This window comes from Arachis duranensis, chromosome 9 (genome assembly GCF_000817695.3).
Source record: "Arachis duranensis cultivar V14167 chromosome 9, aradu.V14167.gnm2.J7QH, whole genome shotgun sequence".
NCBI lineage: Eukaryota > Viridiplantae > Streptophyta > Magnoliopsida > Fabales > Fabaceae > Arachis > Arachis duranensis.
The window spans coordinates 112,385,615-112,455,645 of NC_029780.3; the positions used below are offsets into that span (position 1 = coordinate 112,385,615).

General features: G+C 35.2%; 8 protein-coding genes, 1 long non-coding RNA gene and 1 pseudogene across 12 annotated transcripts in view; 1 reads left to right on the top strand and 9 right to left on the bottom strand.

Moving 5' to 3' along the window:
- Positions 1-2,648, bottom strand: part of LOC107467542 (zinc finger CCCH domain-containing protein 15) — a 3,088-nt gene extending 440 nt beyond the window's left edge. The window contains exons 1-3 of the mRNA XM_016086668.3: positions 2,540-2,648; positions 1,386-2,162; positions 1-300 (exon numbers count right to left, since the gene is read on the bottom strand). The exon at positions 1-300 is cut by the window's left edge and continues 440 nt beyond it. Of these exons, the coding sequence (XP_015942154.1) occupies positions 1-300; positions 1,386-2,132 (1,047 nt within the window). The 5' untranslated portion in view covers positions 2,133-2,162; positions 2,540-2,648. The remainder of the gene's footprint in view (positions 301-1,385; positions 2,163-2,539) is intronic.
- A 2,209-nt stretch (positions 2,649-4,857) lies between these two features.
- LOC107467199 (putative zinc finger protein At1g68190) lies at positions 4,858-9,521 on the bottom strand. The gene is made up of 7 exons (XM_052254409.1): positions 9,096-9,521; positions 8,599-8,719; positions 7,840-8,486; positions 7,151-7,498; positions 6,468-6,692; positions 5,593-5,903; positions 4,858-5,020 (listed from the first exon to the last, which is right to left on the bottom strand). The coding sequence occupies exons 3-7, from the start codon at positions 8,338-8,340 to the stop codon at positions 4,858-4,860; spliced, it is 1,548 nt and encodes a 515-aa protein (XP_052110369.1). The 5' UTR covers positions 8,341-8,486; positions 8,599-8,719; positions 9,096-9,521.
- Positions 9,522-15,745: 6,224 nt separating this feature from the next.
- LOC107467400 (uncharacterized) lies at positions 15,746-17,894 on the bottom strand. 3 transcript variants are annotated; one of them, XM_016086487.3, is made up of 7 exons: positions 17,771-17,894; positions 17,597-17,675; positions 17,454-17,512; positions 17,218-17,363; positions 16,714-16,900; positions 16,168-16,341; positions 15,746-15,926 (listed from the first exon to the last, which is right to left on the bottom strand). In XM_016086487.3, exons 1-6 carry the CDS (start codon positions 17,774-17,776, stop codon positions 16,174-16,176), a joined length of 645 nt encoding a protein of 214 aa, XP_015941973.1. In that variant the 5' UTR covers positions 17,777-17,894; the 3' UTR covers positions 15,746-15,926; positions 16,168-16,173. The 3 variants fall into 3 exon arrangements, with proteins under 3 accessions (XP_015941973.1, XP_015941971.1, XP_015941972.1); XM_016086485.3 differs by having other exon boundaries at positions 17,454-17,515; XM_016086486.3 differs by lacking the exon at positions 17,771-17,894 and having other exon boundaries at positions 17,454-17,515; positions 17,597-17,681.
- A 10,222-nt stretch (positions 17,895-28,116) lies between these two features.
- LOC107467397 (amino-acid permease BAT1 homolog) lies at positions 28,117-30,868 on the bottom strand. The gene is made up of 7 exons (XM_016086481.3): positions 30,680-30,868; positions 30,341-30,601; positions 29,545-29,783; positions 29,248-29,429; positions 28,819-29,108; positions 28,608-28,737; positions 28,117-28,524 (listed from the first exon to the last, which is right to left on the bottom strand). The coding sequence occupies exons 1-7, from the start codon at positions 30,805-30,807 to the stop codon at positions 28,177-28,179; spliced, it is 1,578 nt and encodes a 525-aa protein (XP_015941967.1). The 5' UTR covers positions 30,808-30,868; the 3' UTR covers positions 28,117-28,176.
- Positions 30,869-32,355: 1,487 nt separating this feature from the next.
- LOC107467398 (amino-acid permease BAT1 homolog) lies at positions 32,356-35,022 on the bottom strand. The gene is made up of 8 exons (XM_016086482.3): positions 34,871-35,022; positions 34,414-34,674; positions 34,289-34,307; positions 33,955-34,174; positions 33,659-33,840; positions 33,287-33,576; positions 32,985-33,114; positions 32,356-32,825 (listed from the first exon to the last, which is right to left on the bottom strand). The coding sequence occupies exons 1-8, from the start codon at positions 34,975-34,977 to the stop codon at positions 32,478-32,480; spliced, it is 1,557 nt and encodes a 518-aa protein (XP_015941968.1). The 5' UTR covers positions 34,978-35,022; the 3' UTR covers positions 32,356-32,477.
- Positions 35,023-37,218: 2,196 nt separating this feature from the next.
- On the bottom strand, positions 37,219-39,678 carry LOC107467581 (amino-acid permease BAT1 homolog; annotated as a pseudogene).
- Positions 39,679-42,764: 3,086 nt separating this feature from the next.
- LOC107467580 (amino-acid permease BAT1 homolog) lies at positions 42,765-45,901 on the bottom strand. The gene is made up of 8 exons (XM_021131346.2): positions 45,721-45,901; positions 45,008-45,268; positions 44,864-44,882; positions 44,556-44,775; positions 44,287-44,468; positions 43,662-43,951; positions 43,447-43,576; positions 42,765-43,128 (listed from the first exon to the last, which is right to left on the bottom strand). Exons 1-8 carry the CDS (start codon positions 45,816-45,818, stop codon positions 42,781-42,783), a joined length of 1,548 nt encoding a protein of 515 aa, XP_020987005.1. The 5' UTR covers positions 45,819-45,901; the 3' UTR covers positions 42,765-42,780.
- A 642-nt stretch (positions 45,902-46,543) lies between these two features.
- On the bottom strand, positions 46,544-50,975 carry LOC107467489 (lipid phosphate phosphatase 2). Its single transcript, XM_016086604.3, has 8 exons — positions 50,479-50,975; positions 48,802-49,021; positions 48,589-48,676; positions 48,384-48,493; positions 48,188-48,281; positions 47,591-47,779; positions 47,448-47,507; positions 46,544-46,963 (listed from the first exon to the last, which is right to left on the bottom strand). The coding sequence occupies exons 2-8, from the start codon at positions 49,015-49,017 to the stop codon at positions 46,752-46,754; spliced, it is 969 nt and encodes a 322-aa protein (XP_015942090.1). The 5' UTR covers positions 49,018-49,021; positions 50,479-50,975; the 3' UTR covers positions 46,544-46,751.
- Positions 50,976-52,668: 1,693 nt separating this feature from the next.
- Positions 52,669-56,958, bottom strand: LOC107467532 (lipid phosphate phosphatase 2). Of its 2 annotated transcripts, none has more exons than XM_016086655.3 (9): positions 56,853-56,958; positions 56,463-56,553; positions 55,619-55,840; positions 55,322-55,409; positions 55,126-55,235; positions 54,695-54,785; positions 54,089-54,277; positions 53,925-53,984; positions 52,669-53,159 (listed from the first exon to the last, which is right to left on the bottom strand). In XM_016086655.3, the coding sequence occupies exons 2-9, from the start codon at positions 56,511-56,513 to the stop codon at positions 52,963-52,965; spliced, it is 1,008 nt and encodes a 335-aa protein (XP_015942141.1). In that variant the 5' UTR covers positions 56,514-56,553; positions 56,853-56,958; the 3' UTR covers positions 52,669-52,962. The 2 variants fall into 2 exon arrangements, with proteins under 2 accessions (XP_015942141.1, XP_015942142.1); XM_016086656.3 differs by lacking the exon at positions 56,853-56,958 and adding an exon at positions 56,714-56,843.
- Positions 56,959-66,624: 9,666 nt separating this feature from the next.
- LOC107467287 (uncharacterized) lies at positions 66,625-67,672 on the top strand. Its single transcript, XR_001587846.3, has 2 exons — positions 66,625-66,798; positions 67,396-67,672. It is a non-coding gene; the product is annotated as an uncharacterized LOC107467287 (long non-coding RNA).
- The last annotated feature ends 2,359 nt before the right edge of the window (positions 67,673-70,031 follow it).

A 70,031-nucleotide genomic window follows, 5' to 3' on the forward strand; every position in this document is an offset into this window, starting at 1 on the left:
CTTAGGATGTGATATAGCTTTCTCTTGTTCAGTGAGTGCGTGGCGGAAATGGCATCTATGGCCATATGGACATACAACACCAGCAAGGACCATCCTGCAGACCTCAGTTTTGTAGCGGGGGTGGCGGATCACTGGGCGAAGCTCCCCTATGCCGTGAGCAAATTGGCAGTGGTCTCCATATGGGCATGTCCCTGTTTCCTGCCATTTATTGCACAGCTCAGTCTTGAACATCCCTTGGTTATAAACCACCATCTCAAGAGGCTCTTCCTCTGTCTTCCCTCCACGCACATATACCTTTTGCTGCACCATACAAAACATACGCAAATATTAAACAATAGTCAAACCCTATAGATCAACCACCAACAAATAAAAGATAGTAACTCCTCTTCTGGATGACAACAATTGAATCTGGTTGTCGTCAGCCATATTGATGTCCTTTCGATATTGTAATTTCGTAAACAATTGAAAGTAAAGTCATGATTCTATTTAAGTAGCTACATAATTAGTGTGTGTATATATACACCCATTTTACCCATATTGGTAGTGTCCTCAAGTTATTTTTTGCCTTCATGTAATAAAACTTTGAACTTACACACCACCCGCAGCATCACCGGCGGATTGGATGTTGACAGTAGATTGCTATCATGAATATTTTAAAAGTGATTATCATGGTATTTATAAAAATTAGATATCAATTTATAAACATCACAGAATTAGCCTATTTTAAAAGTCATCTGTATATGAAGAAAAAGGTAAATATTTGACAACTTAAGTATGTCTCTATCTTTCTCCGTCATGCTACTGGTAAATATGCAATAATAAATTCATCCTAGATACACATGCAAAATATAGTTATTGTACAAAGGTAGTGAAGGTACTAAATAGCCACAAACTTTGCCAAAAATGGAAAAAAATCAAGAAGCCCACCTAACGATCCTAAGCCAAAGGTACCAATACGCAGGTTACTTATTCAGACTATCACACAAAATGCTTCAAAGTCGGGCTACTAGTCCTCTTTTGTGCCTCAAAGCAACTAGAGCGAATGGGGTCGGGTGAGCTTACCTGCAGCTAGAGTGTGCTTGCACCCTTACAAAACAAGCACACGCATTTTTCTAATTATATACCCGTCATTTAGAAAACAACCAAACTACTCCGTTCGTTGCAGCTACCAGGTTATGACGCTGACAAGCAAGGTTTTTACATAACTTGTTTCCGAAGGAAAAAAGGATTATCAAGGCATTTCAAGTTCGGTAAATAACGATAAAAGCAACAATAATCACACGCACCAAAGCAAAGAAGATAGTTGACTAATACTAATAAACAATATTAATAAACTAATTAATTAAAAGGAAAAAATATATAGCGCGTGAGTTTTACGTGCTTACAACGGCATCAGGTGGAGTGGAGGAGACGCGTGGGCGAGTCGTAGGCTTAGTGCGACAGGTAGTGGTGTTGGTGGCAGTAGCCGCAGCAGCAGACTGAGCCATCTTCAGGTAACCATTGGACCTCACAGATATGCTCTTTGGGAGAGAGAACCTCTCAACCTCAACGCCGTTGTTCTCAATCACGCTCGTTGGACTCTCGTCCGAAACTTCCTGCTCCTTATTGTTATTGCTATTATTGTTGGTGTTGTTACTATTCCAATCACCGCAATTCTCTTTTCCTTCCCCAATCTGAAACCCGCGGAATCCATGCACCACGTCGAACGGCGTCGTTTGACCCTGGCAGGAGGAGCCGCCACCGAATTGGTTCTCCAGCGAAGCCTGGATGACGAAGTTGAGCTGCTTCTGGAGCTCCTTGTTCACCGCACGGAGATGCGCGTTCTCTTGCCGCAGAGATTCTACCTCCTTGGAAGTCTCCACGAGGCGATTAAGGCACATGCTGTGACGATTCACCATGTCCTGGTGCTTCTGTATGACGCAAGAGTCGTACGAGTTGATCTGAGTTCCCGACTCAGAGTACGGGTAAAGCGAGCTGCTGCTATTCGCCGAGAGCGACGGATTGTCGTTCAAGAGAGCAGAGTAGAACGAAGCCAATGCGCCGCCATTGGACTGGATTTGACCACCGCCAGTAGCGGTGTTGGCGCCAAATCCGCCATTGGAGGAGGGAGAGCAAGCTTCCTTGTTATGCATTTTTTTTCTCTCCTCGATGCAAGATTTATGCTGTAAATATCGCGATCAAATATATGAAAATATCAGAAACTTGACTATAAACTAATTAACGGAATCAGTCACATTTCTTTAGCTCATTCGTACATCAAATTTCTACGTCGCAATTGCTTTACAGAATCATCAAGAATTCACAGAAACTGTTATAAATGTGATCGAATATATATAAACAAAAACTAAAAACAAAACGCGATGATTCAAGAAATGAACATGATATTGATGAAACAATCATTATATAACAAATATAAAAATATGATAACAATAAATTGAAATGGAAAATAACGGAATAGAGTAAGGTCCAATTGAGATACGAATCAGAGTTTGTGGAACGTAACATGGACGCTAAGGAGCAAAGAAGAAGAATCCCTGACCTGACGTCGTCGTCTGGTTCTGAGCTTCTTGAGAGAGAGAGAAAGGTGGAAGAAGGGTTTATATAGTGGCGATGAGTGAGAGAGGGGTAGTGTGTTTGGTGCGAGGGAAAAAAACCGTCTCCGACACACTTCCTAACAGAATGCTCTTTCGGACCCTTGTGCAATTATCGAGGGGTGGGAAGTGATTTTACCACGTTAGCCCCTACTCTTTTCAGTAGAACTCGGTATCAGCGGGGGCTGTTTGGGTAATCTAGTCTGGTGGGGTCCATGGAGATGAAAGGCACAGGTTGCTGACTTGCTGTAGAGTCAGGTCTCAGGGTCACTACTCACTACATTGCAATTGCAAACTTTTATTCTGTAGCTCCATCAAATGATAATGGCCGGAGATATGGAAAGAAGCTACGTGTACTGTTGTACATAGTACATACTAATATACTATACTACATACCATAGTGGTATTGTAAACGAAAAAAAAAGAAGAAAAATATAAATTATTACATCATTTTTGTTTTTTATTATGTTTAAATTATGTATATTTAATATGTTCAAATAAATAAAATTGGTCTCATATATTTAGCTACACTTAATATATAAGTAACAGAAGATTTTACATAGAGGCTAGTTTGTACTTACATGAGTATGTGAACTCAGAGTGAAAGAGATAGTAACGGAGGAAAGAAATTTTAAAATTAGAGAAAATTAAGAAAAAAAATAGTGGAGATAAAATGAGTACAACTTTTATAGTTTTATTCTTTTGGACATGAAAATGAAATCAATGTTTATCGGAAAAAAGAAAAGGTTGTTAAGAACTTAAAATGCATATAGTGAATGATTTTTTGGATTCACAATAACTTAAATTTAGATACATTAATTTAAAGATATGTACTTAGATTTTCAAAGAAATTAAATTGGAATAAATGTAATTTAGTGAATGTTGCACTGGAGGCTTTTTTTTTTTTTTTCAGAAAATTGGAGTTGAATCATGAAAAAATTGCATAATTATAAAAAAAAATATTTTAAAAAGATAGAGATCTAACAAAAATTTTTCAAAATATTTGTTGAAATCACATGTTCAATTTATTTGGATCAGATGGGTATCTATTTGAATATGCATTTATCATTGAACTACATACACTTCAATAATTCTCATATCAATTACTATTGTATTCATCTTTTCAACTCATTTCTATTCCATCAAATATGTGATTGTTTATTTTTTTTCTTAAAACAATCAAATCAGGAAAAGTTAGATTAATTAGGATTTGTGGTATGTATATGATGGTTGGCAATATGAAATGATGTCCAACTCTAATCAACATTCAATCACATCGAAAGCACACAATAGGGTCCCACATAGAACATGTATTGTATATAAAGAATATAATGACTTTATCGGTTCTAACAGAAAACATAATAAGGGGGGGGAGAGATAGTTTAGAGAGCGTATTCAAGGTGTAGTTGCGGTTAGAAGAGGCATTTGATTATTTAATGCTTGATTTTGAAGTTATTTTGAAGGATCGGAGGTTATTGGCTGGTGGTCTTTGGCACATATGTTTCCAATTTTCAAGTCATGAGGACATCTTAAGCCACATGTCATTTAGGAAGATAGAGCCCATCATACTCTTTTCTTATTTCTGAGGTGAAGGCAAAGGTGCTTGCTTCTTAATCACATTTACAACAACCTCTTCTTCTAATCGCTACTCTATCAATTCAAAATCTTATATCAAAATGTTTGGTGAAATGGTGAATAAAAGAACACAAATACATGGTACCAATAAATCTTTTTTTTTTAAAAAGCAAGATTAAATTCCTAATCCCATCCATAAAAAAGTAAAGTAGTTAATCAAAATTTATAAATAACAAACTCATCTTAAAAAAAAAAACAGGCCCACGTTAGTCCTCGCATATAGTATGATTTTTACATCGAAAGACTAATTTGTTGTCCTTTTATTGCGATAAATGAATTTGTAATTTCTAAATATTAAAAGATAACTAATCCGGATATTGATTTTTCCTCCAATGAGTGAAGGGCTTCCCTTGTGTCACGGTTGTTAAGTTAGCCACACAATTCTTCTCATAATGACTTTCCATAAAACAAGCAATGGTCAGATTACATTTCCTTTTCATTACAGCTTCGGTCCATGCAGACTATTATAACTAAAACAATCTCAATTAGCTGTTCTTGTGGTTTTGTCAAGCCTAAGGAGCAGATGTCCCTTTCTCTGTTTTGTCTCAATTCACAGAGCTACAACTGAAAATGGCTGCTAGCAGATTTGAATGGGAGACTAATATGTGTAGATCTTATCCCTTATTACTAATTAATTAGAAGCACACATGTTAAATCTTCCAAATAAGAAGTAGTATATTAACATTATGGTGCTCCCTATACTTGTTAGAAATATATAAAAGTATGTGTATGATGAAAATGAAAGAATCAGTTGGTGAGGTTTCCCAGATGGGAGTCGAACTTGCTTCTCGTTCCTGGAACCAAAAGAATATAAACAAGAAAAATGTGAAAAATAGTGGCATACATATATCAGTTACTAGGGTAGATCACACTGAACTCCCCTAAAGTTAATTAAAAGACATTACATACGGCACACTTCAATTTATACAATACAAAGGTATTGATTATAGTTATATGGAACGCAATATGTTCCGATACCGGAACAGGTTGGTAGTATAAGGTATGCCATATGTAAAATATTTTATGTAGAAAGTATACTTATGATGTTCCGGTATGGATTATGAAATGGTATGCGCGAATTAGTATGCAGTAGATCACCTAATTAGTGAACTCATATGACTATGATATCGAATATTATATAATTTATCTCAGGGGAGATTAGTGTAATTGACCCTAATTGGTATTTCCAGGCTCATCCTGCATTATTGCGACTATTAAAACCAGCATGGTAACAATAATAGTAAGCTCAGATATTAACAACAATACTGAGATGGAGATTGATGCAATTTTCTTCTGAAATCAGAAAGCACCATAGTATGTGATTGTTCAAAACAAGGAAGGATGAAGGGAGATAATTAGCACTTACCGTCGAGATGGCTTCTCTTCATACGTGAGAGTGAGATTTTGTGTGGCCTCCATATGTGATATCTCCAATTCAGCTGAATTTCCTAAATAGCCTTTCTCTTCACTGCAGGGAGAAAGGGCACCGTCATTGTGATAAGTAGGACTGCTTGCAGCCCAGAATCTTGAAACAGACGATGACACAGTTGACTCGAATGGTCGAATTGTGTGTGGAGGATCTGTGCTTCTTGGATAATGCTGGATGTTGGTACTATCGATATCCTTGTTCTCACGAGCTGATTGCAAGATGGTAATTGATATGGCTGCCGAAGAATCCTTTCATCACAGACAACAGCAATAACATTAAAAAATAATTTATTTCTGAGGCAGGATATATCATTGATGTTGTTACATTCACATCTTAGATCTTAAACACTAGCTCAATCATCAACACCTGCAAATAGTTGATTATAAGATTTTGTTGAAGACCAAATGGAATCAACTTTAAATTAACAAGTTCATATGTTCTTCTAAATGTAATTTATGCTTGTGCTACACAATAACGGACTCAAACCATTGCACCACACATAGAACTATAGAAGGCTACAATAGCCACTCATTTTTCTATTTTATAAAACACTATATTTGTAAAATGCTGCAACAACTTTTACATACATATGCCAACTTTGTAACTTCATTTACTTGTTTGGAATCACTAACAACAATGAATGACAGCAACAAATTTATGCAAACATAATTCATGTCTACAAAAAGCTATCCATATGATCCATGTTCTGCTCAAGCTCATATAAAGTATATGATGATGCTTTAATATAACACGCGTTGAATATAATGTTAAGATGTTAGAAATTTCAGAGAGCAGAAGGTATAAATTCAGACCTCTATTGCACTTAGATTGTCAATATCTGACTTATCAATTGACATATCCTTCTCTAAAGAGGAGCAGGAAACATCATTATCATCAAGCAGTGCTCTAACTGGATCTTGATCTCCAAATAGTTCCTCAAAGTTTTGGAATGTTAGATCAACGTCAGGTATGTTGAAATCATCTCGACAAACAAGTTCTTCACATATCCCAAGGTCTTGTATGTTTTGGGACCACAACTGCAAAGATTCACAAAAAGAATTTTCCAAGATGACCAAAAATCCAGAGGCTTGAGTATTGAATCGATAAAATGACAACCAACCTCATTTGAATAAATAGAATGTTAATAGTTACTGCAACAAAGAGTATACATGTGTTTGCTTACACTGCTAGATGTCAGACATTCAATTCATTTGGCTCGTCTTACTAGTAAATTTGGGGTGCTTTGAGTTGCCTATATAAGGCATATTATCTATCTTAGTTGACATCAGCATAAAATGTTGAGCATTTTGAGATTATTTTCTTTTTAACTGGATTATTAGACTAAAAAGAGGAAAAGAAAAATGATGTATTGCACATCTTTATGAACTGAACACCATATTTCCATATGATTTGGCACTAAGTCCCATATCAAAAGCATGCTTATCACTGCAGAAAAGTCCAGAGCAGCAGAATAAGTTTGTAGTTATAGGCTGACCTGATTACTTCGGGGTGGACTTTTCCCTGTCCAGAACAACTCTCCATGTAAGGGAAGATCTACAATTGAAGGTAAGTTATCAAGCTGAGAAAACGTAGAAGGCAAAGGTTCAGGATTCAGCTCCACTGTGTGACTGTCTTTTTCCACAACATCCTTTGAATTTTGTTCTTGCTTATTGAACTTTTCATCTGATTTCTTGATAGTTTGATATGCTGAAGAAGTTAAGTCTGTTTCTTCTTCAGGTCCATTTATCTTTATTGTTTGACCAGTATTCTCATTTAGCTGAAGCTGTTTTAAATCAATAATCTGCTGCAGAATCTTTTTTCGCTCTTGATCACTGTATAATATCTGCAAGACGACTTATACCAGGTTTCAAATTCTACAAAAACAAAGGCTTAAATTCAAGCATCCTTTCATTGCATAAATCCAAAAACAAAATGAAAGCAATTAAAGTATAGGTCCTTTTCAACTCTCAATTAATAACCACTCCATATTGATATTCATTTTCAAAATGAATATCAAAGGTAAACTTACATCCAGTGATCCAACCTCTGTATCCTCATATATGGGCTGCTTTAAGTTATGTATTCGCTTCAGATTTTTGCAATCAATCACTTTTTAAGTACCATTTTGTCTGTTAGTCTAAAAAATTTACATGGCTAATCAATATATATAATCATCAGGCATACCTGACCTTGTCGACTGCTCGATCCCCCATGAAGTTTGGCCTTAGATGATATTCGACTTCTAGCCCGTACAGAGGCTTGTGCCATATTTGAATCAGCGGAAACACATGAAGCAGATCCAAACAAATCCTCACAGGTGATGTTTTCCATCTCATTCAAGCCAAAACACCATAGCATCGCAAAGTCTTTAGCAGAAGGGCAACCCATGAAACTTCTGATAGCTCGTTTTCGATGTGGTAAAGAGACATCGTGCAGCTTCTGATCACACTCTTGACAAATTAATATTTTGTGATCCAAACACTGCACATAAGCAAGATGGTACCTACAAGAGTTACAAACAAGGGTCCGAAGATGCCGGCTGGACAGTGCATTCGCAAAATGCACCTTTGAATCACAGGATAGACACAGATAAGCTGCATCAGCCTTACAATATACAAGTGGCCTCAAATCCGTGCAGAATTCACAGACCTTCTCCATTCCCTTTTGGTTTTCAAACATGAACATGAGCACTGAAATTGTGAAACTCCATGCTAATCTGCCAGCAATTTGAATGTAGTAGAATCCAGATATTAGCCTAGCTGGTCTCAGATATATACAGAGACCTTTTCCATCAAAGGCAAAGTCAAGTTAAGGAATCCATTCTGTCCTGTCTAAAGCAAAAAAAAAAAATGTAAAATATACAATAAAAACAAATCAGAATATAGCTAAAAGGAAGACCATAAGTTTACATCAAAATATAGTTGCATGGAGTTGAATCCTTACAACAATAATAAAAAACGATGGTAACCAGTAATAAGGCAGTAAAAGTCAAACTTCAGATCCTAGTTCTGTAGCTCCAATTTTGTTGGATATCCGAAAGGGAAAAGTTGCATAGTCAATTAAACTGTTGCATGCGGAACACACTGTAGTTATAGTATGATAGTTGTCATCATCACTCATCAATAATAATCATCACATTCATGCACATGCCCAGCTTGGAAAATTCCAAATTAATGGTAACTTAGCAACAGCAAAGCACTGTAACCTCCCAAAAATGAAAAATACCAAAAAAAAGGCAAATAAAGAAAAGAAGATCGCAATTATTAAAGTTCCCAAAAACAAATAAACAATTATAAAATCCCAAAGTTAGAAAGCAGTCCGTCCTTGTAAGAGAGAGAACTAGCATGAAATTCTCGTGAAACTCAGAGAAGCAAGCAGGCGGAGGAGCTGACTTCACAAATTACATGGAAAACTGCAAAAGAAGAAAGGAAGAGACGTACCCGTGATTGTTTCCCAATAAAACCAGCAACTATTTTTTTATTTTTCTTCTCTCAAGAGGAAGGAATTGAATTGATCCAACTAAGAAAGGAGAAATTAGGGAGTTTGGGAGAAGAACTAAGAAAAGAGAAGAGTGTGACGAGTGTGAGGTCGTGTAATGCGTTGTATGAAGGAGAGAGGAGACATGCGTCGCTGGGTTTGGGTGTTGGTGGTACGGTCGTTGTAGGTGTTTGCCCCAATGGTGGAGGTGACGTGTCATAAAGAGAGTGAACTTTCCAGCGTGGAAGGGAAGACGTGGACAAGGAGTGGTGGGGTCCAGGGACGTTATCCGATGCATAGTGTAGTGCGTGCCTCACCCTCCCTCACATGTGAAAAGAAAGGTCAAGGTAATGGTAATGTTGATCCGAAAGTTCATCACTCCGCCAATCAAACTTCGCCTTCTAACTTGCGAACCGGGATGGGCGCGGGGAACCTTGTAGGACCCACACACCTTCAACCCACCCCCGTGATTCACGAGCCACACCCATCTTAACCTTTTCCATCTATCAAGAGTCAACACTCAAGAGTCAAGGCTTTGTTATACTATCACAGGACAAACTCACAATTTATTTGTTAATTTTGGGCTCAACGAAACACAATATGAAATCATTTCAGTTTTGGAATGTCAGTATTAAGTTCATTGCGCATTTGAATCTACAGGCAAAAGCGTTGAAAATAGGGACAACAGGTAGTGCAGAGAAAAGAAAAGTGTCGGTGCCTACAACTATTACTCAATTTCGGAAAACCTTCAATATATGATAATAAATGGGTATTACTAGGTTTCCACTTATATGCATCAAATTGTGACAGTCAATGTGATTATTTTTTCCACGAAATATGAAGTTGTTTATACTAGCACGGTGGGTACTTCAGCCCATTGATTTGCAAATTGCAACTCTTTAAATGTTTTCTAAATTCTAATTGAAAGTAAATCCTCGCTATGTACGGCGTCATCCATGTAATATATAGATTTATTATTTTTGTTATTATTATTTTGACAGATTAATATATATATTATTATAAACATAATGCACCACATCAAATGACATCAACTTGATAAATTAAAGTAATAAATATAGTCAATGACGACTTAATATAAAATATAAATACATAATGAAAACTACAAAAGAATAGAACAAGGAGAGAAGAACAAAGTGGTTCGTTCGTCCAAGTTCAGTATCCCTGAACAGTGAAGACTATTTACCATATAATATCGAACTAGAATATGGATTCCCCTTCCCAAAATTTAAATCAGCATCGTTTAATTTAAATCAGCATCGTTTCATTAGTTTGTTTGTTGTGACAAACAAAAATCAATCAAACATGGGGATTTCAAATGTTGTGATAAGAATGAGTATGTGGATCTGTTTATTATGGGCTGCTCATGTTCTCAATGATGAATGTATTAAAAAAATTTGAAAATGCTTCCTTCGCCTATAAATAGAGAAGCAATGAGGGACAATAACACACGTCAATAAATAATTCTTTCTCTCTTTATGTTGCAATATTTCTTTCTCTCTTTTTATGCTTCTTTATTTTATATTTGTTACCTCTTCTTTATTTATTTATTTAGTTATTTCATAATACGTTATTAGCACGAAACTCTAACGAAATTTTAGGAAGACTTCAGGTAACAAATTTTTATTATGTCAAAACTTTTTCATCTTGAATATAATACTCTTGGTATATTTGGAAATAATTATTTATCATGGATATAGATGTTGAAATCCATTTTGATTCAATGGATCTTGAAGATACCATTAATGCTGAAAATAATACATCCCAAAATGATAAAAGTCAAGGCCATGATTTTCTTTCATCATCTTGACGAATGATTGAAAAATGAATATCCCACATTAAAAGATCTTGCAGATATGTAGAAAGAATTTGAAAAAATGTACAATCATGTGATACTTCCTCAAACCCGATATGTTAGAGAAAACTTTCTTGACTTTCCATGTCTTGAATGTGCTCCTGCAGCAACAGTATCAAGAAAAAAAATTAAAAATATTCTGAGTTAATTTCTTGCTTTCTTGTTGCTGAACACAACAATGAGTTACTCTTAAGGAATCATGAAGCGCGTCCAGTTGGCGTCGCCTTATTTCCTGAAGTAAATGCGGCAATTAACCCCAAAAGAGGTAAATGGTAAGATTTTGATAACAAGAAAAATTATGGAAGAAAAAGAAATTATGTCCACAAGAAAGATCTTACCAGAAGTGGGATAAAAAAAGAAATAATGGACAAAGTATATCAATTGAGGATAAATGCTTTCGTTGTGGTGGAAAGGGCCATTGGTCACGTACCTGTCATACCCCAAGGCACCTAGTTGATCTTTATCAAGCATCTTTGAAAATGGATGACAAAGAAAAGGAAACAAATTTTGTTTCAAATGATGAAAATTCTACCACTCATTATGATGTATCTAATTTCTTTAAGGATTTTGAAGAAAATTTTACCTATTTGATCAATGATGGAATAGTTTGATATATGTATGTGTTTGTTAAGTATTCATGTGAATAATTTAACTATGCATGTACTTCTACTCATTTTATTATTATTATCATTTGTTTTTTGAAGAAAAATGGCAAGGACATATTATGAAGATATTTGCCTTGCGGATAGTGCAAGTTCGCACAACATTCTTAAAAGTGATATATATTTTATCCATCTTGTGCCAAAAGAAGAATATGTTAATACTATTATTGGCTCAGGCAATGTGATAGCGGAAGAGCTATAATTTTGTTTCTTGGAGGAACAAAATTTATAATAAATAATGCACTATTGTCTACCAAGTCTCGAAGAAACTTGTTGAGTTTTAAAGATATTTGCCGAAATGGATATCATATTGAGACTATGAATGAGGAAAATCATGAGTACTTATGTATCACAACTCATGATTCAAATAAGAAAGTTATATTAGAAAAGTTGTCCTCACTTTCATCTGGGTTGTATTATACTAAGATTAGTGCAATTGAATCACGTGCCATTGTAAACCAGAAGTTTACTAGCCCAAATGAATTCATAACTTGGCACGACCGATTGGGTCATCCGAGAACAACCATGATGAGGAGAATTATTGAAAACTCCCATTGACATTCACTAAAGAACCAGAAGATTCTTAAAACTAGTGAATTTTGTTGTGCTGCATGTTTTCAATGGAAGTTAATTTTAAGGCCATCACCAGTAAAGATTGGATTTGAGTCCCCTGAATTCCTATAAAAGATTCAAGATGATATATGTGGACCTATTCATCCACCATGTGGATCTTTTAGATATTTTATGGTCCTGATAGATGCATCTTCAAGATGGTCACATGTGTGTTTATTATCTTCTCGCAACCTGGCGTTTGCAAGATTATTGGCTCAAATCATTCGATTAAAAGCACAATTTTTAGAAAATCTAATCAAAGCAATTCGTCTTGATAATGCTGATGAATTTACTTCCCAAACTTTTGATGCTTATTGTATAGCTAATGGAATAAGTGTTGAACATCCAGCAGCTTATGTTCACACACAAAATGGGTTAGCAGAATCACTTATTAAGCGCCTCCAATTGATTGCTAGACCCTTACTTATGAGAACAAATCTCCCAACTTCGGTTTGGGGCACGCTATTTTACATGCCGCAGCACTTATTCGTTTGAGGCCAACGAGTTATCATAAGTTCTCTCATATGCAATTAACTTTTGGCCAGCAGTCAAATGTCTCCCATTTAAGAATATTTGGGTGTGCGATATATGTTCCCATTGCACCACCTAATCGCACCAAAATGGGACCCCAAAAAAAATTGGGGATATATGTTGGATATGATTCTCCCTCTATAGTGAGATATCTTGAGATACGAACGGGAGATGTATTTAAAGCCCGATTTACGGATTGTCATTTTGATGAATCAAAATTTTCAATATTAGGGGGGAGAGAATAAGCTTCCTGAAAAGGAACTTAATTGGAATGCATCATCGTTGATGCATTTAGATCCTCGATCATGGTAATGTGAACTAGAAGTTCAAAAGATTATACATTTGTAAAGAATAGCAAATGAATTGCCTGATGCATTTTCTGATACAAAGAGGATAACTAAATCTTATATAGCAGTGGAAAATGCCCCAATTCGAATTGATGTCCCAGTAGGACAAGTAGCCATTGAGGCAAATTCACGCTAGAAGCGTGGCAGGGCGAAAAATGCCCCAATTCGAATTGATGTCTCAGTAGAACAAGTAGCCACTGAAACAAATTCACGCTAGAAACGTGGCAGGCCTGTCGGTTCCAAAGATAAAAATCTTCGAAAGCGAAAAGAGGTAAATACTATTCCTGTTAAAAAAGACATAGTAGAGGCACCTGTAGTTGTCCAAAATTCTGATATAATGTTAACGCCAGAAGACATTCAGGTACCTGAAAATTGTGAAAATGACGAGATCTCGATAAATTATGTCTTTACAGGAGAGAAATGGGACCGAAATAAGACAATTGTCAATGAAATATTTGCATATAATGTGGCATTGAATATCATGCATGAAAGTAAGGATCTTGAGTCAAGATCAGTCGAAGAATGTCGACAAAGAAATGATTGGCCAAAATAGAAAGAAGTCATGAAGGCTAAGTTAGACTCACTTGCAAAACGTGAAGTCTTTGGACTTGTAGTCCGTACACCAGAAGATGTAAAACTTGTTGGATACCGGTGGGTATTTGTGAGAAAACGAAATGAGAAAAATAAAGTTGTGCGCTACAAAGCCCGACTTGCGGCACAAGGTTTTTTCACAAAGACCCGGTACAGATTATGAAGAAACGTATTCCCCTGTAGTGGATGCGATAACATTGCGTTATTTGGTCGGTTTATCTGCATATGCATTTAATGGATATGGTAACAGCCTATTTGTACGGCTCATTAGATCGTGATATTTATATGAAAGTCCCTGAAGGACTAAATATATCTAAACCATCCAATGAATATTCACAAGGGTTATACTCAGTTAAATTGCAAAGATCTTTATACGGTTTAAAGCAATCTGGACGAATGTGGTATAATCGTCTTACTGAGTATCTGGCCAAAAACGGAATCAAGAATGATGATATCTGTCCATGTGTTTTCATAAAGAAAACTGCATCTGGATTCATTATAATTGCTGTGTATGTTGATGATTTAAATTTCATTGGAACTCCTGAAGAGATTCCAACAATTATTAAAACTCTGAAAGAAGAGTTTGAGATGAAAGATCTTGGAAGTACTAAATTTTGTCTCGACCTGCAAATCGAGCATACAAAAAATGGGATCTTTATTCATCAAGCGACATACACAGAAAAGATCTTGAAGAGATTTTATATGGATAAGTCACATCCATTAAGTACCCTAATGATCGTAAGATCTTTGGATGTGAAAAAGGATCAATTCCGTCCTAAAGAATAGAATGAAGATATCCTTGGTCCTGAAGTACCATATCTTAGTGCCATTGGAGCGCTAATGTATCTTGCAAATAATACGCGACCTGACATATCATTCACGGTGAAATACTAGCAATGTATATTTCCTCTCCAACTAGAAGACATTGGAGTGGAATCAAGCAAATCTTTTGATATCTTCATGGAACGGTTGATAAGGGATTATTTTATCCCTATGGATCCAAGTCACTATTAGTTGGCTATGCAAATGCTGGATACTTGTTTGATCCACATAAAGGGATATCTCAAACAAGATACCTGTTCACATATGGTGAAACAGCTATATCATGGAGGTCCACGAAACAGACAATTGTAGCAACATCCTCTTATCATGCTGAAATACTAGCGATTCATGAAGCAAGTCGCGAGTATTTTTAGCTCAAGAGTTTGATCAAATATATTCTGTCATCATGTTGACTGATTAATCAGAAGATAGCTCCAACTGTCCTGTTTGAAGATAATAAAGCATGCATTGCTCAACTTAAAGGTGGATACATCAAAGATCCGTTCAAGTGATAATCTGGCAGATTTATTTACAAAGTCACTCCCAAAATCTTCATTTGAAAAATTGGTACATCATATTGAGATGTGTCGATTTCGAGATGTTAAATGATGTCGACAAAAGGAGGAGACTGTACTCTTTTTTCCTTGGTAAGGTTTTTTCCCACTGGGTTTTTCTTGACAAGGTTTTTAATGAGGCAGTTCCCGTCACAAAAGATTTTGTACTCTTTTTCCTTCACTAAAGTTTTTTCCCATTGGGTTTTCTTTAGTAAGGTTTTAACGAGACATAATCCTAAATGGCATCCAAGAAAAAGTATTGTGATAAAAATGAGTATGTAAATACCATTTATTATGGGCGGCTCATGTTCTCAAAGATAAATGCATTAAAGAAATTTAAAAATGTAAATCTTCGTTCTCAAAGATGAATGCATTAAAGAAATTTAAAAATGTAAATATTCCTTCGCCTATAAATAGAAAAGCAACTGAGGAACAATAACACACATCAATAAACAATTCTCTCTCTTTATGTTGCAATATTTTCTCTCTCTTTTTATATTTCTTTATTTTATATTTGTTACCTCTTCTTTATTTATTCATTTAGTTATTTCATAATACCAAAAACTCCAAATAGCGTTTTTGCATTTTTTTTCACAGAACTATACCAAGTAGCCGAGAATCTTCTACCAAAAACTTTAGCTAAAACGTTCCCAAAAAACATATGCTGTACAATTAGGTCAAATATTGTCAATATGTTCGGCTTTCTCCTACAATACAGAGACACAATGATGACAATAAAAACACTTGACGACAAAAAACAGAGGCTCCAAAATGCCAGGATGAGCATCCCTGATTGATAGACCTGAATGAAGGTACATTAGATTATTAGTAAGAAATCAGATTATAAATATTTTCAAGTTACAATTTGGGGCTCTGCTAACTATTTTTACAATAGACCCCTCCTACTTTTTACTTTGGATACACATCAAAATTCATCATTGTGACACATTTAGAGTCAATTCAAGTCGTACACAGCATCACCAAATAGTATTATAACAAGATTACAGGAATGAATAATTTGTAGAAGCTATAAGATGTCTCACCCTATATCAGCTTGATTTCACATGAACTTCAATCATGTCACCATCTTCCATCCCAAGGGTATCCGGGGTTTCGGAAGGACTGATTTTATCACCATCAAATGATAACACTATCTTGTTTTGATCACATCCCAGTTTCTCAGCATACATTTTGAAAATCCTTTCAAACTTGTCATCCTACAGAGAATTGAAGAACAAGATTCAGACATCAAGCTGAAATATAAAAAAATTATCTCCACTCTGCCAAATTATCATAAAATATGACCTAAAAAGAAATGCAAAATCAGATCTTTCTAAAAAGCATCACAAACTCTGGTTTAAATGGTGCAAACTGAAATTCAATTTATTTCATTTCAACATATATAGCAGAGTCACCATGTCCTACATTTCAACACAAGTTTTAGTTACAAGTTACAACCTATATTTGACCACAAATGCAAAGCACTAACTTTTTGGAAAAGCAGACGCTAGTTTTGAAATTACAAAGCAATAAGAAATACAAATAGTACAATGACTACACGAAGTATAAGTACTGGAGAAATTATATACCCTGTACACACGAACTGGCTTCTTTTCGCTCTTGTCTTGAATTGAGATCAAAATCTTAGGTCTTTCTGCAGGTTTTGATGTTTTCTCACTTGTATCATCCATGGAAGACTTCGGTGAATCACAGATTTCACTTTTTTCAGACTCCTCAACAGTTTTGAACAAATCTTGAAGTTCTTGCTTCTTCAATCTACATAGATGAATAAAACCTTATAAGAAACTCAACCAAAAACGTGGTAGGTTTTCTTTTAAAATCAAAGATAACTGAGCATGTTTTCTTCTGTTTCAACTTTCAATTAGTCATTACTCTTATCCACATTATTAACACACAAACAAGAGGGAGGTATTACCAAAAAAATCTAAACTGTTGCAGTTCATCATTTCATTACACAATATAGATATTAGTGTGGATCGTGCAACATGCTTAATTGGTTATATAGTAATAATCGCAAGGATCTGGCAATTGTAAAATGAAAATTAGTTTGAAGAGTAAAAAATGCACATAACCTCAACTTCTTGAGTGTTGAATCTTCATCAATAGACTTGTGTGCATCAGTGGAGACCTTTGGTGGAGGAGGCAACCAATCATCCTCATCGTCAATATCCACCACCGGCACCGGCTTCACGTCAGTCTTCTTCTTCTCAGGCACAACCTAAATCCCAACAACAGTTTCAATAAGTTCCCAAATTGCAGAAACAATCAATTGCAAATAGGTAGAAAGTCGGAGCAATGCTGTAATTACAGGATCATGAGAGGCTTTTCCCTTCTTGGGGGGAACAGCATCCTTATCATCATCATCATCTGCTGAGATTCATCAACAACAATTAGGAATTCAAATTCAACTTCGACTAAGAAGCAAAAGAGAAGATATTTTCGGATTCAAACCATCGTCGAGGGGAATGACGGGGGGCTGAACGCGACTGTAATCAAACAAGGGCTCCAGTTCATCGGCGAATTCGTCGTCCTGCATAGAGAAAAGAAAACTGAATTAGGGATTTGAGAGAAACCCTAGGGTTCATAATTGGCGGTAATCCTTGATTTGAGTTTGAAAAACCTCACCGCCATACTTCACGACTCACGACCCACGCGCCCTTCTGGTGCTTGGCGGCGTCTCGAATCGTATCTTTTGGTTCTTGCTTCTATAGATCTATTTCTTTTTTTTTTTTGACTAGATCTATTTCATATTTTAAAATTGAAGATCAACATATATCTCAGAATAGTTCAATATTTCAATGTATTAAAATTAATTAAATTTATAATTTATAATTAACATTTAGCAAATAAATGATCGTTAGCAAATAAATTGGATTTGATTGAACGATCATGTGATAAAAGTATTAGATTATAAGTGTACCAAAATTAAAGTTCTTATAAAATTACTGAAAAATAAAGTTAAGTTACAATAAATAAGATTGGTTATGATATCTTTAAAGTGAATGTAAGGTTTAAAATGAATATAACTAAATTTTATTAGGGATAGACTTGACTAAATTTATGGAAAAGTTTAGGAGGCAAGCAATTTATTAAATTCTGACCGGTATGTAATCGGCAAAGAAAAGTGAATCATTGAATGAAATTTTACACAAATCTCACACTATTAAAATTATCATTGATGACTACAAATCACAAAAGTTGCTGGTCTCTAGTATTCCTCTAAATTTATTAGTAAATGATCAATTTTTAGAATAATAATAATAATTATGAATAATGTTACACATTTAAGTATTTTTATTAATCAAGTCTAACTAAGTTGGTTTAATATTAATAAAAATTAAAAATATTTGAGGAATTAGGTCACGAAACCGAATGGTATTGGAGAATGCAAAGCCGCCAAAAGGGGAATCTCCCCAAGAAGAAGACTTGAGGCTTCGCAGCGTTAAGAAAGCAAAGCCGAATGGGGATGAATCACTGCCGGATGCGGATGACAACGTGAAATTTGTTAGAGACGGAGAAAGTATGATCATAGAAAATCCCAATTCCAGCCAGGGGATTCAATCGAGTGAGAACAAGAGCACCCAGCTTGATGGGTGTGGACCGAGGATAAAAGATCTGGAACAAGTGAGTACATACAAGGACAGGTTGATGTCGGATGATACGGGAATTGTGTTGTCTCCAACAGAAATTGTGCAGTTAGTGGCTGAGGATTATGGTTTGGAGGAGATGGAGGATGTGAATCAGGAAGAGGAGGCTCCCTTCAATCCAAAACCGGTAGTAGAAGTCTCCTTGGAGGAATATGATCAGTGGTGCAAACCATGGAAACTTTCTCTCATCGTGAAGCTGCTTGGCAAGAGTCTGGGATTTCGAGCGATGGAGGCTTGGATTCGGAGGGCTTGGTCACGAAATGGAGATCTCAAAGTAATTGACTTAACATGTGATTTCTTTTTAGTGAGATTCATGGATGAAGGTGACTATCGACATGCCTTATTTGAAGGTCCTTGGCAAGTTGCAGACCGCTATCTGTTGGTGCAGAGATGGAGGCCCCTGTTCCAGCCTTCAAATGATTTTGTCCAAAAAATTACGGTTTGGGTGCGTATTTCTGAACTGCCTGTGGAGTTGTATACTGATAAATTTCTATGGAGAGTTAGGGAAAAGATAGGAACAATGTTAAAGATTGACCAGAATACTTCCATTCATTCTAGAGGAAAATTTGCACGTTTGTGTGTGGAAATTGACCTGAGGTGCAAATTGATTCCAGCAATCAAAGTATTGGGTCGCGACTTCAAACTGGAATACGAAGAACTACATTTAATTTGCTTCGGTTGTGGCCGTTATGGTCATAGAGTTGAGCTATGTTCGGAAGGAGGGGTAAGGAAGGAGAATGTTCAACCACCGTGCACTGATGGTGGTGGTCAATCGAAAAATGTTCCGAAGAACTTGGTTGTGAAATCCACTACTTTGGTGCCGGAACTTTCGAATTCAGTTAATCCAGTTATAAATAATGTGGGAAGGGATATTGGGGTGTCAGATCTGAATGAAGATATGGAAAATGGGAACACCTTGAATTCTTTTGGGCCTTGGATGATAGTTAAGAGGCCCCAAAGAAAAAATATGAAGAAAAAAGTCTCTGGGCTTGATCTAAATAAGAGGGTTAATGTTGCATTGGGCTCAAGGTACCAGGTTCTAGACCAAATAGAGAACCAGGAGTCGACACAAATGGACTTGGTGGGTAGGCAGAATGAAGCTCATCTGGAGTCCAGGGTCAAAAAACCCCAGCACAATAAAGCTGCTATGTTTGCAAAACCTGCCACAGTAGGAAAAGAAAATAAAAAACCATCTCAAAAACCTCATACTAATCAGAATAAAGGGACAATAGTTAATACGAGTGTGTCTACTTGGAAGGGAAAGGAGATAGAAGGTTCCAGCTCTACAGAGGTCCACAATCGGAGAAAGGAAAATTATTGGGATTCTATTAATTTAATTAAACAAGCTCAAAGCATGGAAGGTAGTGACGGTTGGGAGAACGAGATGTTTTCTGGGGTTCAAACTCACTTACCCTCCATGGAAGCTTCTGCGATGGTGGAGCAGCTTCGCCTTAAACCTGGAGTGAGGAATTCAGCAGCAAATCCCCCTGATCCAGGAGCAAATCAGAACGTAAATGCTGGTAAGTCAGTTTCAGCTATATCCCATATTGGGGTGCTTTCAGATAACATGGTGGCAGATATCGCCACAGGTGCTACGCCAAATGCGCAGTAATTTCTAGCCGTTTGGTCCCTTGTCTCCTTTTTATTGCTGCTTATCATGAATATAATAAATTGGAACTGTAGAGGTGTGGGTGGTAAAGGTTTCTCCAAATTGGTGAAGGACCTGTGCAATAGATTTCATTCTGGTTTTCTTTGTTTACTTGAAACACATATCTCGGGGGCTAAAGCGGAGAATGTGGCTCAAAAATTTGGTTTTCCGAATTGGCATCTAGTGGAAGGATATGGTTTCTCAGGCGGAATCTGGCTTCTGTGGAATGGCAATTTCTGGGATGTTCATGTTATTGAGTCACATAGGCAATTTATTTATCTTAGAGTTTCTTTTTGTAATGAACAATACTGTTATCTGACGGTAGTCTATGGTTCATCTCATATTGGACCAAGATCCGAATTATGGAAAAATTTTCAAAGATTAGGGGATCTGGTGCATGGTGATTGGTGTGTGGGGGTGATTTCAATTGTGTTCTCTCATTGGCAGATACAGGGGGTACCTCAACTCTCTCCAGGGATCATGCTCGCTTCTCAAATTGTCTCTTTGAATGTGGTCTCCAAGACATTGGCTTCCAAGGACAGCCATTTACTTGGCAGAGAGGTAGTATTCAAAGGAGATTAGACAGGTACGCTGCGAACCCTTCTTGGGTTCAAAAATTTAATCATGCAGTAGTAAAGCACCTTCCGAAACTGAAATCTGATCATGCCCCATTATTACTTGATTTGAGATCTTCCAAAAATCCTGGCTCCTCTACTCACCCATTTCGGTTTATTGCGGCATGGATGACTCACAATGATTTTAATAACTTGCTAAGGAATAGTTGGGATGTTGATAATCAGCTGGAGGTAAATATCTCCACTTTCATGGAGGCTGCTAAAATTTGGAATCTAGAGGTGTTTGGTGATCTAATTAAAAGAAAAAATCGGCTACTGGCGAGATTAAATGGTATTTCTACTCATCTCAGTTTCACGCCGAATCCTTTTCTTGATAATCTTCAAATCCAATTGTGGAAGGAATTGGAAACTTTGCTTATTCAGGAAGAAGTCTACTGGAAGCAATGTTCTAGGTGCAAATGGATTAATTATGGTGATAAGAATACTGCTTATTTCCATAGCACAGCATCTGCCAGGAGGAGAAGAAACAGAATAACCATGATTAAAAATGCAGAAGGACAATGGATCGATGATGTGCAACAAATTCAGAATATTGGAGCACAACACTTTCTAAATTTGTATACTAATGATGGGAATTGTGAGAAACTAAATGCTCCAGGCTTGTTTCCGACTCTATCATATGAGGAGCAAAACCAGCTAGGAAGAATGGTGACTGTTGAAGAAATCCAATCTGCTATGTTCTCTATGGGAGCCTGGAAGGCACTGGGGCCTGACGGCTTGCCTCCGATGTTTTATCAAAGTAATTGGAAATCTGTTAAAACCTCAGTTTTAAATTGGGTTTTTCGGGTTTTCAACAATCATGAAGAAATTAAAGTGGCGAATAGCACTTATATCTCGCTTATCCCGAAGATTGACGCTCCAGAAACTTTTAGTCACTTTCGGCCTATTGGGCTTTGTAATGTTTCATATAAGCTCATTACAAAGATTATCTCTCATCGGCTGAAGCAGGTTATGCCCAAATTAATTGGCCCCTCCCAGTCAAGTTTTGTCCTTGGCAGGCAGAGTGCAGATAATATTATCATAGCCTAAGAGGCCATCCATTCCATGAGGATCAAGAAAGGTGCTTGCGGTTATATGGCTATTAAGATAGATTTGGAGAAAGCTTATGATCTTTTGAACTGGGAGTTTATCAGGGATACTTTAATTGAAGCTAGACTGCCAGAGAATCTAGTTGACCTGATCTCTCATTGCTATTCGTCTGCGGAGATGAAAGTCCTGTGGAATGGTATCCTGTCCAATTCTTTTACTCCTTCCAGAGGTATTTAACAGGATGATCCTATGTCACCGTATCTCTTTGTTTTATGTATAGAAAGATTGTCTCAGATTATCTCCTTTGCTGTTAATCATAATTTTTGGGAGCCGATGATTTTGAATAGAGGTGGGCCAAAACTCTCCCATCTTTGCTTTGCTGACGATATTGTTCTATTCAGGAAAGCTTCCATGGAGCAGGTTGAAGTTGTACGGGGCATTCTGGAATTGTTTTGTAAATGTTCGGGGCAAAAGGTAAATTATGTTAAATCCTGTGTCTACTTCTTTGATAATATGTGCTTTGCTAGGAAAAAAGAACTGAGTGATGCTTTGGGAATAAGGCTAACAAACAATATGGGTAAGTACCTTGGAGTCCCTCTCCTTCATGGTCGTTCCAAGAAGGAGGACTTTCAATTCATATTAGATAGAATGGCTAATAGACTTAGTTCGTGGAAGGCTAAAAATCTTTCTCTTGCGGGCAGAGTTACTCCCACTCAATCAGCATTGGCGTCTATTCCTTCCTATGTCATGCAGACCATAAAACTTCCTCTAAGCATTTGTGATAGCATTGATAAAATCTGCAGGAATTTTTTGTGGGGAAGTGTTAGCTCGGGGAGGAAACCTCATCTCATGAGTTGGGAGAAAGTTTGCCTTCCCAAAAGCCAAGGCGGTTTGGGCCTCAGACCGGCTAGAGTGTTGAATAATGCAAATCTTATGAAGCTGGCCTGGAAGCTAATCCATAATAAGGATGTGCTATGGGTAAAGATAGTCTGCAGCAAGTATGGATGTGGAGATGACTCCCTGCCACTTATCACAAAACATCTATCTTTGTCTAATGCTTGGAAAGGTATCTTTCATGTTTGGAAGAAGTTTGCTGACAATCTTGTTTGGAGACTTGGGTCCGGGGAAAATGTTAACTTCTGGACTGATCATTGGATGCCAGGGGTACACCACCTGATTGATTTTGCTCAGCCCGAGGTGTTTCCTAATATGTTGGAGGAACGTGTGTGTGACTGTGTATCAGACCGGAGGTGGGATCTCAATCGAATTGCAGTAGTCCTAGGCGACGATTGGATTTCCGTTTTTAGGTCGACGAAAACACCTGAACCAGAGATGGGAGAAGAGCTTGGCTGTTGACATCAGACGGTGCATTTTCTATCAAGTCAGCTTGCTCTCTTTACCTAAGCCCTTCAGATAACTCTAAAGCTAAGCTATTTTCGAAGATTTGGAAGCTTGAAGCTCCCCAAAGGCTGCGTACTTTTTGCTGGCTTGTTGCAAATGAGGTGCTATTAACAAATGAGATTAGAGTCAAAAGAAATATGGCCCAGGATGGATCTTGTGTTAGTTGTGGTGAGGCAACCGAATCGATGCTCCATGTGATCCGAGACTGCAGAGTCGCGAGACAAACATGGATGAGCATTGATGCCAGATTGAGATTTGGTAACTTTTTCAACACCCCCCCTCCTCCCTTGGTTGTTGGAGAATTTATCATCCCAATCCCTCTTCAAAGGGGTTCATTGGCCCCTCCTTTTTGTATGCACAATGAATGCACTCTGGCTTCGTCGAAATAAGGTGATCTTTGATAGCGACGAGGTCGTAGCAAAGAATAGAATTCATTTTTTGGCCTTCCACTTAGCGAAGGATTACTCTTTGGCACATCTCGAGCTTGCTCAGAGCAGGAAAAAAGTTTGCAATTTCATTGAAAGACAGATCACATGGAAGCCACCAGATCACCTGTTTATTAAGCTCAACTCGGATGGCTCTGTGTTAGATGGAGGAAGAGCATCTTGTGGTGGGATCCTAAGGGACTCTGATGGAATATTTATAGCTTGCTTTAGTGCGAATTTGGATGGCGGAACAGTGATGACAGCGGAGCTTTGGGAAATTTTACTAGGCTTGGAGCTAGCTTTGAATATTGGTTGCTCTCATCTGATTATTGAAGCGGACTCTCTTGTTGCAGTGAAGCTTTGTCTCCAGGAGGATATTGACTTACATGCTACTAGATCTTTAGTCTTGGCTATCAGAAACAGATGCAGCAGGCTTACTTGCTGGAATATTCATCACCAATTTCGGAAAGCAAATACTTGTGCTGATAGATTGGCTCACTTTGGTCATAGTCTTTCATCTGGCTGTCATATTTTTTTCAATTTGCCTTCTTGTATTTCCTTAGCTTTTCATGCTGATTCTATAGGTATTGCTCTCCTTAGAGTAGTCTCTATTTAGTTTTCTTGTTTTTTTGGGCGTTTCTGCCCCGATGATCATCAAAAAAATATTAATAAAAATTAATTATGGATAATATTACTCTAAATTTTATTATTTAACTTAATTGGATTTAGTTCATAAAAAAATTTGGATGAATAACATTATTCTAATATTATACGTATATTTTTTTTGTCAGTTAAGTTAGTCTAATATTAATAAAAATTATTCTCATCACTCTTATTTATCCATTTACCTAATTTTTATTATTTAAATTGGTTAGACTTAATTAAAAAATATATGTGTAATATTTTTAAATTTTTATATAATTGGAGTTTAATTTGGACAAATGACTTTGAGTTCTCTAGTAAAAAAATATTTAAGTGATATGCATATTAAAATCTCATTGTTGGTAACAGAACCAATAATAAATAAAAAATAAAGTGATAATTAGATCTTCGAAGATATGTTAATCTTGGACTAATTAGTTCTTGAAGACAAAAAGTATCAGTTAGACTCTTTAAGATAATAAATGGTGGACATGCATGTCCTTCTGTCAATGAATAATATAGAATGAAATGAATTTGTCTATATATTTTAGAGAAAATGACAAATTAGTCCCTGACCTTTTAACCCGCGGATATTTTCGTCCCTGACCATTGAAAAATACATTTAAATCCCTGACGTCTTTGAAAATCAGACGGATCAATCTCTCTGTCCATAACTCACCGCCAGACCCGCCGGAAAAGGCTGGCCTGGCTCCCCTTCTGCTTACCTGACTCAACGGCGTTCCCACGTGGCACGTTAGTGGGATGAAACTTTTGAAAACGGGACACATAAGTCCCTCTCACTCAAAACGACGTCGTTTTGAGTGCTGCCCTGATCCTAAAATTTGTTTGGGTCGTTCCTCCGAGAACTCAACTTGCTCCGCCGATAGCCGCTGCTTCTTCTCCGCTGGCTGCGTCAAGTACTCCTCCATGCTCTCCTCCCCGTCCTCCTCATGTCCAGAAGAACTACCCATTTTTACACCCCTTACCTCCTGGAACATCTTCGAAGCTCACCATAGATCGAGAACCTGATCAATTAACATGAACAATTGAACATGGCTCGTTTAAACAATTTAATTAATTGGATAATAAGATTGAACCAATCAAATATTTGGTGAGTGCGCTTTTTTGATGAATATAAAAATATAATATTTTGAAAATTCTTGTTGTAGTGGATTAAATAGTTAGCTAGCTAACTTAGATTAATGATTCGATGTGACAAACTTTGATCACATCATCAGAGCCATTACAGAACAACAAGCAATAACAAGTACAAGAAAAAAAAAAGAAGAAAAAGGGGTCAACGACGGGAAGAAAATTACGGACCGAGAAAAGAAAGTGATGAAGATAGGAAGAGGGACGGAGGAGGAAGCGGCTGGAAAGATTGGTTCTGATGAAGAAGAACAGTGTTATTGTTGTTGGTGTTGGAGAAGGCAGAGCTGAAGAGCCTCCCACCCGCCATGAGTGATGATGTGTGTTAAGGGATAAAAGAAAAAGGAATGGAAGATAGAGATAATATATTTCTCAAAGAGCCATGGAGATGAGAACTGAAGCAAAGGATCTAAGACTTATGGCGGAAGAAGCTTGTGATTATGATCTCTGTTATGTGTGAGGTGTGATGATGCCCATTAACGCTTCTTTTTGAAGTTGATGATGCCCCTTCATAGCCATTGTTGAAATCTGAACAACTCTTCTTCTCACCACCAGCCACCACCATGAAGGAACGACCCAAATGAATTTTAGGATTAGGGCAGCACTCAAACGACGTCGTTTTGAGTGAGAGGGACTTATTTGTCCTGTTTTCAAAAGATCCATCCCACTAGCGTGCCACTGGGAACGCCGTTGAGCCAGGTAAGCAGAGGGGGAGCCAGGTCAGCCTTTTCTGGCGGATCTGATGGAGGGTTATGGACGGAGGGATTGATCCGTCTGATTTTCAAAGACGTCAGGGATTTAAATGTATTTTTCAATGGTCAAGGATAAAAATGTCCGCGGGTTAAAAGGTCACGGACTAATTTGTCTTTTTCTTTATATTTTATTATTTACAGTGGTATATGTCTTGTTACTATCAATGAGTAAAACGATGTAATTTTGGATAGTGAAACATTTATTATCTTTTGAGTTTTCATATATCTTTTTATCAACGACTCTCTTTCTATTATAAATTCTATCAAAACAAGTGAAGTTTCACTCCAAAAGTTGTTATCTACATAACTATTTTTCATAGATAGACACGTCAGAGTAATTAACAGTACATATAAACATCACGTTAAATTTTAGTTGATGAATTGATAAAAAGACATCATGTAATTAGTATTTTTTTTAGGGTGGTGCTAGGGAGCTAATGGCCTAAGCGTACAATGTGTATAATGGGTTAAATCTTTGGTCCATGAATAAAATGAACATCACCCATACCAGAATAACCATCCGGATACCAGAAATAAGTTGATTTTGGAGTTCACCAAGGATTGAACCCTTGACCTTTCGGATCTAGAACTCTAATACCATGTCATGAACCTACTCATCCAAAAAACGTAACCTGACAGGACAATATAACACTAATTATCATATCTCTAATACTTTCTAAACCTCCGTTGTACACATTGTACGCTTAAGTCATTACCTCTCTATACTTTCTCTTTTTTTTAAGACTATTTAGTCAAGACCTAACGATCACTTTACTCATAAATAAATAAACAACAAAGATGGGCTACTTTTGAAAAAAGTAATCCATAAATAATATTCTAAAATTCTTACACAATTGGGGGGGACGGATTTTTTTATTTATAAACAAAATAAATATTTTATTTACCAATATGTATACTGTTGAGTGTACCTATATTTTTACACGGCCTTACATAGGTTAAAAAACAATTGAACATAGAGTTCGGATACGAGATGTGTTACAAGTAAAAAAAAATAATGCGAATATGTTTAACTGGATTAGATTCAATTAAGTCGTTAATTTTAATTATATCCATCTAAATTTTAAATTCAAGATTTTATGATTTTAAAATATTTAATAAAAAAATTCCTTGGGGGGACACATGGAAGAAAATATTTTCCTTGAATCATGAACTTTGGAATGGATTGTTTGGACCTGGATTTTCTTCACTACTTGCAACCTATTCTGATATGTTGTAGCAGCTGCATTGTGTCCTGTTATATGTTTAATCCAGCTGCTAATCAATCTTCACTAGTTCTCTTGCTTGTTAAGGATTATAATCAAACATGCATTCAAGGGACACAGATTGGGACACCATTTCTTGGAAAAACTTCCTTCTCATCTTTGAATTAAGATAAGACCACTGATGCCTTGCCTTGTTCTTCGGAATGCTAGAAAGCAGAAACCAGAAACAACCTCATTTCAAGGTAGCATGGAGTGTTTCTTAACAAATTATACAGCAAAAACATCTTCGTTTATTTAAATTACAAAGAAAATATAAATCAATTAAAATTCATCTAAGATATTTTCTAGAATAATGTTACAATTGGTCTAACCTATGGATAGGAATCACCTCTCTTTAACCTTAACAAAATATTGCAATAATTTTCACAAATAACCTCGGCTCTATACCGAACTATTCATTCATCATTGAATCACTAAACTTCAGTGTTTGAGGTTGGTTACAGGGCCTTTAAACCAATGCCTACCACTGATTATCCAGTAAGAAACTACTAAAATTAGCAAACATCCAACGGCCACAGGTGTGTAGTTAAGTGTCTTTATGGTTATTGGGTAGGAAACAGGCAGTGAGAAGAGTACTGAGATTGTCAAAACCCATAGAACTGCAACCCAGCCCACAACGAGCCCAAAACGGCCCAAATTGAAAGGCCCAGGCACAAAGTACTTTGCTGCCAGTGTCACCCTGAAGAATATTGGGAGTGCATATGCTATGTAGAGACCAATTGTTGCTATGGACACCATGGCCTGAAATGCTACCATACTCCCCAAAGACTGCAATACACAGAAATCACACTGTTATAAAAAGACATAAAATCAATTAAAAATAATACCAGGTAACAGAATTCAATACATACCGTTAGGGCCATGCAAAATGCTATAACAACAGAAAGCCAAACTGCATTTATAGGGACATCCTGCTTATTAACTTTATGCCACAATGATGAAAATGGCATGGCTCCATCTCTTGAGAAAGCAAAAGTCATCCTACATAAATTTATGCATTGTAAATTTGCAAGCAGCTAATGAATTAAACACTAATCCCAAACGCATGGGTTAGTTAGTTACCTTGAGTTGCTGGTAACTGAACTCATACCACAGAAAAATATGGCAATAGCAATAATCACCAAGCACATAATACCCCCAAATCCATGGCCATATCTTTTCTTGAATGCCATATAAAATATTTGAGCAATGGCATATCCACCAGCATCATTGTCTTCACTCAACAGGTAAGGGATGTTAGTAACTGCAAAAGTAATTCCTAGTATGTAACCAAATCCAACAATAATGGATATTGCAACAGCCGTGATAATTCCTTTTGGTCCATTTTCATCAGCATTTTTGGTTTCCTCTGTCTGAAAATTGAAAACACAAGTGTAAACAAGAAATGATCTTAGTCCTAAACTCTTAATCACAGTGGAAAATCAAGAGCAAATTAGAACTGAAATGTTTTAAGAGGAAGTATATTCATTGTAAATAGTAGAAAAGATTTACCATATGAGCTGATGCATCATATCCAGTTAGTGTATATTGAGCCATCAGAAGTCCCAGCAAAAATATATAGGGTTTGCTACTGATTCCAGCACCATTATCAGCATTGAAATGAGTGAAAACAAACTTGGCACTAGCTCTTTCCGTTGCAACAGTTGGAATCAGAATCATAAGCACAAAAACACCTGCAAATTTTTAGCCATTCCAAATTAGAGACTCAAAACTGAGAAATGAACTTAGAACTAATCAATTCATTCAAAAATTAAATAAAGATCAAATAGGTATGTCCTTGTTCTATACCTAAAATGTTCCAGAAAGCGGCCAATTGTCCTAAGAATGATAACAATGATATAGGAAGGCTGTTTATGATGCCATGGAGGAGCAAAATTCCCCCATGGATAGCAATAACTACATATTTAGATGCTTCATATCCTCCACCATTTTTGCCACCAGTACTAAGGAGTACAATAACCTGAATCAGTTGTGCTAGTGAGAAATCTACACTTGTTGTCACTGCCCACTGACCAGCAATATTGAACCTGCAGCAAATGGAAGAGTGCAATTAACTAGTGATTATACTTATATGATATGATGCAGATTAAGCATTAAACCTCGTTTTCAAGTGTATGGCATGAGTGGAAGTTACAAAATTAGATATTTACATATTGTAAAGAAGGGATGTTATAGAATCAATAGAATGGTGGTTAAATGCAGTAGATTTCAAAACTACAGTTAAAAATTGGGTAATAAAGAAAACAGGGAAATTAAAGCGGCAGAAATTTCACTTGACTATAACTGACATGATAATATGAATATATGATTATGATTGTACTGAATAGTTATATGGCTTAAATGTACTCCAAATTGATTCAGCAGTGATACAGAAGTAGAACTTGAAAATTGAACATAGAAAATCATGATTCTGGGATGTGAGTCTCTTCTTCTCTAATAGAATATCATTAGTGTCATCAAATTGCAAAACAAAGAAACAAGCAGCTTCCTTTGAATTTAATTACAACACATGATGGATACTATGCAAATAAAAATAAAGAAAGCATATAATATAAAGGCAAAGAAGGGGAAAAGGTTGACTTACCAACCAGTGATCCAAGAAGCAAAGGGTGCCCATGATGGACCAGCAAGCTTAGCACTCCAATAGTAGAGACCACCAGAAGTTGGATACGATGAACAAATCTCAGCCATTGATAGAGCAACAAACATGGTGAAAGCACCAGCAATAAGCCAGCCGTAGACCAATGAAACAGGTCCACCATAGTTCAAGCCAGTGTTGTAAAGTGTGGTTACTCCAGTTAGAATCGATATAATTGCAAACGAGAATGCAAAATTCGAAATCGCCCTGCAAACTCAATCATTATTAATCAGAAGCAAAATAAAATTGAAGAGCAAATGAGATGAGATGAGCGAAAACACTTACGAGAGGTCACGCTTGAGCTCTTGCTTGTAACCGAGCTCTTGAAGACGGGCAAGTCCAGAATCAAGCGGAACACTACCGTCACCGCCGCCTCCGCCATTATCGGGAGCCACGTGTGACGGGAGTGTCATGCTGTTGTTGCCGATAGAGTTAAAGGGACATGCAAATTAATAAGAAAAGAAAGGGTGCATATAAAATTATAAATTCTCCCTCCTTTTGTGAGGACCCTTTAGCTTTGGATCTAAAGTTGACTAAGCTACATTCAACGTTGTTAATTATTACATCACGAGAAGTGATAGACAAATAAATTGTGGTTTGTAGTTATTATTATATTTTTAATAGTGTAAAATTTTATTTAATAATATGAACTCACATATTTTTTTTTAAATACTAACTAAATTTTAATAAAAGTGTTTTTTAGACTTTTTTTTTCTTGTATAATTGTTTATTATGAACTTACCATATCAAGCTTTTCTTTCTTTTTTATAAGTATGAAATCAAAACCCGGGTCCGATAGGGCCCACTCACACACTGATACTTCAGTCACACGCGTTCTTTTGGTTGACCAAAAACAAGTTACTTGTTCGCTCTGTATATGTGATTCGATTCGAATGTGCAGCAAGTTGGATGGTAGAGAAAGAAGGGGAATAATAATGCGATTAATACATTTTTTTAGTTTGAGTCCCTCACACGTATTAACAACTAGAGTTAGTTATCCAGCCTTCTGGTATTATAATGTTGTAAGTTGTAACTGATTAGAGAGTAGATGTGCTGCCTGTATGTAAGTTAAGATGATGTGCACCAACTAAATTAATTCGTTTCATTTGTTTAATAAGGCATCTGATTTTTTTTAAATATATTTTTATAAATTACTTCATACAATTGACTTTTTAATTGATATATTGAAATCAGATGATGGTTATGATGATGTGGGTTGTGGACGGCCGGTGGATGTTAATAACTTTCACATTGACAAAAAACACCTTTGCTGACTTGCTGTGAACATGTGACAAATAACAATAAGAAAATGGCCGGAGGAAAAAAAGATCAAAGACAACACACAATATAATATGATGATAACATATTCCCAACAACCACAATGGCAGCCACAAGTTGACCCATAGGCCATAGCAGCAAATGGTACAATATATAAATATTTTTTTTACTCACGAACATTTAAGTTTTCAAAAATTAAAAAATACAATACTTTCTTAAAATTTGGACACATCAATTTCTTTAACCCAATAAAAAAATAAAACATGGTTTCTTTTTCAAAGACTTAAATTTAGGCGAGTCAAAAGATCAAAGACTTATTTGTTCTTTTCTCTCGTTCTTTAAATTGTTTCCATCCTCTCTAATTAATTGGCAGTATTGAACTATTGATATGCGTAATACATTCTGGCAGTATTGCTAAGTAACATGGGATGAGAACCAGCCTAGCCGACCCCGACAGGATTCTTGCGTCTCAATTGACTTTCTTTTCCCCTTAGCTCCTTTCTCTAACAAAACTCCAATTTACTATTTAATTTCCAAAATTATGGACAATGATGGAAGAGTTAGTTTAACAAAATTGTCTCTAAATCAAATCCACGAGTTCCCATCACAGACGACATTTCTTAGAGCCTAAATTATCAACATATATCTCAAATTAAGAGAGGCGAATATAAAATTTTGCTAAGTAAAGTGAACATCACTACTTTGATTACTTTCAGAGAGACAATACACAACTTCTTTGTTTACAATGTCCATGTTTGGAAATGATTCTCTTAAAAAATTTATTATTATTGAAAATGAATAAAATTTACTTTTTTATATTGGATATTGGGCCTGTGAACCAACGGCGACCACTAATGATCCAATAAGAAACAATAATAATAATCAAACATCCAATAGCAACAGGGGTATAGTTAAGTGTCTCAATGGTTATTGGGTAAGAAACAGGCAGTGAGAAAAGTACTGAGATTGTGACAACCCAAAGAACTGCAACCCAGCCCACAATGAGCCCAAAAGGGCCCAAATTGAAAGGCCCAGGATCAAAGTACTTTGCTGCAAGTGTCACCCTGAAGAATATTGGAAGTGCATATGCTATGTAGAGACCAATTGTTGCTATGGACACCATGGCCTGAAATGCCACCATGCTCCCAAGAGACTGCATAACGGTCAAAATTTAGTTTAGAAATGTGGCATCAATAACATTTACACTAAGATATAATTAAATTGAAGGTAGAAACTCAACTGCAGTTAAATTCATGTAAAGTTAATAACAAATTTGATTAAATTGTCATCTAACGGCTGTCAGAATACATACCGTGAGTGCCATACAGAATGATATAAAAACAGAAAGCCAAACTGCATTGATAGGGACCTCTTGCTTGTTAACCTTTCGCCACAAGGAAGACAATGGCATGGCCTCATCTCTTGAGAAAGCATAAGCCATCCTTCATTAACAGCTAAAGATATTAATTAAATATCTCTCAGAGTGCTCTGATGAATTAATTATAAGTAACTTCAAACTAGCAATATAAACATAAATGATACAGAACAAGAGAATGTATTTGCTCTTAGAGCACACAAGAAATTTTTGTAACATTCTAAGGCATGGTTGGTTACCTTGAGTTGCTAGTCACTGAACTCATACCACAAAAAAATATAGCTACAGCAACAATGATCAAGCAGATAATCCCTCCAATACTATGACCATATCTGTCCTTGAATGCCATATAAAATATTTGAGCAATGGCATATCCACCAGCATCATTGTCTTTACTTAATAGGTAAGGGATGTTAGTAACTGCAAAGGTAATTCCTAATATGTAGCAGAATCCAAGAACAATAGATATTCCCACAGCACTGATAATTCCTTTTGGTCCATTTTTATCAGCTTCCTTGGTTTCTTCTGTCTGAAAATTAAGCTAAATCCTTCAATAACTTGACTGAAATTATGTTACAAAGGAAAAGTAGAAATGAAGAGAAAAGATTTACCATATGAGCTGATGCATCATATCCAGATAGAGAATATTGAGCCATAAGAAGTCCCACCAGAAATATGTAGGGACTGCTACTGATTCCGGCACCATTATCAGTATTGAAATGAGTGAAAACAAACTTAACACTAGCCCTTTGGGTCGCAACAATTGGAATCAGAATCATAAGCACAAAAACACCTGAAAACTTTGCCATTTCAAATCTCCAATTAGACTCTCAAAATGCTCTAATTTTCCCATGTGAAATGAACTCAGAAAAGATAAACATAAATAAAAAAGGATAAGTGTTCATACCTAGAGCATTCCAAATAGAAGCAAATTGTCCAAAGAATGATAGCACTGAGATAGGAAGGGTGTTCAATATACCGTGGAGGAGCAAAATTCCACCATGGATAGCAATAACTACATATTTAGATGCTTCATATCCACCTCCATTTTTTCCACCAGTGCTAAGCAGAACAATGACCTGAATCAGTTGTGCTAATGAGAAATCTACACTTGTTGTCACTGCCCACTGGAGATTCAAAGAAGCAAACAAGTTAGAGCTTCAAATTATTTATTAGAAACCATGATCCCACACTAGAATGTTGAAATTCTTGTCCAGAATACTCTGAATTCTCAAGAATACCTGACCAATAATATTAAACCTGCATTGAAAAACAAACCAGACAGAACACATGTTAGAGAAATAACAACAGTTGGAAAGGTTCATCAAAGAAAAACAATGCAAAATGAAGGAATTGGTTACAATACCAGCCAGTGATCCAAGAAGCAAAAGGTGCCCAAGTTGGGCCAGCAAGCTTAGCACTCCAATAGTAGAGACCACCAGAAGTTGGATAAGCTGAACAAATCTCAGCCATTGATAAAGCAACAAACATGGTGAAAAAACCAGCAATAAGCCAGCCGTAGACCATTGAAAAAGGTCCACCATAGTTCAAGCCAGTGTTGTAAAGTGTGGTTACTCCGGTCAGGATCGATATAATAGAAAACGAGAATGCAAAATTTGAGATAGCCCTGCAAAATAGTAGTGTATGCTTGAGTGTGCAATAAATATAAAGATTGAACTATAAATTTCTGATATCATTTTAATAAATCACAACCTTCTTTTGTCTGAAATCTGAATTCAAAACATACTCTTTTCTTTTGTTTGTTAGTTAGAATTCGAAGGAGAAGCAAGGTAAATGAAAGAAAAGAATGGAGAGGACTTAACGAAAGATCACGCTTGAGCTCTTGCTTGTAACCGAGTTCATGAAGACGTGCATGGCCTGAATCAAGAGAAGAAGAAGCGTCGACCACCACATGTGTTTGGAGTGTCATGTTGAATACAAGACTCCACCAGTTAAGAGCTTGGTTCAACAAATTAAGCAACCAACAGAGAAGCAAATTAATAGTCAAAGTTATAGTACGCGTTTTACTTAAATTTTGTTAATGTCTAAAAGAAAGGTAAAAACTCAGGTACAATGCACTTCACGTAAAGTTGACAGGTGAGAGTCGTTAGATGATTTAACTGAAGTCGATTGAATTTTCATCTAAAAAAAAACGGTATCTTAATATTACAACTGAACTCTCTACAATGTGTTCTTAAACTAACTTAATGTCAGCTGACAGTAGGGGTGCACAGACCCGGCCCGGCCCGAAGGCCCGGTCCGGTCCCGAACACTTTAGGGACTAATTTGGTGTGATTTCATCGGGTCTAGGGTCGGGTACGGGTCTCAAAAATAGACACTGTCATTATTTCGGGTCGGGTCCGGGCCATAGCTCGGGTCACCCGAAGTCGGCCCGGTGGCCCGGTCATCATACACAATTAATATTTTGTGTTATTAGTGATAGATCATGACTATTCTTATGTGGAATTTTATTGTAAACCTTAATATTTTGTGTTATTAGTCATTATAAAACTATAAATTAATGTATTATGTTTAGAATGCATAAGACTTTAGACTAATACATAAGATTGTGTTATTTGTATTGATTTAAATATTTGGTATTATTAGACAATATTAGTATTGATTGTGGTTATGCTTTAGTATTGATTGTGGTTATGCTTTAATTTTGAAGAAGGGTTGATTCTTGTTATATTTTTCTAAATGAATTTTACCATGTTAACTAATGGTTGGAGTCTTGGAAATTTGAATTTTTTTACATGCTAGCTTACAAGAAGGTATCAACGTAATGTAATGTTAACGGTCCGGTTTTCACCCGGTTTTCACCCGGTATAATTGTGGCCCGAAAGTGTATTGGTTTCATCGGGTCTAGGGTCGAGTTCGGGTCTAATAAATAGACCCGGTGTATATTTCGGGCCGAGTCTGGGTCACATCAAACCCGGCTTCACCTGGCCTATGTGCACCCCTAGCTGACAGTTATCTTTTATACACCACTTACAAAAAATCAAATAAATAACTAAATTATCAAATGATCTAATTTAATTAAAATAAATATAAATATTATATATGAAGATATCATCATATAATTAATTTTTTTATAATTTTTTTATAAAATTCATATTTTGTCTAATAGTATGGTTTTGTGATTGATAAAAACTCCATGTTAATTTAATGGGAAGTTGATATTTTGTTTTCATGCGAAGATATTTTGTTTTCATTATGTAAGTCAATATTAATCATTGGATGCTAATTTTCTCCCATCCAATTTTTGTCGTAACACAAAAATACTCTCACTACTTTTCAAATGGATATTCTCACTCCAATTTTAATAATGTCATTTATTTTTTTTTACGAATTCATACTGTATACAATATAAAAGAAATCATGTGGAGTGACATTATGAAAAAGAGAGGAAAATTATAATTTCTCCTATTTCATGTATACGATGTACAAAGTGTAAAACTTAAGGTAACATAATGCATCATTCTATTGTAACCGTACCGTATATATAATGAAGAAATGGTTCTAGTTAACTAACTATAATTTAAATGACATATAATTCAAAGGATATAATCTCTTTATATTCATTTATTTAAAAATTATGGGTTCGAATTTTTCTATCATTGATTAAATTTAAAAAAAAAAAGGAAGTGGTTGTATGTCACAAATCACAAACAGCTAAGTCTGAGAGACAAAGAACACGTGCACGTATCCATTTTTTCCACCATAAAAACAATGAGAAGAGACATCATCATATCTTATCCATTAATAATGCAATTCCTTCAACTCCAGACATACAGAGACCTAAGCTTGTTTTGGTGGACCACGTCTCCGTTTTCTTAGTTACATCCCCTTCTCTTTTTGTTTTTGATTTAAACTCTTAGTATTTTGGTAATCAAGATTTGGGCGTGAATAGAAAGAAAACTCCAAACCATGACAATTCCCAATTACATTGTCAAATTATCAGCACAAAATGTTGACAAAAACAAAAATCAACAAAGAAAAATTCAACACTTTGACCAAAGCAGATTTTCTTAGTATGATCTTCAAAGTTTTTTGTACAAATATCAGAGGCTGATATCAGCTTCTGACAAAAATAAAATGGCAAGAGACATTATTATATTTAAGTCACCAAATAATAAATATGATGAATACAATATATTTTTTTTCCATACAACTAAAACACACTCTAAGACACTCTACTTAAAGGTTTTCCATTGACTCCATTGAAACATAAACCTCAAAATGTGGTTTATATTTTATCAGATGAGTTGGACAAAATTCACTCACACACACAACTTCAGTTTTCTATATTGGTTAAAGGGCCTTTAAACCAATGGCGAGCACTGATGATCCAATAAGAAACTATAAGAATAATCAAACATCCAAGAGCAATAGGGGTGTAGTTAATTGTCTCAATGGTTATTGGGTAGGAAACAGGCAGTGAGAAGAGTACTGAGATTAACACAACCCAGATAACTGCAATCCAGCCCACAATGAGCCCATACCGGCCCAAGTTGAAAGGCCCAGGCACAAAATGCTTTGCTGCCAATGTCACCTTGAAGAATATTGGAAGTGCATAAGCTACATAGAGACTAATTACTGCGATGGACACTGTGGCCTGAAATGCTACCATGCTTCCAAGAGACTGCATTACAATTAGAGTTGAGTTTAGAGACTTTCCAAGAACAGATTTCAGTTACAAATAGCATTAGCTAAGATGAATTTAGTTAGCAGTTAGTTATAATTCTGTTATTTAGTTTCTACTTTCTGTTAGCACAAGATCCAGATAACTGAATAATTTTTAACATAAAATACATACTGTTAGTGCCATGCAAAATGAAATCAAAACAGAAAGCCAAACAGCATTTATAGGAACCTCCTCCTTATTAACTTGATGCCACAATGATGACAAGGGCATGGCCCCATCTCTTGAGAAAGCATAAGCCATCCTGTAAATATAAGCAACTAGAGATATTATAAAGCCTCTAATATGCAAATACCAAATGGATAGTACCAAATTTCAGGTACATTTACCTTGAGTTGCTGGTAATTGAACCCATACCACAGAAAAATATAGCAATAGCAACAATAACCAAGCACATAATACCCCCAAATCCACTACCATATCTTTTCTTGAATGACATATAAAATATTTGAGCAATGGCATATCCACCAGCATCATTGTCTTCACTCAATAGGTAAGGGATATCAGTAACTGCAAAGGTAATGCCTAGTATGTAACAGAATCCAACAACAATAGATATTCCAACTGAGCTGATAATTCCTTTTGGTCCGTTTATATCAGATCTCTTAGTTTCCTCTGTCTGAAAATCCAAGTTTTTAATAAAAAGAAAAATCTTAGTCCAATAATTTAATCATTCAACCAGTCCAAGGCAACATATACTATGAGACTAGGCAAGAAAAAAAAAATAGTAAAAAAATTCACCATATGAGCTGATGCATCATAGCCAGCTAGGGTAAACTGACTCATAAGAACTAAGAAGTCCCAGAACAAATATGTAAGGTTTGCTGTTGATTCCAGCCCCATTATCTGTATTGAACTCAGTGAAAACAAACTTGACACTTGCCCTCTCCGTTGCAACAGATGGGATTAGAATAATAAGCACAAAAACACCTGAGAGTTTTTCAAATTCCAATTAAATATTCAAAGTCTTCTCCCCCTAAACTACTGAAAAAGAAAATTCAAATAGGAAATTTCTTCCTACCTACAACATTCCAAATAGCACCCAAGTGTGCCAAGAGTGATAAGATTGAGATAGGGAGGCTGTTTATTACACCATGTATGACCAAAATCCCACCATGGATAGCAATAACTACATATTTAGATGCCACATATCCACTGCCACCAGTACTAAGGAGAATGATAACCTGAAGCAGTTGTGCTAGTGAGAAGTTTATACTTGTTGTCCCTGCCCACTGCAAATGAATAGAAATTCAAAACTTAAGAGATTCAAATGGGTTATCAAAAACCTTCAACTTACACAACTTTGACTTTGCAGTAAAAGTTGAAGGATGATGAAATACTAAAGTATGTGATTTTTCAAGAATACCTGGCCAATAACATTGAACCTGCATGGGAAACCAATATTATGTTACATGTAAAGATTGTTACAAATAAAAAAAAGATGAGTTGGATACAATACCAGCCAGTGATCCAAGAGGCAAAGGGTGCCCATTGAGGGCCAGCAAGCTTGGCGCTCCAAAAGTAGAGACCACCAGAAGTTGGATATGCTGAACAAATCTCAGCCATTGATAGAGCAACAAGCATGGTGAAGATACAAACTACCAACCAGCCATACACCATCGAAACTGGGCCACCATAGTTTAAACCAGTGTTGTAAAGGGTGCTTATACAAGTAAGTACGGATATAATAGAAAATGTAAGTGCAAAATTTGAGATGACCCTGCACATTGGATGAAATAAGGAATCAAAATATGCTATTTTTGGGTTTGAATTGCAAACTACTTAGCAAATGAAAGGTGATAAAGGAGAGAACTTAACGAGAGTTCACGCTTGAGCTCTTGCTTGTAGCCGAGTTCATGAAGACGGACAAGCCCAGAATCAAGAGGAGCAGCTTCATTATCAAATGGAATTGTCATCTTTTCACTCTTTAGCTTTGCTTGCAGTTGCACTAAGCAGACAAACAGAGAAGCAGTGTCTTAAGGACTCGCCGTTTGATTTATCCCAGAATAAATAACGTTCCAGGTTGTCCTTTCATGCTCACTTTCCATCCATTTTTTTGTCGTATCCTCTTTACTGATAGAAACTCACTTCCAATTGTTTTTATTTAAAATTGATATTTAAAAATTGTTAAATAATTTAATAAATTTAAATAAATAAATTTTTAATTATTTTTAATTTTTAACTTTATATCAACATAATTGCATATAAATATTTATTATCTTTAAAATATTTTGTGCAGCGGTAAACAAATATTTTAAGTTGAAGAATGTTAAGAGACAATAATTTTTGTAATTTATAATAATTAAATAACTATCAATAATATTTTTAATGATATAAAATTTTATTCAATAATATAAAATTATTTATTTTTTTATTAATTATATGTGGTTAGAATTTAATAAAATTACTACTTTTACACTTTTTTTTTAAGTCACTGGAAAACTGGAATGAAAGTCAACTGTCTAAAGTCAAATTCATTCTAAATTTAAAAATAAAAAATCATTAACTAATCCAAATCGGTAATTGATATTCTTCAACTTTCATTCCGTACTATTTTTTGCCAGAATAAATAACGCTATATACTATAAATTTTTGTGATTTTTGTAAATATCAAAAAATAATTTTAAAAATAACAAATTTTGAGATCAAATTTTGGTTTTATTTTTTTGTATAAAATTTTTAAATAGTTAGCCATATATTCTCACAAAATTTTGGATGAATTATACAAGTGATTCGTAAATACATAAAGTTATTCATTACTTAAAAAAATTGAGAGTATTTTTATTATTAATAGAATAATTTTATTATCAAATCACATGATATTTTGAGTTTAATTTTGATACACAATATTATTGTATAATTTCTTTTAGATGAATATTTAATAAAAATAATAATTATTTTTTGTGATAAGACGTTATCTAATGAGATGCACTCGTATATTTTTTCCTGCATTGTAAAGTATCAGAAAGACAAAAACTGTTGAAGAAATAGAGAGAAAAAACAAAAAGTAGATGACGAGAGGGAATGAAGAATTCTATTGGTAACAGTTGATTTTTTACATTCAACAACAACCAAAGATTTTTATATTTATACACAATTTCTAAACTTGATGAGTTAGAGAGTTAGTTGCAACAAATGGCTAACAATAAGTTTCTACACTCTTTTAATCTCTAACTACATTTTTACTTTTGGATGCTTTGCTAAGTCAGCTTCCATATTTTTTTAAATGCACTTACGTCAACCCTATTATTTTGTGGGTTTAATTTTGATAAAGTTATATAATTAGATACACTTATAATTATTAGAGGCATGCTATATATACAAATTTTTTTAGTTTATAAGTCTTATAAGTCTAATAAAACACATACATTATATTTAATTAACGCATTACACACTTCCACATTTAAGAGTAAATAAAATGCACATTATTCAACAACTTTCTGTTTCTAAAACGTGCTACTCAACATGCATTATGAACGACTCTTCTTCTTCCTCCATGAAAACAATTTTCTTACCAAATTTGAAGATAATAGAACTTCAGAAATACACCCAAACGATTACAGAAATACACCCAAAGGATTACAGAAATACACTAAACGGTTACAGGAATTCACCCAAACGATTATAAAAATACACCCAAAGGATTACAGAAATACACCCAAAGGATTACAAAAATACACCCAAAGGATTTAAGAAATACACCCAAAATTCGTTGAAATACACCTTATGCATATTTCATAACTCTTTCTCTTTCTCCTCCTCATCTTTTACTGCTTCTTCTTCAAAAACGATTTCAGAGCTTGATGTCAAAAAAAATGGAAATCGAGAATAACGACAGAGAGAAAAGCACGTAAATGAAGAATAAGAACAGAAAGAGGAAGAAGAATGTGCAGCAAGAAGAAGAAGAAGGAGAAAAAGAAGGCAAGAAACGAAAGAAAAGAAAGAAAGAGAAAGCAAGAAACGAAAGAAAAGAAGAAGAAGAAGAGGAAAAGGAAGAAGAATGTACAGCAAGAAGAAGAAGAAGGAGAAAGAGAAGGCAAGAAACGAAAGAAAAAGAAGAAGAAGAGGAAGAAGAAGAAGAAAAAGAACATAGACCTTGCATCGCATTTTTGGGGTTTATTCGTTAATTAACTTGTAAAGCATACAAGCCCTAATGACTTATATGCAGAGCTTTTTTCTAATTATTATTGTATCAAAATTAATCGGCATAAAATAATTTTATACGTACATCCAATTATATAACATCACATTATATTGACAACTTGAATGATTATCTAAAAAATAGATATAATTGTACAATTATTTAAATTTTACACTTGCATTAAAATTGAACGCATTTGATGGTTTATCCAAATATTTTCTTTCAAGTCATTAGGAAGGTTGCTACGTCAAACTTTGCAGAGTATAAATTTGTAATCTTATTTTATAATAGTTAATTTAACGAATTATTTTTGTAAATCTTTTTATTTGTTTTAATTTGAGGGATAAGCAAGGCAATGAAAGAAAAGGAGGGAGACGACTCAACGAAAGATCAAGCTCTTTCTTGTAACCGAGTTCATGAAGAGTGAAGACGTGCATGCCCAGAATCAAGAGAAGAAAAAGCTGTCGGTGGATCACATCTCACTTTTCTTATTTACACCCCCTTCTCCTTTTGTATTTTGATCTAAAGTCTTGGTATTTAAGTATTCAAAAGAAAAATCACAATTCTTAATTACAAGGTCAAATTATCAACCCAAAATGCTGACCATAAACAAATATCAACACTTGAACCAAAGCAGATTTTTTATTTTTTTTATTAAAGATAAAAAATTCGAACTGATAATTTTTTAATTGAATATAAAAAAATTATGGCATTTGAACGACAAAGCAGATTTTCTTAGCATGGTCTTGAGTGTTTTTTATATTAATATTAGATGCTGATATCAAATTCTGATATGCCAAGAGACATTATCATTATTATTATTATTATTATTATTATTATTATTATTATTATTATTATATAAGTCACTAAATATAACGAACACAACTTCATTTATCTATATTGGTTAAAGGGCCTTTAAACCAATGGCGAGCACTGATGATCCAATAAGAAACTATAAGAATTACCAAACATCCAAGAGCAATAGGGGTATAGTTAAGTGTCTCCATGGTTATTGGGTAGGAAACAGGCAGTGAGAAGAGTACTGAGATTATGACAACCCAGATAACTGCAACCCAGCCCACAATGAGCCCATACCGGCCCAATTTGAAAGGCCCAGGCTCAAAATGCTTTGCTGCCAATGTCACTCTGAAGAATATTGGAAGGGCATATGCTATATAGATACTAATCACTGCTATTGACACTGTGGCCTGAAATGCTACCATGCTTCCAAGAGACTGCAATAGAATTAGAGTTGAGTTAGATACTTGCCAAGAACGAATTTCATACACACACATAGCATTGTTTATGTAGAATTGGTTAGCTCACAGTTAATGGTTAGTTACAATTCTGTTATTTAGTTTCTACTTTCGGTTAGCACAACACTTGTACTAGAGACTATAAACTGAATAGTGCTTATGAATCTCTAGCAGAGTTAGATAAATACTAGTTCCTCTACATTGTTGCCAAGGACAAATAAGAGAAGATGTAGTTTGAAGAGTATTTTGAAATTTAAAATATTTAATATTTCTTAACAAAATAAAAAAAACACATACCGTTAGAGCCTTGCAAAATGAAATCAAAACAGAAAGCCAAACAGCATTTATAGGAACCTCCTCCTTATTAACTTTATGCCACAATGATGACAAGGGCATGGCCCCATCTCTTGAGAAAGCATAAGCCATCCTGTAAATATAAGCAACTAGAGATATTATAAAGCCTCTAATATGCAAATGCCAAATGCACAGCACCAAATTTCAGGTACATTTACCTTGAGTTGCTGGTAACTGAACCCATACCACAGAAAAATATGGCAACAGCAATAATCACCAAGCACATAATACCCCCAAATCCATGGCCATATCTTTTCTTGAATGCCATATAAAATATTTGAGCAATTGCATATCCACCAGCATCATTGTCTTGACTCAATAGGTAAGGGATATCAGTAACTGCAAAGGTAATGCCTAATATGTAACAGAATCCAACAACAATAGATATTCCAACTGAGCTGATAATTCCTTTTGGTCCGTTTATATCAGATCTCTTGGTTTCCTCCGTCTGAAAATTGAAGTTTTCAATAAAAGAAAAATCTTAGTCCAATCCTATAATCACTCAACCAGTCAAGTTAAATCTTAGAGATATTAGTGACTTAATTAGAGGTTAATTACTTCTGGATGTTGGCTACCACAATGTGTTAGTTTCTTGATAGTTACCATCCTATATGTAGTGTGTATCTCTAATGTAAATCTAAATCCCACCATTAACAAAATCCAATTCTAACTTTCTCAAATTTCCCATTGTTTATCTGTCAGCATGGATTATAACAGTAAATGAATAGCACCAATATTTTTGAAGTTGAAAATCAACTTATAAACTAATACTTAAATATTCACCATATGAGCTGATGCATCATACCCGGCTAGGGTATACTGACTCATAAGAAGTCCCAAAACAAATATGTAAGGTCTGCTATTGATTCCAACCCCATTATCTGTATTGAACTCGGTGAAAACAAACTTGGCACTCGCTTTTTTCGTTGCAACAGATGGGATCAGGATAATAAGCACAAAAACACCTGAAAGTTTTTCAAGTTCCAATTAGATATTCAAAATCTTTTCCCCTAAACTGAAAAAGAGAATTCAAATAGAAAAATTCTTCCTACCTACAACATTCCAAACAGTACCCAAGTTTGCCAAGAGTGATAACATTGAGATAGGGAGGCTGTTTATTATACCATGTAGGAGCAAAATCCCACCATGGATAGCAATAACTACATATTTAGATGCCACATATCCACCACCATTTTTCCCACCAGTACTAAGGAGAATGATAACCTGAATCAGTTGTGCTAGTGAGAAGTCTATACTTGTTGTCCCTGCCCACTGCAAATGAAAAAAAATTTCAAAACTTGGTCAAATGGGTTATCAAAAACCTTCAAAAATACTAGATTATGTGATTTTTCAAAAATACCTGGCCAATGATATTGAACCTGCATGGGAAACCAACATTGTGTTATATATACTCAGCAACTCATCATTTCTACTAGTGGAGAGGAATGAATTATGAATTGGCTCAATGTGCGACGAAGAATGAGTATGAAGAGAAATTTCATACCAGCCAGTGATCCAAGAGGCAAAGGGTGCCCATCGAGGACCAGCAAGCTTGGCACTCCAAAAGTAGAGACCACCAGAAGTTGGATATGCTGAACAAATCTCAGCCATTGATAGAGCAACAAGCATGGTGAAGATACAAACTACCAACCAGCCATACACCATCGAAACTGGACCACCATAATTTAAACCAGTATTGTAAAGAGTACTTATACCAGTCAGCACGGATATAACAGAAAATGTAAGTGCAAAATTTGAGATGACCCTGCATATTGGACAAATTCAGAAATCAAAATAAAAAGCCGTGAATCCAACCCAAAACAAAATCCATGTACTAAAACAAAAACTTACCATATTTTATTAGTCAAGACAATCAATCATGTTCAGGTATTGAGATTCTATATAGATGTTAATCCATATACAAAAAATCAAACTTAAAAATATTGGTTAAAAGAAAAAGAACATACCACTCAAAAGTAAAAAATAATGAAATTGTTTTGTGGAAATGAAGTAAAATCAAATTTCATTCAGTAAATTTAAACAACTTTTCTCAATATCAATTAAACAAAATTTAAACTAAAACTTCTCAAACAAGTAGTTTATTTATAAGTGAAGTGAGTTTCTAATAGTAGTATGTCAAAATATCCTATTCTTGGGGTCTAAATAGCAAACTAGTTAGCAAATGAAAATGAAAGGTGAAAAAGGAGAGAACTTAACGAGAGATCACGCTTGAGCTCTTGCTTGTAGCCGAGTTCGTGAAGGCGGACAAGCCCAGAATCAAGAGAAGCAGCTTCACTATCAGATGGGATTGTCATCTTTTCAGTATTGCTGCTCTGTAGCTTTGCTTGCAGCAGTTACACTAAGCAGACAAACAGAGAAGCAAGGTCTTTAAGCACTCGCCGTTTGATCTTTGCCAGAATAAATAACGTTCTAGGTTGTCATTTGTTGCTGTCTTTCCCTCCATTTTTTGTCATATCTTTCTTTAAAATATTGTCCGGCCATTAACAAACATTTTATTTCAAGTCATTGGGAAGTTAGGTACGTCAAATTGTTAATAATCAAACTCAATTTAAATTAAAAAATCATGACTACTATAATTGATATTTTTTAACTTGAAAATCCATTTATAATTAATATGACAATCATGTTATGCGTATATAAAAAAATTAATTATTAAATTAATTATCTATAAAAATTAAACAGCACACGTATTTAAATACATGACTATTGATTTTTGTAGTTATGATAACTCAAAAACATTTAAGATTGCTCTTTATAAAACTCTTGGAGACTTCGTAAATATGAACAGCGACTAATATGTATTTACAGATTTATCGGTGCTTTGCTCCTTGTTTATTCAATTATTTTTCTCTCTCCCATTATGCTATTTTAAGGGAAAAATTAAACATGACAAATTAGTTTTGGACACACATTTTAAACCTAACTTAACAATTACGTTTCACTAATAATCATTCAACCAACGATATAACCAACGATATATGATGTATAGAGTAATGTTAGTATATGTACTGGAAACAAGTGACTGTAAAAACTAAGCCATTATAAAGAAAGGATAACGAACTTACAAAGATATTTCTAATCCAATAAGAAGCTCAAAAGTTAAAACCAAAGAGATCGACATCCGCATATATATCTAACAGGATGATGCTAATGTCTATTATCTGCAACTAAAACTCAAACCCGTAAAATTTTTACACCCGGTGATCTTTCCAATCTCTTTACAGCAGTCAGTGTGTCCTGACATTTTGTGGTGCGCCTAACATGGGGCTTGAATCCCAGCTATTGCTTCGTGTATCTCCCTCCTGGTGAGGTGGGATATACAGAGTTACTGCCTGAAGCTCAGAGGACTGCACTCGCTGGCTGTCATTATTGGCGGAAGAGGGTCGAGCGGCATTATGAGATTCAGCCAACATCCGGAAATATGCATGAGGCCCCCACCCTGCATATGTGACAGTATCATATTATTCTTGAAAAATGAAATCAAGTAATCATTGATGAACAACACTTGTGTAAACAAGCCAAACGAAAAGCCATCTATGCTTCAAGACACCTGAATAACAGGGCCGAGGATCTTAGTCCTTAGACAATTAGACAAAAGATTGGCCGCATAAACAAAGACACTAATCCATTGCTTAAATCGAAAGAAAACATTAAGTGACAAATTTTCACTCAGCTCCAACAAATTTACGTGGCAACAGTTCTGCAAAATATATTATTTACTAATCTAATAATAGTTTTGTTAATATTTATAGAAGCTTAAATCATATTAGGAACAGCATCAAATCATATGATCATAAAATATATAGGCACAGAACATGTTAAACATTCTTTTTTTGCAACACATACTAAACTTGCAGTATAAGATGTTAGATGTGACAGATTTTGCAACACATACTAGAAAGGATAACAATTCATAGTCATACCATCAGTGTCATATGGTGGTGGGAAGAATTGCAAGTAACAAAAGGAAGCAATTACACTCCCTGCATAGCAAAAGTCTGCATAAGAAACTTTACCAAAAGATTTACTTAAATGTTAATAATAAATTTAACTTTAAATAACAAACCTATTAGGCCTCCAGCAAACACATCTTGCCAATGATGCCAATAATCATCAACACGAGAGACAGCAACCATAGATGCCATGAGGATTGGAAAGAAAACAAGACAGAGCTTTGCAATGTGACCGCTACGATCAAACGCCCTAACTTTTCCAGATAGATACCAAGACAGATAAACAAGACCAGCAAAGGACCCTGGATAAAACATAAAATAATTAAAAAAAATAAAAGCAAAAAAGGAGACTTTATTTTCTTATATTGTTGTCATTCATGTAGGAAGTAGTAAATTACAAAACAAGAACAGAATAACACATTCTTGAGATGGACCACCACATAAAAAATGCCAACTCTACGGGAAGCCCTTTTTCAAAAATCACAAGGTTGATAAACTAACTATTCTAATACCACCAAAACCTCAACCTTTTGCGTAAGTATATTATTCTTAAATAGGGTTCAAAGATTCTCGTATCCTTATTCTTTTTAACCAAACTCATCCATGAACAATTTCTGACTTTGTAGTTATACTAAAGATTTTTGAAATAGAAAAAAGAATATATTAGAAGAGAATGTAATTCTAATTTAAGATCGTCAAAGGCTACATACAGGAGGTATGTCCACTTGGGAAGCTTTTGTGCCCTTCCTTGATAACACTTTTATCTCCAGTACACATAACATCAGTTGTTACTTGATCATACACCTGATATGTCATGCACCAATGTCATTTTTATTCAGCAATGAAATACAAAGTGCAACATTAAAGGGAATAAAACAGGCTCAGTAGTTGATGTTGAAAACTCACCCCTTTTCCATTAGGAAAACAACGCCAGAAGAAATCTGGCCGTGGTCGTCCAACACCATCTTTGATAGCATCAGTTATCACAGCAGTAATGAGGACTGAATATAGAAGGCCTGGTGTGCATTTTACAATATGTTCGTGTATCAGTGATCTGCAAACAGGAAGGATAACAAATAACAAAAAACTTTTAAAAGGTTCAGAGACGTACCCAATATAGCATGGTGAAAGTCATAAACATCCTTTCTAATGAAATAGTAAATAAGAAAGATGACCAGCGGCACCAATATTGCAATGATCTGCTCAGAAAGTACACAGTCAAGAGATTATATCTTGAATGTTGATCAAACCAATGGGTAATATAGCTTTAATATCTGTATAGGTGTAAATTTCTTTTAAGACAATTCTTGGAAATACAACATACCGGAACTGCCCAAAAGGGAATAGTATTATCTTTCAATGGGTAGCGAAGGTCTGTCATCATATCCCGTCCAACAAAACGATGGAATGGCTCTATTATATTCAAGACAGCATCAATGATCACAAGAAGCAAAAGAATAAACCAGTCATGCATATGTATTCTTGCCACACTAGTTCCATGTGATCTGATAGTGTGTGTACCCAATTGAATTTCTGGCATTTCTCTGCTTCCAATGAGAAAATAGGAAGAAGGAATTAAGGTACCATAAAATTTAAGGAAATTTACCAAAAGCAAAATCAGAAAGGAGAACAAAACAAACACACTGTTACAAATCATGTGAAACTGACAAAACAGAACACTAGCGGGATAGATCCTATTAATTCAGTAGATAGGATTGGGGAATAGTCTTCACCCAAGAAGAAAGAAAATTCACAATCCAGAACTATGTAGTTTGGCGTCTGAAGGATTTTTCTCCACTTTTTCCCAAGCCCAATTTTGTACACAAAGACACCTCAAATTCTTAGAGTGACAAGTTTTTTAGAGTAATAAACCTGAATGTATAGTTCCATTTTTTCGGTTTTTATTTATTTAATGTTGTGCCTCATATTGATCTCGAGCAAACATGTAATCACTACCATTGTCAATTTGTCATTACCATTGAACCACAGTATATTGTTATGCATATGATTTCGTTGATATATTTTTCATGCTTAGATTGGTAAGAGAAATGGAAAAGACTGTAAGGACTTTTAGACTACAGGTTCCAAAAAAGGAGGAGCAAAAAGAAGATGGAATGAGGGTAGGTAGGAATGTGTTATATAAAACACTTTAACAGGTAGGTAGGAATGTAGGTTCACGGTTCAATTTGGGGTTGAATTGCAATCAACGAAAGCAGCATTCAAATTAATCATATTCACGGGTAAGATATTGACTTTAATAAAATCAAGACAATTCATTATTGACCTATCCCAAAACGATGTGACAGTCGCAAGCTCTGAGTTCTCTTAAACCTCCTCAGGGGAATGCAAAACCTTTAGACATCTAATTGATTAACCAAGAATGAGTCAACACACGATTTCTTAGCACCAGAAATATATAATTACATATACACCTATATAAAATCCAAAATTATCTAGATCGCACGGTTAATTCCAGCCACAGAATTCATAATGATCACGGTGTAAGTTTTCTGTGCCCTAGCTATTGAGCAGGCACCGGTATCATCAAGTTAATAACTATATGCAGTGCGTATTCTCTTCAAAAAGTAATCATAAAGAAAAAAGGAGAGTTTTCTTCCTTTTGCTAGCTCAAACTCATTCATCGGTCGAACAGGTAAAGAAAAACGAGAATTGTCTCAAGGAGTTCTACAGCTGGAAAAAGAAAATAAAAATAAAAGAAGATCACATCCAACTCTGAATCTCTGATAAGTAAAATCATCAATTGAGAAGAGTGTTTCAGCAATCAGCACACAAATCCAACCGTTAATATTCTGTGGAAGCGGTTTTCACGGGAAACAAGAGCATTTTCGAGGAGGAGTCAACTAAAGCTATCAAATATCACACAAGTCGCGCTTAACAGAAAATTAAGAAGCAAAAGCGTAAAAAACCGAGACAAAAAAGTGAAACGTGCAACGAACAAAGAGGAATCACAATGCGAAGAGATTGAGAGAAAGTAACTGACCTGCAGATTCAGATGCACGTGTTCGAGATTCGAGGCTAAGCAGAAGGAAAGAATGATATGAAAATGCGTGGGAGAGAATGCGCGTTTGTGGTGATGTAGGAGAAAGGAAATTCAAAAAAGGCGGAAGCAGCAGAAACAATGGAGAAGGCGCGTGGAGTTGTTGAACAACGCAAAGCGGTTTCGCGATATTCTATCTTTTGTATTCTCCTCAATTATTAGGAATTTGCTTCCTTCATGATTTCGGGTCAGTTATTCTATTTTCTAGTTATGAAAGGGAAATAGGGAATTTGAACTTCATAATTGCTGATTAGAATTGTTACGAGTAATCTTCTTCGGTTCTTCCTATGTCACCTTTTATTTGTTTTTCGTTATTTACAACTAATTATTTGCTCTCTACTCAAACTCCCTATAGAACCCCGAAAAAAAAATGAAAGAGGGGAGAAGAAAAAAAAAGGAACAGCAACCGACACGGTCACACAGACAGAGTGGCGAGAGAGCCTTCGGCAAAGAAAGAAGCCAATGGTGTAATAATAAATAAATTTGAATAATTTGATTTTTTTTCCCTTTCGTTTGGAAAGGAAAAAATTAAAATACAATGCAATTGTTAAAATTATTATTATTGCGTTCACAAATCAATAAATCATAACTACTCAAGGCAAGAGTGGATATTTTCTATATGCACTTTAACTTCGTAATCGTATCTCAACCCCGCTTTGCCCCTTTTCCTTTTTGGCTTTTGCTTTTTCTTATTTGGATTTAGTCAGTTATCCATTCAAACTCTATCAACTCGTTTGCAATTGCAAGGGGTTTAATTCAGATCCCCTTTTTCATTAATGAAATTTTGACTAATTTCAGTTTATATGTGAAATATACTGTTTTAATTTTTCAGAACCTAGCGGACTTTATTTTAGCTACAGACATTTCTTATTGATTTTTTTATTAAATGGGTGGGTGGTTATTGCTTACTACTACAGCAACCTTTTGATTGCTAAGAAGAGGTGACAACTGATTTGCATATGATTATTTCCTCAGGCATACACCTCAAATAATATATAAAATAAAATTACATACTGTCAAGGAAAAGTCTCCTTTCTTTCCCCTATCATTCCTGATTTATTTAATGTTTAGCTGAATACCATAGTGAATAGTACTTGCTGTAATAAGATTATATAATAATATAATATAGTACATAACCTAGAGGCTCAAGTAATAAGTTTATTCATTCTAAAATTAGTAGAAGATTATAGGAGTAGATTTAATAATCGAAAAAAAAAATTAAGAAGATTCATTTTCGAAGATAATCTCGTGCAGGCCCTTTAGGGCTACAAGAAACATGTTCTTTTATTGGCTTTATTGTTATGCGAGCAAGCAGACAATGCAGCTGGCTGGATATTCGTGATAACTTGGAAAAGTGCATCTGCATCTTACAAATTTATTAATGCTTTTGTTTATCATCCATTACTTTCATGAAAATCCTTATAAGCACTATACCATTCCTCCTCTCCTTTTGAATTGTTCAATGCTCACATATAAAACTCAAATCATATAGCACATTCAAATTTAAGTTTTTACAAGAACCGTAGTAGATAAATAAATTTTAACAGAGTAATACTGATGTATTTTTGGTTTGAGGCGTCAAATTATGGACTAAATCCCCATTTTGGTCTATGAGATTCACGCGATTATTCATTTTGGTATCTGAAATTCAAAATTACCTATACTGGTCCTCTAGATTCAAGTTTGGCACCAATATGGTCCCTCGACTCTTTTCGGTGATGATTAGGCAAATGGAGTGCTGAGATGACACTCTTCCTGTCACGTTGGACGCTGTAACGGCTAGTTGATGTCGCAAGGGTTGTATTTGTATCCAATTTAGTCCCCCCTTGTTAAAATTTTGTTATTATAACTCAGATAAATAATAAGATAATTAGGGTTTCAGAGACTAAATTGGATACAAATACAACTCTTGCCACGTCAGCTAGCCGTTGCAGCCGTTGCAGCATACAGTGTGGTAGAGAGGATGTCATCTTAGTACTTCGTTTGTCTTATCATCCTTGAATCTGGAGGACCAATATAGGTAATTTTGAATTTCGGGAACTAAAATGAATAATCGCGTCAATCTCAAAGACCAAAATGGGGATTTAGTCCAAATTATGACTTGTGAGTAATGGTGAACAGGAAGCTAGAACATTTAGAACCACGGTTATTATTCAAATGCCATCAAGTATTATTCATATGTTAACACTAATCTAAAGAAATTCTTCCACTAAGCTACGTTCTATCTACTTAATAAGCGGAAAAGCATGCACCATTTTCTGTTTACCCAGCAACAGTGCTAGTAATGCATGAACAGAAACTGCACAATATTTGCTACTTTGCTAAAATCAAGTGTTTGCCGTGTAGACCGAGAACCTCATTTCAATTTACACAAAAGCAAAGTCACAAGGATCAAAGGAGAAGATTAACGCAGAAGAATTCATCAGATCACTTCTGTCCAAGCTCCATCGCTTCCAAGCTTGGGCTATGATAAGTGAAAGGGGGCAATGTATCACCATTTCTCCTTGGTGCTTGATTCACACCCCCTGGAACCTCCATGGCCTGCACAAGAGGTGAATCCCGGTTCGTGTTTGAACTGACTCGTGCTTCCTCCATTGCCTTGAAATATGCATAGGGACCCCATCCTGGAGAGAAATAAATTTAAAGTCAGCTCGAGGAATCTGCTTCAAACTAGGAGTATATGATACATTGATCCAGACATCATGAATGGCCAAAATTTGCTTATTGGTAAAGGTGGTCAAACACAACCACATGGCTAACCTGAAGTTAGTGGCCAAATCCACCTTAATATTTTTTATTTGTCATTGAAAATGATATCAAATCCAAAATCATGCAGAATTTAATACTAGTACAACCAACTTCCACCTAACTACACTTATAGGCCAGAGGCATCCGTTCTTATTCTCAGTTGAAAATTGAAATAATGATTGGACGACAAAAGTGGCACATTAAGCACAAATGCGACTTCGTTACAAACTAGATTATTGCTACAGTGGTCAAATCACCTGCAAGTGCTATACTGATATCTCTAGGTAACTTGAATGAGGAGATTAAAATTTTCTTCTAAACGAGGGACAAAGGAAAAGGCCTTGAAGAATAGTGACTTTGAAGGGAGAAATTGCAGGTGACTAATTAAGCAAGGCTCAATGTTTTATCTTGTTTGCTATCTAAAATAAGTTAACTTCTCAAGAAGAATCTAATAGGTATAGGGAGTGAGAGGGTATAGTAAAAAAAACCATAAAAAGCCATATCTTGGTAGAGCCATGGCAATAAGAAAATTACAAAAGACTTAATTTTGGAAATATATTTGTGAATCAAAAACTTCGGAGAAATCAACGTAAACAAGGTTTGAAATACTGAAGAAGTCAAACAGAGAGATGAGGTGTTACCATCATCACTATAAGGGGGAGGGAAGAACTGCATATAGCAAAAGGTTGCTACAACCAGCCCTGCAAGAAACACAATCAAATGAGTTTCACTTTAATTTGATCTTTCAGCGCTGGGACTAAGCCATTTTTAAACTTCTCTAGCTATTTAAGTCATTAAGAACAACCTAGAAGACCTCCAGCAAAGACATCTTGCCAATGATGCCAATAGTCATCTACGCGAGAGATTCCAACTAGACAAGCAGCAAGTATCGGAAGAAACACGATGCATAGTTTTGCTACATGCCCTTGGCGATCAAAAGCTTTGATCTTCCCAGATAGGTACAGCGATAGAAAACCCAATCCTGCAAAGGACCCTGCAGACGTTAATATAAGTATCAGGTTCCACACAGACTTTTTTCTGAAGGAATTAGCTACTGATTTGATGAGTAAATTAAGATATTATTTTATGTACTTAACAGCACACGAGACATATTGGCTATAATAAACTTCAGCACTGATTTTGGAAAGAATTTGTTGCTACTGTCTGAAAATTTTAAGTGAATGATGATTACCAATTTCGTTAGATTTACAATATGCTATCTTATAAGAATACAAACATTACTGCATTTCACCAATTTCGTGTTTCTTAAAGATTATCAACCCAGTTATATGTGAGAGCAACTGATATAATGTTATGATTCGACTTCACTAATAAAAATGCATTGTTAATTCCAATCTGCTCGGACCAAAAGCTTGTAGTAGAAGAGAACAGTAAACTTTTTGTTGCTCACATGATGTATGACCGCTTGGGAAACTCTTGTGTCCTTCTTTTATATCACTTTCCTTACCATGGCACACTACACCTCCCCATTTGTCATAAACCTACAAGGTTAATGGAATAGAAAATAACAAATAAGTAAAGACCATTCCCTCTGTACGAAATTTCAGCAGTTACAGTTCTTGTAAAACCATCTGAAAACTCCTAATAAAATGAAACCATACAAGTATATAAAAAAGATAGACAAGGAATAATCCAGAAACTCTATACAAGAGATGGACGCATCCTATTATCTTTATGCCTTCTATGCCACCATTACCACAACAAAATGGGGTCAAAATTCACTTGGGAGAGACTAAAACATTGAGTATGAGAAACTATGATCAAGTGGTTATATTAGTATATATATGTAACGACATTGTCCATTAAATGATAGTTGCTAACCTCTACTCCATCAGGGAAGCAACGCCAATAGAAGTCTGGCCGGGGCCGACCAACTGCATCTTTTATTGCATCGGTCAAGACAGCGGTAATCAGAACGGCAAACAGGAGCCCTGCTAGCAATGAAGTACAACATTATTACCAATTCATCAACAGCTTTAATTTGTGTATCTGAAAGTATGCAAAATACGAAGTTTACCTAGGACACTGTGATGCAAATCATAAACATCTCTCCTCCGCATATAGAAGAGAAGAAAAACAGCCATTGGCAACAGAACCGCATATAGCTGGACACATCAAAGAAGGGAAAAACATATCAACCATAATTACTTGCATTAAATAAAAATATGCAATTAGCTCAGGCCATTATTATTAAAACATAATTCAAGTTCATTCAGGCGTAATGAAATGAAAACAGAAATCAACAAAGCAAGGGATCCCCTAACATGGAAGCAATTCAATGAGCTTTTAATTCTGTCTAAGGAAGGGAACTTACAGGAACAGCCCATACGGGAACAGTGTTCTCTTTCATGGGATATTTAAGGTCTTCCAACATGTCTCTGCCCACAAAGCGGTAAAACGGGTGAATGACGAAAAGAATAACCTCTATCACTATGAGCAACAGCAATATGAGCCAATCATGAAGGTGATTTCTTGCAAGTGTAGCCCCATGTGATTTGATTGTGTGAGCAGAAGGATCAACCCGGGGCATCCGTCCCTGCCGGAAGAAACAACCAAGAGAGAAACATCTAATTTAACAGAGGCAACATTTGAGTACAAAATGGTCACATAAAACTACTCGGAAAATTTTCCTCCCGCACCACATGATTATTGCATGCATCAATCAATCAGAGTAAAATTCTTCAGTTGAAGAAACAGTAATAAACTGGATAAATTATGTTGATTAATACTTAGTTCTTCATTTTAATCTCATACGAAAATGGTCGATCATTTTTATTTTTGGATCTAAGTTTCTTACGGATCAAGAGGAGTCTCTCAAGTTCCAACCCACACCACACGCATCCTAATTAGAAATGGAACACACGTCTCTATCCCTATAAATTTGCTGCTACCTATTTGAAACAACCGCTGAAAGTTAGGTTATTCCATGCTTCAATTAAAATTCAAGCATAATCAGGTCTCCATCATCAATTAACCCTGCTAAAACGTAAATGAAGTTACCAGAAAATAATTTTACCTGCTTCGAAGTTTTAACATCCTAAACCAAATCAACATTAAATCCCACTGGTACGGCGGTAAGAATCAAATGAATATCCAAATCCAAATTCTGAGTTTAAATTATTGTGGTAAGTATAGAAAAGAAGAAAATGAATAACTACCTGAAACGGTGGCCATATTCTTCCAAAAGATATGAATCCCCGCCACGCCATGTGTATAAAAGTATAAACGAACGAGAGCACTCACGAGATTCTGGTTATTAACATGAAGCACACAAATAGAAACAAAAAGGTAACAGTTAAGACTGAGTGAGAAGTTTTATCCCAAACTGGAAGGAACGGAAAGGAAGGGAAACAAAAGTAATCGTAATCGTAGAGTACTGTTATAGTGAGAGAATTTAAATATACTCAACTCAAGTCTTTTTCCTTTTTTGTTTTTTTAGTTTTGTCCCGGAAAATTTGAAATAAAACCCTTTTTTTTTTCCGAGAAAATCTGGTGACGGAAGAATGAAACGTTGGTGGGTGAGATTAGAAATTAGAAGTGAAACGAACCTTTCACTTTGAAATGAATTAATTTGGCGGGGGCGGAGCGGTTTACCCCTTTATCCAATCCTACAACCGAGGTAACGAACTTTTTCAAAATTATTTTTAAATTAATCAGAATCTTCTTTCTTTCTTTTTTTTTTCTTTTCTGCTAATATATACAGATTCTGTGAATTATTAGTAGTTGACTACTCGCCGGTCAAAATAACAAATGAATTTAGTTTTAATGGGTAACATAACAATTATAATTGTTAATATGTTATGTTTACCCCTTTGTGTAATTTTTTTTACACTAATAATATATAAATATAAATTATCCATACAAAATTGAAAATATTATATATACATAAAATCAATTAATTTTATTAATATCCTATATAGTTTTAGTAATATATTCTCAAAAAAAATTATATATACATGTTCCAGACAAAAAAGAACGTAACCGATGAAGCGATTAAGGTCATGGCCGATTTCATGGGATAACTGTAAGATACCACAATGGCTATGCCATTAAAACTTGTAACTGCCCGAATCTCAGCAATAATATGTTGCAATAAACACTAAATGTCGAAAAAAAGGCAGTTCCAGAAGGAAAATGTTAGAAACAAGAGAATAATCCTAATATACAAATATGCTATATAAATATAAATGATACTAATTGATCTAATATTGATTCTAATTTATTTTCTACCATCCCCCCTCCTTAAACTCAAGTGGGAGCTAAAGATACCATCTTGAGTTTGGATACCAGAGTCTGAAAATGAGTTGGAAGATGAGTCTTCATGAAGATATCAGCAGTCTGATCCAATGTTCCAACAGCGATGAGACGAACAACATCAATAACATCAATAAGGATGTGTTGCCAAACAAAGTGACAATCAATCTCAATATGTTTGGTGTGTTCATGAAACACATCATTGTGGGCAATCTGAATAGCACTGCGGTTGTCACAAAAAACATCAGTTGGGGACGATTGCGGTGCACCCAAGTCTTTGAGAAGCCAACGTATCGAGACAACCTCAGCAGTGATGTCAGCGAGAGCACGGTATTCAGCTTCCGTGTTTGATTAAGCAGTGAACGTTTTCTTCTTAGCTCGCCAAAAAATGTGAGAGTTGCCAAGAAATAAACAATAACCAACAGTAGAACGACGATCAGTGGGATCACCAGCTCAATCAGCATCTGAGTACTCCTAAAGGGATAAAGATGAATGCACAGAAAAATAAAGGTCATTAAATAGGGTGCCTTTGACGTAGTGAAGAACTGCCGCATAATGAGTAGTACGAGGAGCTGACAAGAACTGGCTAAGAACATAAACCGGATAGGCAATGTCTGGTCGGGTGACAATTAAGTAGACTAGTACTCCAACTAACTGTCGATAAAGAGTATGATTATCCAAAACAATGCCATGCATAGGAGTAAAACGAACATTAGGCTCAAGAGGAGTAGACTCAGTGCGATTATCTGTTATACCGGCTCGAGCAAGAAGATCCGAAGCATTCTTAGCTTGAGAGAGATATATACCATCATCTGTGGATATGACCTCGAGACCAAAACAATAATTGAGAGAACCAAGATCTTTTATCTCAAAAATACGTTGAAGGGAGGCTTTGAGATCAGAGATACCATCAACATCATCTAAAGTAATGATCATGTCATCAACATATAAAAGCAGAAGAACAACTCCATGTTCACTTTATAAATAAAGAGAGCATTCTCATGAGGGCTGCAAGTGAAACCCATATTGCATATAGTGGTGCTGAACTTGTCAAACCATTCGCAAGGAACTTGCTTAAGACCATAAAGTGTCTTGCGAAGGAGACAAACTTTGCTAGAAGGACAAGGATAACTTAGAAGGAGTTTCATATAGACTTTTTTTTTCAAATCTCCATTAAGAAATGAATTCTTCATGTCCATCTGACTAAGAGACGATTTTTTTACCGCAGCAATAGCAAGAAGAGCTCAAACAGATGTGAAACAAACAACAAGAGCAAAAGTCTCTTCATAGTCAATTCCATACTCTTGCATACAACCTTGAGCATCCAATTGTGTCTTATAACAGTCAATAGAACCATCAGAGCGAGTCTTGATCTTATATACCCATCTACTTTCCACAACTTTCTGATTAGAAAGAGGATTAACCAAATCCTAAGTGTATACTTTTTCAAGTGTCTGTATTTCTTCCTGCATTACTTGTTGCCAATTTGAATTTGTGAAGACTTCTCTGAATGACTTAGGTTCATGTTGATGAATAATAGTACAAAAACAATGATAATAAAGAAGATGAGGAGGTGAATTTCTTACCATAGAAGAACAAGTGGAAGGAGGAGGCATGAAGGTAGGAGCAGGATCGTTGTCCGATCTGAAATCATCAGGTGATGAAAAAGGCAGAAGAACTGGAGGCTATAGAGGGTGACTCGAGATAGAACCTATAGAATCATCACTATGAGAAAGATCAACATTGGGATTAGTGAAAAAAGGTGACATGGAATCAAGATTACTGTTCTCAGAAATAATTAAAGCTTTTGTTTTCCACTCTTTAGTGAGACATCTCATCACTCTTCTCACAAGCACAGAATTAGAATGTGTTACTCCCATAGCATCCAAGCCAACAGTGATGGTATTGAACCGTTTGAACAGTTCATCAATGGATTCTCCTTCCTTTATTGTAAACATTTCATTTCCCTGTTTAACATGTCTATCCGAGTCTTCTTTACAATGGTGGTTCCTTCATGAGTGATTTGTAATTTGTCCCAGATTTCCTTTGCTGTTGTGCATCGTGATACCCGTCGGTACTCCTCGAAGTTGATAGCACAGTTGAGTAGATTTATGGCCTTGGCATTTAGCTCCACTTTCTTCCTATCTTCTTCGGTCCAGCTTGCTTCTGGTTTAAGAGTGACTACTCCTTCAGCACTTGTATTAGTAGGAAACTGTGGTCCTTCTAGGATGATCTTCCAAAGCCTGTAGTCTACTGCTTGCACAAAGATCTTCATTCTCTCATTCCAATAGGTATAGTTTTTCCCAGTGAACAGAGGTGGTCTGTTGCTTGACTGTCCTTCTGTAAGGTTGTAGGATACCACATTTGCGCCACTGTTTTCTGCCATAAGGATCTTTACTCCAAGCTGCAAAGCTTGATCTCTTTGAGACCAAGCTCTGATACCAATTGATGGTTTCAGTGGCTAAGAGAAGGGGGGTTGAATCTTAGCCCCTTTTTGCTTGATTACACTTTCTGATCTTTGAGGAGACTTTTCTGTTTTTGTCTCGTCCCTAGCTACGAGACTTTTTACTTTTGTCTCGTCACTTGGCACGAGACATTTTTTATTTTAGCTCCAGTGCAGCAGAAACAGAAATGAAGAAGTAGAGAGAGAAGATTACACCTAGATATATCCTGGTTCAGCTGCTAAGTGCAATGCAACCTACATCCAGTCTCCATCACAACAATGATGGAATTTCACTATAATCATCCAGATTACAAATTGTAAAGTGCTAACCCAACTTACAAGGGGATTCCCACAGAATCATGAAACACAACAAAGATGTACAAAGGAACTCTAAGACATCTATGGCTTTTCTTTTAATTTTGCACTCTCTGCCTTTTTTCGCTCTATGGCTTTTTCATACAAACCTCACTGTTTGCCTTTTTCCATGAGACTCAAGACATGACAAAATTAAACAGAAAAATTACAAAACAGAATACATTGAAGGAGAAGAAAATTTGTAAGCTTAGGTAGCTATGAGACTTCTGTGCCTTGCACACTCACTTTCTTTCCTTGAATCAAACCATGACTGTTCACCCATTTTATAGAGAAGTGAAGCCTTCACAGTTGAAACACAAAACCGAGCTTAGCTTCTTTTCCTTCAAAACAAAACTGGTTCGGCCACAGAGAGAGAAGAGGAAACTCATGCAAAAAACCAACATGCAAATACCTCTAGTCCTTCCTTGGTCATCACTCTTCATCAATCCGAGTGCTCCATCCTTGGCTTCCTCTCCAAGATGGATTTCTGGCCCTTAATGCTTCATGATGATGATGGCTTCATCTGCTCCAATCTCTGCCTCTTCCATCACTTCGCCACTCTAGCTACTTCCTGTGGTGGTTGAGCAGAATCAGAGACAAGCCATGCCTCCAAGAATCTCTTTCTTGCTGGCCGAATCTTCTTCTTTCTTTTTGAGTATGAAGGATCCGAGATTACCTCACCAAATCTTACTACATTTGGTGATTATCTCAGCCACTGCATACTTTTGGTTTTCTTTTTCTTACCATCATTAACTTGATGGTCTTGATGCATGCAGCTTCTTCTTTTCGGTGAGTGTAGCTTAATGTAGCTTCCATGGTTGCTATGACATGACCGAAAGAGAAGAGAGAAAGAGATGAGAGAGAATTGTGAAGTTAAAGTAAAAGCAATTAAATGAAATGTAACATATTGAAGGGTTGCTTTTACTTCCCTTGCTTTGAGTAGCGTACAGCATTAATCATAATGATTCCCATCAAATCAATTTCTCTCTCATTGTTCCAAGGTCTGCAATAACTCCATTTAATAAAATTTGGATTCCATCAAGGAATAAAGGTGATATCCGTTGAAACATGCAGCATATAATCAAAGGAATGGGTTTCTTTTGTTAAGTGAATAAAACGATATTGTGCCCCATTTCCTTTTAATTTCGGACCAAGCAAGTTGGTTATACACCAACACTAGATTTGGGCTTGCACATTTAAGTCTGGCCCAAACCAATTTAGCCACAATGATTAAAACCATATGAATGCTAAATAATTTTTAATCAAAATGGGCTTGCTGTAGATTTTCTTTATTTTCGGCCCAACACAAAATCTGCACAATAAAATTATTAATTAAACAAGTATGAATTAAGATCAAATTAATAATTTTGTAATTAATTATTTTAATAATATTTGTTCATCATCCAAATTAAATTAGAGTTTTCCAAACTCATCAGAGGAGAACCGAGAAAACGTGTGATGCTCCTAGAAGACAATATGATGAGATATACAAATACGGTTAGAAAGAGGATCCCAACAATGATAACCCTTGTGTTCAGTGCCATAACTAAGGAAACAACACATACGAGCCCGAGGTTCAAGTTTACTATGTTCATGAGGCTAAAGAAGAACAAAATAGACACAACCGAAAACTCGAAGAGAACTGTAATCTGGAAAGGTATGATAAAGACGCTCAAAGGGAGTAACGTTACCAAGAACAGAAGAAGAAAGTCTATTGATAACATAAACAATTGTAAGAACAGCTTCACCCCAAGTAAGCTCAGGACACGAAGAAGGAAGAAGCATTGCACGAACAAAGTCAAGAATGTGACGGTGTTTGCGTTCAGCTTGTCCATTTTATTGAGACGAACTAGGACAAGAAAACTCAGACAAAGTACCATGTTCTGCAAGAAAGGTTAAAATTTAGAATCACGGTATTCCATAGAATTATCGCGTCAAAAAACCTTAATAACCTTGGAAAACTGAGTTCTAATCATAATAGCAAATTTAATATAAATCTGAGGTAATTCATGGCGATTAGTCATCAAATAAACCCAAGTAAAACGTGAATAATTCTCAATGAAAATGACAAAGTATCGAGCTCCTCCTAGAAGCGGCGAGAGCGGGGACCCAAACATCAAAGTGAATGAGATCAAAAGAAGAGCAAGCAAGAGAAAAATTATTGTGAAAAGATAATGCAGGTTGTTTGGCAGTTTGACAAGAAATACAATCAAAAGATTCATTAGGAATATAACCCAAAACACTCTAAGACATAAGAGGATGCAATTTTTCTAAGGAGCTGTGGGGCAAGGCGTTAATGCCATAACTGAAGGGTAGATAGAGAAGAAGCAGCACAGAGATTTGGCACAAGAGAAATATGAAGATTCTCGAGTTCAAACAACCTTCAAACCTTATGTCCAATCCCGATTATTTGTCCCATCCAACGATTCTGTACACGATCAGAAATGAAAAAAATGACATCAAAACCCAGATCAATAAGTTGACCAACAGAAATAAGATTAAATTTTAATTTGAAAATATAATAAGTATCAAGAAGATTAAGAGTTGACTGGGAGATAGAGCCCTTATGTGTTGCGTGCAAGAGAGAACCATTAGCAGTATTGACAGAAGGTGCATTTGTAGTGGTAGACAGAGACGAGAAAAGAATACACAATGGAGACAAGTGATTAAAGCAACTCGAGTCAAAATACCATTTAGAATTACCTGGAGGAGTCGAAAAAGCAACAGGGGTATTACCAGAAAGGGAGAGAAGATGCTGAAGAAGAGACGCAATATTAGATAGAGAGACAGGAGATGAGTTGAGAGGAGCAGAGGTGGTAGATTCAGTAGTAGCAGCAACAGCAAAAGCATGCACAATCTTGGAGAAGTTGGAACGAAAATGATACTTGAATTTATCAGGACGTGGTGGGCGAGTAGGACAGGTAGTAATCAAATGTCCTGAGAGCTTGCAATAATGGTAGAATAGCTATAAGCAATGGTAGCTAATGTAACCTTTTTGGTGGCATGTGCGACATTCAACAGAAGGACAGTCGGAGAAGAGGTGCTCGGAATGGTTACGTTTTCGACAGGATTTACCCTTTTTGTCTGTGATAATAAAAACTTCTGACTTTTCCATAATAGTAGACACAAAGATCAAAGAGAGGAGAGAAAACTGCAATTTCGAAGTAGAAAATGAGAAATCGGAGTGCAGAATCAGAAAGAGCTCACTATCTGCCACGTCAGCGCCACGTCAACATCCACGTCAGCAGATGGATGCCACGTGGCGACGTCTAAGTGGAGGGGAAGGACACACTGGCGAGTGAGCTGGAATGCGGGTCAACTGTCGGACCGGGTTGGGTCCAGGCGCGGGCTGTAGAGTCAGCGCAGAGCAAAGGGGGTGACACGTGGAGAGCATTGGGCTGTTGATCATAGAGCCCAATCTGATGGCGCAGGATGAATCTGGAAGGAGAAGAATACTAGTCACGGCAGCGTCTTGCAGCGGTGCGTGCGGCGACGGATGACGGTGAATCTGGATGCGTTGGAATCACGATGATGAGACGAACACGGTGGGAATGGCTGTGACGAACCAAAGCGTCAAGAAAGGATTGAAAAACGAGGCTGAAGAACACAGTTGGAGGAGAAGAAACAAATGGGGCTATAAACGAATTTACATGGAAAAAAACCTATGCTCTTGATACCATGTTAGAAACAAGAGAGTAATCTAAAAGAGTATATTATTCAGGTTATGAAAAAGTACAATGTACAAAGAGTATATATAGGTGCTAGAAAAATCAAAGTAATAAAAGTATATAATCCTATAATTAACACACAGATATGCTATATAAATATAAATGATACTAATTGATCTAATATTGATTCTAATTTATTCTCTAACAAAATAGTTAAAAAGGAGAAGCAACTAACAAATAAACACATGAAAAAAAGCGTTCATTATCTAATACTTTACTGACTTTAGCATTGAAATGTGTTGCAGGTTGTCCTCCCGGCTTGGTTATGCACTTGACGAAGTTAAAATTTCCAGTCTTCACCTCTACAAATCGTGAACTCGCTTAGAACACGAACAATGCATAAAAATAATTTATATATCACACGTATGTATACCTTTATATTCTAATATTTTATTCTATTCAAATGACTAGCTAATTATTTATCAATTATTACACATTGATTAAGTTTAAATTGAGAGTTTTTGTTAAATAAAAATTACATTGAATTTAGATTTTCTAAATTTTAAATTTTTATTTCAGAAGATAAAATATAATTTTTTATTTTTAAATATTTTTTTCTCATATTTTTTTTAGTTCTATTTATAAAATAAATAATAAAAAATTATATTTATTCTCTAAAATAAAATTTAAAATTTAGACCATCCGGAATAATGACTCCTTAATGATCTTAACTGTTGAGTAGCATTCTATTGATTGATTACCCTTCAACTCAATCATACGAATTACCAACGTCTTCTTCAATGTTTACGATCTTTACAATAAAAAGCTGTCATGGACAATTTTGTATGACTTTCATCACATGCTTGCAAAGGTATATTTGCACGAATTATTGCCGATGGTCAAGCTAAGGGCAATAGTTTATTTTAATAGTTTTAGTATATGTAGAATGACCCGCGGTTAATTGTTCATGTTAATTAAACAGAATATTACATCTAATCTAACTGTTGATGAATTCTGCCAAAGCAATTGAAAAATTAGAAACATAGTATTATTTTGTAAAGATATTAAAATTCAGTTAATATAACTTAATTTAATCATATATTAATGGATAGGACTAGGTCGATGTGCGTACATTATACACTAATATATCTAATTTAATCTTGATATATTAAGTCTTACCGAAATTTTCAATACTTAAGGAAGTGATTTCTTGTTTAATTAATTAAAAAAAGTAGGTGATAATATTCAGATCTATCAACTTAATTCTATGGTGGATAATCACTCAGCGTCTACGTATCACTCTTTTTAGTCTTTAGCAAAACGGGTCCAACCAAAGAAATATAATTGCAGAAAGTTCATAACTCTTTTTTTCGTAATGGGACCAAGTGTTTGTATATGCATAAATGTCACCTTTAAGACTATATGATAAAATGTAGAATAATAACAATAGTATATAGTCAAATAGGTATTTTGCATCAAATATTTTTGTCTTTAAAATTTTTTTATTATATTAAAATCTCTAAAATTCATAAAATAAGATATATAAATATTTATCTTAGTTAGATTCGTCGTTTTATTTAAATAAATATTTTTAAAAAATATAATAGAAAGACTTATATATTTATTTTTATAAATTTTAAAATTTTTAATGTGATAAGTTTTTTTTTAAACAAAAATATCTTATGCGAAATTTTTTAAGATTTATTTGATATATACTCTAATAATAAGAATAATTACTTAATTAGTGATAAGGGTTTATATCCATAGTCAAATTCTTTTTATTGCTAGTAGTGACTTTCATTTTGGAGGATCAAAATTCCACGCTAATACTGATTATTAATTGATTAATAAAGTGGTGTTTATAAAATCAGCCTGCGATGCGATATCTTGTGGAATTAGTGGAAGTTCAATATCAAATTAACATCGTTTGCCCTACTATTTTAACATACATCTTAAATATAAAAAGATTTCATGAACTTACTGACTTACCCGCCAATCCAATTCGCGCAAGCGTCATTCATTTGTTCATTATTGAAACAGAATAGAGTTTGAAGATCATATAATAATGCAAAGTCAGGTCACTAATTTTAAATATTATTTGTTGTAATAAATAGAATCCTGTTAGGAAGTTAATAGAATATTTATATAGTGTGTATAATAGATTATTTATTTAGTTTAATATAAGTTAAAAAATGAACATCTAAGATAAAATATTACTAATTTCTCAAACTAATACGTCCATATTGTCTAGAATAATCATACGGGTACCAAAAATCATAAACATTTAAATATCCTATTGAATCGAACATTTCTAAACTCTCATTATACACATTGTACATATATTCCATTGTGAAACTCTTGATATTGGCAATTGTCACGATTTCATTCCCTTAACCTTGCTCCCTTAGCCGTTGCCGGTTGCCGGTTGCCACGCATGCATAAAAATAAAAATAAATGGAAAAGTCAAATATTGGAGTTATGGTGGTGTCCCCTCTTTGCCGTCCACTTGTTCTTATTTTTCTAAGCTTAGGCCAAGTTGATTGGTTTTAGGAGCTGTCTGTGTCTAAATGCATTTTTAACTCCATCAAGGATCATGATTTTGGTTTACTTCTATAATATATTAATATCTATCCACTATCCGGTATGTTCTAGTTGCCAATAATTACTCTGATTCATTGGTCCTTACCGTTTATTTCACCTAGCCACCCTCCTCTGCTTACCTTCCATGCCTTTGTCATGTAAAGGAGGATAAAGAATAAAAAGAAATGAGTGAAGGTAGGTTCTATTCCTCCTCAATAGGACATATTAATATGCTGCAACAAATTTAGATTTCATTTAAAGATATGTTGCTTGAAATTAGATTGTTATATACAGAAGACATAATTCAAATATTTGATAGCTATTTAAGCGAACAAATGAGTTAATTACTTTATAATTGAAATTGTTTATTTGTTTTTGCAACTCTTTTGTTTTTGGTATCATTTGTTTTTATAATTTTTTTCATAATTTTTTTGTTTCCTATACTATTCTCCAGTCTGGTAGGTTAAGAACTAATTCGTCATTAAAGATTTATCGTTGGCTAATAGATTTTTGCATACACAAGATAGAATTCGAATTTCTGACGTTTATTCAAGCGAACTAATGACTAGAACAACTCAACTTTTTTTTTTTTTACAACTTATTGCTCGTTATCTATGTTTTTGGTCAGAACTCAATGTCCTTTGGTGACTAACTCAATGTCCATTTGAAACAGTTGTTATCCTTTTTTGCTTTTTTTTTTCCCCTCGTGTTGTGATTGAGAGTTTCTTTATCTATATGTTTGGTATTAGAAATATGAGCTAGCTCAACTTAATTGGGCCATGTGAACTACAGAATCCTGTATACGGGAAGAGGAGTGGCCCAAACGAGTTGTGGATTAGCATTTAGCGATTGGCAGAATCTTAGTAGACAACATTATTTACAGCCCGACCGAAAAAAGAAGACAAGCAGAATCAAAACAAAAGAGGGGACAATGGCCATTGGCCAACAATGTATCTGATTTACCACCATACTGCAATGTTCTAAACACGAATCATCACACATTGTGAACATCCTCATAATTATCTTTTATTCTCTTTGATGTGTTATGTTGAAAATACCTTTTCTATTTGATTTCTAATTCCAAATAAGCCTGTCTTTTTATTTTCTCTTTTCCCTTATAGGTTGATTAGACAATCATTAGTTCATTACTATGTGATTCAATGGCTTCTACAAATGGAAACAGTCCCTTAGATCTTTTTGTTTTTGGTAAACCATGTGTGATTTTTATTTATTTACTACATGAGAAGTATATTTACTTCTTTAGATGGACTTGAAACTTGAAAGTAGCTCGAGGTGGATATGACTAGTAGGATGAATTCTCATGTTAAAGAGAAATTGAATAAAACCCAAAAGTCTCTGACAATTATCTCCTTTAACAAAAAAAATTCAACCCGATTATAATTACTTTGAAAGGGTCGAAAAAATTCAGGTTGTTTTTTTTTTGCACATGGATTAATCAATCCCAAAAAAATATCAGAGATCGGATTGAGTGTTTTTTTTTTAGGGACCTCGTTGTCCTTTCGAGATAATTCTCAGGAGACGGATGAGGTATTCACTCTAAGAAATTAGAATTTCTAACTAATTTGGATTAGTCGCTTAAACAAGTGCTCGAATCACACATTGTGCATGTAGCAATTGACCAACAAAAGACTCTTAGATGGAGCTCTGATCTATGAAAAATTAGTCTTTAGCCACAAAAAAAAAATGGAAGTTCTAGAATATTCTACTAGAAAAAGAAGAAAGAGATTGAGGTGCTGTAAAAGAGGTGCCAGCAAGAAGCAGTTGGCAACACATTTGGCTAATTTGGGCCCTGGGGGCGGGGGGCGGGGCGCATGGTATGGATGAATTCTTTTTGGATATTAAAAAAAAAAGAGAGAGAGAAAGAAAACCAAGACAGCCTGAAAAACTTGATGGCGGCCACACTCCGTTGTTGACACCATTGCACGCTTTTCTATGTTCCCATTCCTAGTACCAAAATGGCAAAATTAATCGCTCCCATGTACGGTAGTTATCATAACGAACAGCAATTGATTCGGTCAAAGTATTGTGTTAACTTGTTAGTAGATCAGTGATTCAACAAGGTTATTAGTTGAACCGTTCACAATAACTTATTATTACTAGTGTATTATTCATTTTTTTATAGACTAAATATATATAACAATAATAAATTTAATTTTAATCAAGATGGTAAGTGTATATGCTACTATATTAAAATTAAATGATTATGGATTCAATTCTTAGAGTTAATAATTTTTTTTTTCTTATGAATTGTATACGATGAAAGATATTTTAAAAAGATATTATGTAATAAATTTCTCCTCATCTCCACTATATATGTAATAGATAATCCAATCAAACATATTTTTGTTAGGAAATTAATTTTTTCAACTAACAATCAAAGAGAAATAAGAGTTGATTATTGATTGAAAACAAAATTGTTTTCTAATTTTTTTCTTTAAAAAATATTTGTTGACCGAATTATAATAAAAACAATATTTTAGCTTCAAAACTGGGTTTTGTTTGGATAAGCTTGTTTTTTAAGCCAAAGAAGGACTAGTCTTGCCCTTAGCTTGCACAGAAAACAAAAGTCAAGACACTAACTTCACTTCATTAAGCTCTTTTAGCCACTATTCTTAAGTCTTAACACATATCCCTTCAAGATATCGAAAAAACGTTTTACGTAGGACCTTAGAACCATACGTAGAGGTTAGGCAAAATGGGAGAAGCTAAGGGTCATAATTCTTGCTACCACCTATGAGTCGTGTGTAGTTAAGTTATTAAGACTATGTTTGTTTATGAGAATATGATAAGATAAAATATTAAAAATAAGATATAAAAAATAAATATATAAAATTTAATATTTTTATATTTTATAAATAAATACAATATAAGTACTTAGATAATTTTATAAAGCTCGGGAAAAAAAATAGTAAATTACTCATCACCATATTATTGGACCCACATATGTATACAGTTCGAGTATTCAAGCTGCCACCTCATGCTGTATGTAATAATTGAATGAAAAATGCATAGAAAGTTAGGAGAGTGGGACCGTTTCCCATTTTCATCTCCTTTTGTGAAGACCTATAATGACTTAGGCCGAATATTCTTTTTATTTTTTATTTTTTGTAGACTTAGTAAGCAATAAGCATTGTAGCCACATGTCCAAATTCATAATTTCATGTCGATCTTTTTCTATGCTCTAATATAAGATCATCTCAATATGTATGATGATTTAAATTTTGACTGAAACCTTGCTATAATGATGCACCTTTATTTACATGTATGACCCTGCTGCTGGTAAAAACCCCACATATATTTATTCTTTCTACATGTTGTCTCTTAACATATTATATCGTTCAAGACCGGATCTTGTGTGCACATAAATGCATTATAATGTAACCAAAATTATAAACAAGACTTTTGTA

Coding starts and splice junctions, on each gene's coding strand:
- LOC107467199 (XM_052254409.1), bottom strand. CDS start 8,340: ATGTTCATGTTTGAAAACCAAAAGGGAATGGAGAAGGTCTGTGAATTC. Junction 6,693..7,150: donor GTCCACCCCGAAGTAATCAG/GTCAGCCTATAA, acceptor GAATCTTTGCAG/TTGTGGTCCCAAAACATACA. Junction 5,904..6,467: donor ACAATCTAAGTGCAATAGAG/GTCTGAATTTAT, acceptor CTGTGATGAAAG/GATTCTTCGGCAGCCATATC.
- LOC107467580 (XM_021131346.2), bottom strand. CDS start 45,818: ATGACAATCCCATCTGATAGTGAAGCTGCTTCTCTTGATTCTGGGCTT. Junction 45,269..45,720: donor GAGCTCAAGCGTGATCTCTC/GTTAAGTTCTCT, acceptor TCCAATATGCAG/GGTCATCTCAAATTTTGCAC. Junction 43,577..43,661: donor TCAGTTACCAGCAACTCAAG/GTAAATGTACCT, acceptor TTATATTTACAG/GATGGCTTATGCTTTCTCAA.
- LOC107467398 (XM_016086482.3), bottom strand. CDS start 34,977: ATGACACTCCAAACACATGTGGTGGTCGACGCTTCTTCTTCTCTTGAT. Junction 34,675..34,870: donor GAGCTCAAGCGTGATCTTTC/GTTAAGTCCTCT, acceptor ACTATTTTGCAG/GGCTATCTCAAATTTTGCAT. Junction 33,577..33,658: donor ATGATGCATCAGCTCATATG/GTAAATCTTTTC, acceptor CTTAATTTTCAG/ACAGAAGAAACCAAGGAAGC.
- LOC107467397 (XM_016086481.3), bottom strand. CDS start 30,807: ATGACACTCCCGTCACACGTGGCTCCCGATAATGGCGGAGGCGGCGGT. Junction 28,738..28,818: donor TCAGTTACCAGCAACTCAAG/GTAACTAACTAA, acceptor AAATTTATGTAG/GATGACTTTTGCTTTCTCAA. Junction 28,525..28,607: donor CATTTTGCATGGCCCTAACG/GTATGTATTGAA, acceptor TGTGTATTGCAG/TCTTTGGGGAGTATGGTAGC.
- LOC107467400 (XM_016086485.3), bottom strand. Junction 17,516..17,596: donor CGTCATTCCCCTCGACGATG/GTTTGAATCCGA, acceptor GATGAATCTCAG/CAGATGATGATGATGATAAG. Junction 16,901..17,217: donor TCAACACTCAAGAAGTTGAG/GTTATGTGCATT, acceptor TCATCTATGTAG/ATTGAAGAAGCAAGAACTTC.
- LOC107467532 (XM_016086655.3), bottom strand. CDS start 56,513: ATGGCGTGGCGGGGATTCATATCTTTTGGAAGAATATGGCCACCGTTT. Junction 53,985..54,088: donor CTTTGCTGGAGGTCTTCTAG/GTTGTTCTTAAT, acceptor TGTTTCTTGCAG/GGCTGGTTGTAGCAACCTTT. Junction 53,160..53,924: donor TCCCCCTTATAGTGATGATG/GTAACACCTCAT, acceptor ATTTCTCTCCAG/GATGGGGTCCCTATGCATAT.
- LOC107467489 (XM_016086604.3), bottom strand. CDS start 49,017: ATGCCAGAAATTCAATTGGGTACACACACTATCAGATCACATGGAACT. Junction 48,282..48,383: donor GTTTTCCTAATGGAAAAGGG/GTGAGTTTTCAA, acceptor ATGACATATCAG/GTGTATGATCAAGTAACAAC. Junction 47,780..48,187: donor CCCAAGTGGACATACCTCCT/GTATGTAGCCTT, acceptor TGTTTTATCCAG/GGTCCTTTGCTGGTCTTGTT.